Source organism: Callorhinchus milii, unplaced genomic scaffold (assembly GCF_018977255.1).
Source record: "Callorhinchus milii isolate IMCB2004 unplaced genomic scaffold, IMCB_Cmil_1.0 Scaffold25, whole genome shotgun sequence".
NCBI classification, from domain to species: Eukaryota; Metazoa; Chordata; class Chondrichthyes; order Chimaeriformes; family Callorhinchidae; genus Callorhinchus; species Callorhinchus milii.
Window position 1 is genome coordinate 191,243 of NW_024704766.1, and position 72,089 is coordinate 263,331.

At 50.8% G+C, this 72,089-nt stretch overlaps 1 protein-coding gene across 1 annotated transcript; it reads right to left on the minus strand.

The window, feature by feature from the left end:
• Positions 1 to 8,866: 8,866 nt before the first annotated feature.
• kirrel3a (kirre like nephrin family adhesion molecule 3a) lies at positions 8,867 to 53,518 on the minus strand. Its single transcript, XM_042343900.1, is given in 16 exon segments — positions 8,867 to 9,322; positions 10,167 to 10,253; positions 10,683 to 10,798; positions 12,370 to 12,497; positions 12,706 to 12,911; positions 13,171 to 13,271; positions 13,575 to 13,701; positions 15,403 to 15,530; positions 16,066 to 16,214; positions 17,509 to 17,614; positions 17,826 to 17,976; positions 18,309 to 18,466; positions 22,915 to 23,064; positions 23,325 to 23,474; positions 29,419 to 29,568; positions 53,434 to 53,518. Coding segments are annotated over 16 exon segments (2,400 nt in total). The 5' UTR covers positions 53,471 to 53,518.
• Between the last annotated feature and the right edge of the window lie 18,571 nt (positions 53,519 to 72,089).

The window sequence follows — 72,089 nt, forward strand, 5'->3', positions numbered from 1 at the left end:
TTGTATACAAATATACATACTACATATACAAATATATATTCAAGGCGCTGGACAGTACAGCATTTCAGACCCGAGCTGGGGTCAGGGAGGGAGAAAGGGAGGGGAGGGGAAAGGGGGTGACCGATGGCATGGTCGAAGAGAAGGGCTTTGAGGCGGGACTTGAAGGAGGCTAAGGAGGGGGCGAGGCGGAGTGATTGAGGGATGGAATTCCAGGGGTTGGGGGCAGAAACAGAAAAAAACAGCTGTAGAGCATAAAGGTCTTGATTACCACACATTGGCATTTGGCAAGACTGCTCTTGTTAACCATGCTGACGTGTTTCCCTGAGAGCACCTTGTTTGATTAATGTTAAAGTGAGACCTACAATTTAAAGAATTTTAACACAAGACAAGAAACTCAAGTAACAAACCGAGAAGTACTTTGAAACGTCTCAATGACATGATAAGGCATTATATCAAATGCAAGGATTATTATGCATTAGAATCCAGCACAGAAACAGGCCATTCAGCCAACTGGTCTATGCCGGTGTTTATGCTCCACATAGCCTCCTCCTGCCCTTCATCAACTAAGCCTTCAAGCATAACCGTCTATTCCTTTCTCCCTTATGTACCTCTCTAGCTTCCCCTTAAATACATCTACAACAACAACATCTATGCTATTTACCTCAACAACTCCTTGTGGTCGCATGCTTGGGACGTCCTCCCGACGTGAAAAGCGCTATATCAAATCAAGGATTATTATTATTATTATGTTTCACATTCCCACTACTCTCTGTGTAAAGAAATTTCTTCTAACTTCCCTATATTTGATCTATTGGTGACTATTTTATATTGATGGCCTCTGGTTTTGGTCTTCCCCACAAGTGGAAACATCTTCCCTATATTAATCCTGTCCAAACCTTTCATCATTTTAAAGACCTCTATCAGGTCACCCCTTACCCTCTTCTTTTCAAGAGAAAAGAGTCCAAGTATGTTCAGCCTTTCCTGATAGATAACCTCTCAGTTCTGGGATCATCCTTGTGAATCTCCTTTGCATCCTCTCCAGTGCCTCTACATCCCTTCTATAATGTGGGGACCAGAACGGCACAATATTCTAAGTGTGGTCTAACCAAGGTTCTAAAGCAGTTTACCATAATTTCGCTTTTCATTCTGTCCCTCTAGAAATGAACCCCAATGCCTGGTTTGCTTTTTTATAGCCTTATTAACCTACGTTGCTACTTTTAGTGAATTGTGTATGTGTACCCCAAGGTCCCTTTGCTCCTCTACCCCATTTAGGTTTTTATTTTACAGGATGTATGTGACTTCCTTATTCCTTCTACCAAAATGTACCACATCACACTTTTCTACGTTGAAATGTATTTGCCATTTAAATGCCCACTCAGCAAGTTTATTAATGTCTTGCTGTACTTTGTTGCTGTCCTCCTCTTTGGTGTTGTCTGCAAATTTTGAAATTGTACTGTTGATTCCTAAATCCAAATCATTAAAGTATATTGTAAACAACAATACTGATCCTTGTGGAACATCACTGCCCACCCCCTGTTAGTCTGAGTAGCTACCATTTAATCCTTGCATTTTTTGATATAGCGCTTTTCACGTCGGGTGGACGTCCCAAAGCGCTTTACAGAACACACTGTAAAGTGAATTGACTGTATATTTGTGGGCGAACGCGGCAGCCAATTGCGCACAGCAATGTCCCACAAACAGTCGTAGATTGGAAATGACCAATTTATTATTGGTTTTGGTTTTGGAGGGATTATTATTATGCGTGTGGAGTAAGGAAACTTGCCCAAGGTTTTGCTCTGCCTGGAATTGAACTCAGGTCTCTCACTTGCAAAGCGAGTGCTCTAACCACTGAGCTACAGGACTCCACATTTACCCCTACTCTCTGTTTTCTGTTTTGCAGCCAGCTTGCTATCTATTCTACTATTTTGTCCCTGACATCACATGCTCTGACCTTATTCATTAGTCTATTATATGGTACCTCATTATTTATCTGCTCCCTCATCTGTCCCACACTCCCCAATTCCAGGTCTCCTCAACTCTAACCCCCAGCCCCTCACCCCTACCCCACCAGGCTATTCCCACTAAAATAATCCCACAAAGAATCACAATAATTCTCAGGTGCATTGTAAACTGCAACTAGAAATACAATAAAATCTGATAAAATCTCATTGAAAAAATATTTTATCTTAAATATATCATTGTCTTTTCTGATTATTACACAGAAAAACTACTTGAGAAGTAAAATTGCACGTCGATCCCTGAGATTAGCGTCTGGGAGGTTGACCCTGAGCGCAAACGTGTGTGATGAGGGGAAAAAGTGAAACAAAAATACATAAGCTCAGTGGGCTCTGGCCTGCTCCATGTCCCACGCCCAGCCCACCCCACCATCGAGGGTTGGGCCTTCAGCCTCTCTGCCCCCAACCTCTGGAACTCCATCCCACAGTCCCTTCGCCTCGCTCCCTCCCTTGCCTCCTTCAAGGCCCATCTCAAAACCCTCCTCAAGGTCAAGGTTGTAGACATTTCCCTGAAAGAAGTGAAATAACAGAGTATTAGAGCAGCGCCCATCGCTCCCCCCACGCCAGGAATCAGCCGTTTTATCACCAACAAAACAAAACAAATCCATGTCAGCAGAGAGACTGGGTGTAAATGAAGCAGTTATTATTGTGCCGAGTATTTAAAGGTTTAATCCCTCACAAAAGGAACTTTCAAATCCACAATGACACTGGAAATCAGTCGCCTGGAACATTGATCAGTTACCGTGGTGACCAGATTGACAGAAAGACTAAAAGAGAACAGTAAGGACCCTTCAAGACCCTCCTCTTCGACTGCGCCTTTGGTCACCCTCACACCCCTACCCTTTTCGCCCTCCACCACTCCTGATCCCAACCACCAGCTCGGGTGTGGATCCCTGACTGTCCAAGGCCTTGGGATGTCCTCCTGATGTGAAAGGCGCTATACACATGTAATTTGTTGTCACAGTAAACCCCCTTGTAACTCTTTGAGATAGTATCGAGAGTGTTGAGCACAAAGCAAGTTGACGGTAATGATACGGAGCTTATCCAATGCCAGCAGCTCCAGGCAGCTCAAAAGAAACTGGTTTCTTCACAATTCTGCTTTTCAAGTCAAATTTTTGACAAAAGAGCAAACTGCACCTGGTTTAGGCAAGTCTCTCTCAGTGTCTCCTCTGTATGGTTTCCCGCACTCTGTGCGCTCTCTCTGCCTCTCCGTTTCTTCTCAAATCCTTCTCCTACCGCAATCACATTGTAAAGACTGGTAACTTCCCTGTCACTGTTTCACAATGGGATTTGCAGTTTGAAAGATGAACCAACAGATGGTTTTTGGACACGAGTCACACCTAACTCACAGCGATTGACTTCATTCTTGGTTAGAAAATGATTCTGGATGAAGAAATCTTGGTTAGAAATTAATGCTTAATAATAGTTTCTACCCAATGTTTTTTTGAGGGGGGTCAGCCTGGTGTCTGACACATGCGGAAACCCATCACCAAGTTTTAAGAGTATCCAAACCAAACTGAGATTTCTATGCGTTTCCTCCCCCACACATTGAAATTCCAGAGATAGATTGTTGGAATGGATTGTGTGCACTCTCTTGCTCTTCCTGGAGGGACGTCATCTCCTGCTATCAACACAATACGCAACCGAGAGCAGGAACCTGTTTGAAAGCCCAAGAAAATTCCTTCATTGCCCAAACCTGCATCTCTTTAACTCGCTGCCAGTTATGTTTCGTAAGGGGACATTAAATGCTGTTTGACGTATTTATAATAATCTTGGCATTTGAAGCAGCACGTTTCGCATGAGGAGGGCTTCTCAAAGGGCTTCACAGGATACATTTTAAAGTGCAGTGGCTGCGTATTTTGTAGGCGAAAGGGGTGGCCAATTTGCACACAGTAACAACCCCAACAGGCAGCCATGAGGAAGTGACCAATTCTATCTGAGGGATTGCTGGCCGGGAGAGAAACTCCCTTCTCTTTTCCAACAGTGCTGCAGGAACTTTAACGTCTGCTTGAACCGGGTACAGACTGGTGCTTAATTTAACATTTCTTCCGAAGGACGGTACCTCCGACAATGCAGCGCTCACCCCATTCCATTCCTGAAGTCCATCACCGTTCATCACCAGTGCTGCATCACCTAGCCTGGGAGCTTATGCAGTCTGACGAAAGGTCATAGACGTGAAACGTTAACCCATTTTCCTCTCTTCATCGATGCTGCCTGACCTGCTGCATGTTCCCAGTAACTTCAGTGTTTATACCAGATTTCAAGCATCTGCAGTACTTTGCCACTTTACAGTATATTCTTTGAGACATCTCATAAGAGATAAGGAACTATATCAAATGCAAGGATTATTATATTATTATTTGAAATCTCTGGCTCACTGGGAGATTCATCTCAATAAACATCCCAATATTTATCCCAATGAGCCAGGGAGTTTGAGTGTGGTATCACACATGGCCACCACACTTTTCACCCCAAATTATGGTTTTCTTTACCTCCTTTTCCATGTAGCAACACAAATAAGATGGGAATAAATATGACCTGTGATTGATATGCGCTACTCACCACTGGGAAAAGTGCTGATATTTTACACAAGCACCTTGGTACAATCCACGTTTCTTACCCTCAGGAGAAGGATTGGATTTCCAACGTGTGAATCTGCTGTGAACAGCGACTGATTAACTGTGACCCATTGACTCTCACCTTGGCCACTTGTCCACACGTGAGTTACAAACACAACGAGCCATTCATCAAATTCAGCAAACACTATTCGGGAATTTTTAATGGGGAAATAAAACCTGTTAAATATACATTCCGAATTCTCATGAGGTTTCTGCGGCTGTTTGTTGGAGACACGGTGTCCTGTGAAAACAGCTAAGAAAGGTCTTTCCTTATAAAATAATATCCTAACAATCCTTACATTTGATATAGTGCCTTTCATGGTGGGAGAGCATCACGGGATTTACAGTACATTTCCTATAATTGGGTGGAGTATGCAATTATCTAATATGCATTTGAGCGCAGCCCAACACCACGCAAACAAACAATTTTTGGGTACCTGGAAATTGCTATGCAATTAAGTGGAGTGTACAATTATCCAATGTGCAATACGGGCAGCTCCAGGGGAGGGGTTGTCCACCCATCATTGAACCAATGACGACATGGAAATGTCCGGAAGCTGGTGAGCCAGGGTTCTGCTCTCGTGGGCAATCACCATGTCACCATTCGTACCTGGACTAGAAGATGCTTAGCCCAAATAAGTGAAGCCGAGACCTTGCAGTTGAACAGATGCACGTATCTCAGTGTGTGGAATAGAACTAATTACAAGACATATTCTGTTGTGTGCTGAGAGGAAGGAGATGCAATATACTGTCATTGTAATAATCTGCTTGTTCTGTTTAATGGTGTGAAAGTCACACATGGAATTTATAGCTATGAATTGGGAACCAATAAAGACAAAGAGAAGTTCTGCAACAGCTGCTTCTTAATCCCAACAGAACATCATCAAACAAATCAGCCAAGATACCCGGTAAAGAGAGGTAATAATTGCTCCCAGGTGTAATCGGACCCACACGCTCTCACAGAAGCAACATCATTAGCAAAGGCTTCTCACAAGATTCTTGGATTTAATGAATGACAGAATGAGATTAATGATCTGTGGCTAAAAATATTCCTTGCCCTTGATACAGCACCTTTCATGATGGGAGAACATCTCAAAGCGCTCACTGTAGAGTGAAGTGACTGTATATATTGTATAGGCGAATGTGTGCATCTCTGGGTGCAGTTGGAGGAAGCCTGGGAAATTTCCTGCCCTCCGGAGAGAGTCTGGTGGCTGGACACACTTAGGGTTAGGGTTAGTGTCAATGGGTGAAGCGAGGCTCAGCAGTGAGTGAGGCTACAGCGCTCGTGTGGGTCAGAGGTCAGACGGATAGAGGCAGAGCCAAACTTTACAAGTCACATTTTGCTGTTGATCCAGGAATCGCTGTCACCCAGCGGATCAATCATTCCCTGAACAGTGTCCTGATCAGTCACTGATTGGAACTGAGTCACCGAGCCAGGAACACCTGCATTATTATTATTATCATAGTACATCTACAAACACAGTCACTACACTTGACAACAAAAAGCTTCTGTCTGCATAATTTATTTCACTTTTTTTTATAAAATGGTTTATCACATAAACGACATAATGTCAGACATGCTGTATAGAGAACACCCAATGGGAGATCCGTGTGCAGGCGTGTGTGTGGGGGAAAGCGGTGTGTGCAGGTGTGTCTGTGTGTGGTTGTGCGTGCCGTGAGGGAGGGGGGCTGCAGGTGTGTGTGTGCGTGCAGGGGGTGGAGGTGTATGTGTGAGGTGGGGGGGGGCTCAGACCTAGCCGTATTTGGGGACGGAGCATGGCCTCCCATTGAGTGTCCTCTCCTGGTCACCACTGATTGTCGGAGGCAAGCACAGTGATGGGGCCGCTTACAAGTCAGGGTTTGGTGAGACCCTTGCTCTCTCGTTAGCTTTTCGCCTTTCTGGAGCTGAGTGGCACCTTCCCACCCCGTAAGCATCCCCGAGCTCGCTCTTTGTCTTAAAACGTACGACTCGTTCAATAAAAAACATAGTTGTAATAACTGTTAATCAAAGAAAAAAAATCACCTGGGATAAATACAATAATTTATGTGATTGGAATCGTGATTGCCACGTCACTAACACGTACTCGCACACTACATACAGCGGCTGACGTGCCCGGATATGTGTGTCTGACAACACGAGGACATGGACGCTCAGATTGTTCCGTGGTTTTGGAATGTGCTCACCGTGGAGAGCGTGACCGGATGGCACGGATGTGAAACAAACAATGCCTCAGAGAAAGTAACACGTAAAACCCCATCGAACACTGAAAAATAGAATAAAAAATTTACATTTTTTGTTTTTTTACATGGATTTATCTATTTCGCAACTTATTTGAAGTGTCTCATGTGTTCACAGCATTGCACACCCACACAAGGGGAGGGAGGGAGGGAGGGAGAGAGAGTGGGAGGGGGAGAGAGAGAGAGAGGGAGGGAGAGAGAGAAAGAGAGAGAGGCCACACACACTGTACACTGGGTCACGTTGGAAGAACAAGAGAACGTGGAGACCAAGAGCACAGAGCTTCCGTGCTCACAGGTCAGTGTCTGAGTGGCCAAGGAGACACGGTGAAGTATTGTACCGTGTGCGATATGATAAACTACAACCTGACACAGCTTTCACCTCGGCCACAAGTCTCAAAAAGCACCTCATAGGATTGGCTCGCAAAGTGTAGTGACTGTCGTGTTTTGTGGATGATGTGATAATTTGTTCAAATCTGGTATGAAATATTGCATTTTTCCATCAGTTTCCCAGAGCCTAACCATGGAGCTTACCCCCAACTCTCCTCCTCACACCCCCAGCTCTGACTCCGGCTAAATGGTTTGGGCCATTGATCTCCTGAAAATGTCCAGTGTCGGTGCCAGTGTTGGGATTGGGATCAGGGTCCAAGCCCCAGTGTTGGCTTCACGCAAACACCTAGTGAGATAAGCTGATGACTGGGAGCCACCATAGAGTGGAGACTGTTTGGGCCTAACCCTTATGTCAATATTCGGGGGGGGGGGGGCTATGTAATTATCACATTGAATCGTTACGAAGCGTCACATTTTCATCCACAGAGCACGGCTGGGTTTAGGGGGGGAGGGGGAGGGCGCGAGGGGTGTCTAACCACCAGTGTTGCCAGACTGGCACCCGGAGCCAGGGAGAAAGGTTATGTCCAGTGCTCGGTGCGAATCTCACAGAATCTACCGGAGAAGCTGAGAATTGATGGGAATGGGAGAGCGGAGGAAGCACAGAGTGGGTGAGCGACGGGATGTTTCTCAGGAACATCACCATCTCCCCATCGGAATATTGCACCTGGAATTAATTAATATCATTGTGTTGGGAAATCTAGGACCTGCCTGACTGACTGATGACGGCAGCGGGTGGGGAGGGAGGGGCCTGGACACCGCAATCTGGTGCCTACGCCTCGGGACAGCGACTCGAGGGGCTGAGGGGAGTCTGGGAGTCACCACTGCCTCCAACTGTGACACCTCACTCGCCATGTCTGCATGGAATTCCTATCCACGGTAATCTGGGACACGAAACTCCATCAGCTCAACAACAACAACTCGCATTTATATAGTGCCCCTCACGCAGGGTAGTGTCACAGGGCGCTTGACCCTCAGTGGTCAACTCAGGCTGCCCTGATGTGACCTCCAGCTCTGATGGCCCCACCTGGGGCCCAGCGCCTGGTGTGTGGGCAGAGGCAGCTGGACTGGAAGCCACCAAACCAGACTCCACCCCACCCGAGAACACAACCACAAACCATGACAGGTGGTAGCCACGATCATCACCACCTCCACCTCCACAGGAGGAGGCCATTCAGCCCCTCGAGCCTGATCTATCAGATCATTGTTAACCTGTACCTCGACAATTCTAGTTACCTGCCTTTGCCCCTTTCCAACCCCAGCTCTGCTCTCAGTGTCAGTCTGGCCCTGATGGGAGCCACAGACGGTCCGTATCCCATCACAGACCTGTAGAGCCAGACTGTGCTCAAGGCAGTGACTGGGTCAGTGAGGGACGGGGTGACCGAGGCTCGAGCCTGTCAGTTGTCTCCGCTGGGAGTCACAGGGGGTCCCGCCTGCCCCAAGTGCTGAGGGAGGGGTCTGGGCCGGAGAGAGAGGCCGCGGTGATGACGAGTGGGAACAGTCAGACCTGGAATTAATTATTGCACTTTTAACAACGCGTTTGCGAAGACAGGAGAGAGGGGACGGCCGGCCTGACCCGGCGAGGGGTCACCACACCACACCGGACGGCCACTAGACATGGGTCTGCATCCGCCTGTGCAACGGCCGGGTCAAGTCCGAGTTCTGGGAAGACGAGTGGGAATAGTGGGACGAGGCGGAGGCTTTGCTGGCTTCGTCGAACTGAGCCTCCTGCTTGCTGCTGCTGCTCAGGCTGCTGTTACACTGGACGTCCAGGAAGGAGGTGCTGTCGCTCAGGGAGCCGCGCTGGAACTCGCGCTCACACAGCTCGATGGAGCTGCTGCCGTTGCCCAGCACAAAGCGCTGACTGTAGTCGTAGCCGCGAGTGGCTGCGTTCAGCTGGGTGTACAGGGTGGAGAACGACATGCCCGTGGGCACTCGCTGCCCGTGCTTCCCGCTTGGCACTGCCCGCAGCTCCGGGGGGCAACCGCCGGCCCCCCCAGCCCCCGACACCGCCACCGGCCTCAGCTCGGAGAAGCTGTGCACGCTGTAGTAGCCGTTAGTGGGGTCCTGCAATAGCACATGCGGTCGTCATGGAGACGTTGTCACGGTGATGGTCGGGGGGGGAGAAGGGGGGGACAGGGAATTTGGGAATGGGAGAACGGGGAAGATGGTGGGACAGGCAATGAGGGGAGATGGGGGTTAACAGAAGTTTTGGGACGGTGGGGACATGGGACCAGGGGACTTGTGAATCAGGGGATGGTGGGATTGGGCTAATGGGGTGGGGGATGGGGAGAGATGGGGGGACAGGGGAGATGGTGGGGTGGTGAGGCTATTACTCCCTGAGTATCTGTCTCCTTTTAACCATCTCAGAGAATTACACACCTACAGGTTTGGGGCACGGAGCTGCCTGTCTGTCACTCACACTCACTCTCCCCGGGTTAACTCTCTCAGTTTGCACATGGCTCTGATGTGGACTTGCCGAGCGGAGTCGGGTAAACAGGACGGGAAGTTTATCGATCCCACCCCTCGCTCGCTCGTCTCTCTGAGGAACCAGAGAGATAGGAGAGAGAGAGAGAAGCAGCGTTCACAACATGGGGCGGAGAGTTCATTCGAGAGCCAGAATGGCTCGAGGTGAGACCACCGAGGGTGGGACACATTGCCCCCCCCAGGAGAGGCAGAGCCTGTCAGCGTGTTTGCTGTCACACTGCACTCGCTGTGAAGTTTAGTGACTTTGTAGTTTGTGCCACAAACAGCTATGAACACAAACAGGGCTCCCCACCAACCCCCCCACCCCGTGTGGCCTCACCTCCTTGTCCCTGTCTGCTCTCTGTCCCCCAGGGTGAAGGGCGCTGTGTAACTGCAGGGTGTTGTACAAGCGGGAAGCGAGGTTAGAAACCCGAGCGACGCCTACCTTTCCGTGCTGATATTCCTTCTCCTCCTCGCTCAGCACCTCCAGCTGTTTCAGTCCCGGCTCCTGCTCAAACTCCCCTCGGTCCAGCTGTGAGGAACATTAATCGTCATCATTATCCTCCTGACAGCCGACACCACCCACCTCCCGTCTCTTCCCCTCCCTCGCTCCTTGCCCCGAGTGAGACCTCACTCAGCAATCTACGCTGATCACAAGTATACGGTCAATTCACTTTACAGTATATTCTGTGAAGCGCTTTGAGACATTGAGAAGACATGAAAAGCGCTATATCAAATGCAAGGATTATTATCACAGGAGCCGGTCCCTCTGCTCCCAAAGTAACTCCCAGTCAGACACGATTCCAACTCCGTTTCCGCTCATAGTCACCGGCCACACGGCGTCCCACCACTCAACACGTGAGAAAGAAGACCACACCATGCGCCGGTCAGTCAGCATGTGAGTGACGAGGTGACACTCACCACGTGCGGGCGGTGAGGCTGTGGGAACGTGGACACTCACCAGAATCTGTTTGATGGCACCGGGCGGCTGCTCGCTGGGTTTCTGGGCTCCGTTGTGATCTTTGTGGACAATCTCCACCCGGATGTCATTCTTGGCGGACACGTCACCCTTACTGTCTGTAACACACCCGCACCGGTCACTCCCGCCTGCTCACACTTACACACACACAGCCCCGATATACTCACACTCACCTCCAGACATGCTCACACTCACACACACATACACAAAACCCTGGTATGCTCACACTTACACACAGCCTGACCTGCTCACACTTACACACACACAGCCCTGATATACTCACACTCAACCCCAGACATGCTCACACTTACACACACACAACTCTGATATACTCACACTCAACCCCAGACATGCTCACACTTGCACAAGCCTGATATGCTCACACCTACACACTCAACTGACTTGCTCACACTTACATCCTCTGTTGTGCTCACACTTACACACTCACCCCGGTCTGCTCACACTTACACGCACACACCGGCACGCTCCCACTTACACACACATATACACACCTCAGCGTGCTCCCACTTACACACACACTCACACCGACTCGTGTTCACAGTTATACTCCCCCAGGAAGCGGTGGCTGAGGTACAATCCATATTATCTTCAAGAGGGAACGAGACAGATACCTTAACAAGAGTCGCTACAGGGGTGAGGGGAAAGGGCAGGGAAATGGGACTGAAAGGGTTACTCTTGAAATACAAGATGGGCCGAATGGCCTTCTGTACATTTCTACAGTTCCTACGATTTTAAGCAACAAACAGAGAAAGGGAGTGGTGACAAAAAAAGGAGTGGAGTGAGGCTTTTTGGAGAGACAGAAGGAGTCAGCAAGGCAAGGAGAGGTGAGAAGCGGGAGAGAGGTAAAGGGAAGAACACAAGGGCTCGGCTGATCCCAGGAAAGGATTAAAGAGAGCGATTGGGATCGGAGCACCCTGTGGGGTGGGGGCGGGGGGGGTCGTTACCTGCTCTTTCTTTTCTGCTGATGAATGGAAAGTGTTGTCTTCCCAAAGGCTTAATGTTTCTCAGACATTTAGACTTTGTCAAGGCAGGAAAACTGCGCTTGAAATGATAACTGTCAACATGAATCCCAGATGGGATTTTCGTTATCCACCAGGAATGCTTTCTCCGAGCAGTACTCAGGCATCCTGGAATATTAAAGGGATTGGGAAGCCAATTAAACAGTGGAATATTCTTCACTTCCCTCTCTCCCCTTTCCCAGTGTTCTCTCGTCTCCTCTCCTGAGCGTGTCAGCCTGGCTCAGCCTTGGACTGACGTTCACTGTGTGTGCGTGGGACATGGAGTTTGCACTGTTGTATAGTGCAAACTGCTGTTGTTGTTGTTGTTGATGTCTACAGAAGCCAAGGAGGGAAAGGAAGAACATTCTGGAATGTTGGCTTTGCTGACCTAGTTTTGGGATTAAGGGAGGGTCAAGGCAACAACAGCCCCAAAACCATGAAAAACTTCCCAGGAACCCCCTCAGCCCATCTCCCACCCCACCAGACACCCACCACTCCACGCTCCACCATCCAGACACACATCGCCAACAAAGCCCCCACCCACCCCCCACTTCAACACCCAACCCCCACACCCTCCCACACACACGAACACCCACACATGCCATCTAACCCACCCACACAGACACGACCCCCCCTTCGCTGTGACTCACGTCTATGTGAGCGCGAGCAGCAGATGACGGTGACGGTTGCCAGGACGACCACGAAGGCAACTCCGGCTCCAACAGCCACACCCACCACCACAGCCAGTGACACCGCTTCTGGGGGAGGTCAGAGGTCACTTGGGGTCATGCCACAGCTGGAGGGGGAGGGGGCAGAGGGCGTGGGGTGTGGACAGATACACGGACAAGCATTGTGGGGGGAACAGGGATGCGGGTGGGAGGATTGCTGGGGGTTAGGTGCGATGGGGAGAGCGCAAGTGGTTGCGGGCAGGAGTGCGGAGGGGCGATGGGGAAAGGAAGAGCGAGGGGTTGCGTGTTGGGGGGCACGCCCCACCTTGCTCCTTGAGCCGGATGATCTCAGTGTCAGAGCCGAAGCTGTTCCAGGCTGTGCAGTTGTAGATGGTTTGGAAATCTGCCCTCACAATGTTGCTGATGGTCAGGGTGGAGATGACACCCTCCTCCATGCTCACCGTCTCCACCGTGTAGCGTCCTGATGTCCCCGATTCCAGAACAATCTCCTTCCATGACCAGGCCTGCAACACCCAGCAGCCGATGACCCCATTAGCCACACTCGCACCACGACACGTGAATATCAGATATATATTAGATATGGATAGATGGATGGATGGCTCAACCGATCAGTCAACCCAACAACCAGCCCTGCAATGAATGACACCCCATGCCCCCCTCCAGGCTCGGCGTCAGGCTCCGTCACTGTACAGCGCATGGAGACACTGTCCCGAGTGAAGAGAACGTTGTTGTTGCTGTTGAGCGCGAGTGTGAGTCACTCACTATTCTGTCTGGCGGAGGTGTGCTTCGGATAAAGCACTTGATCTGCCCCTTCTCCCCCTGCAGGGCGTGCTGTGTCTGCGTGCTGGAGATGATGGGCGGCCCTGGGCGGGAGGCAACGGGAGGTGATTAATAAATAATAATAATTTGGTCGCTCAATCCACGGCTGTTTGTGGGGACATCGGTGGGTGCTATTGGCTGCCAAGTCTCGCCCACAAAACACACAGTCACTACACTTTACAGTGTATCCTGTGAAGCGTCGAAGACGTGATCAGGCGCCGGGTCAAATGCAAGGATTATTATTATTAACGGAGAGTGTGTGTCCCGCCCCCCACCCACCCACCACCCCTAGTGCGAGGCTGTGTGTAAACCAGCCAGACACAGAAGGCACAGTAGTTGGCTCTCACCGTTCACAATCAGAGTCACGTCTCGCTCGCCTGCTCCTACCCGTGGCACCACAGCTCGGCAAGTGTACTTCCCAGCATCTCCCTGAGTGACAGCTCTCAGCGTCATGGCGTTGGTGTTGCTGAGAACCTACAGGGGCGGCAGAGGGGGATGAGGGAGAGAGGAAGGGGTGGAAGGTGAGGGGAAGAAATGGAAAGAGAGGTCGGAGGAGGCAGAGGGAGGAGAGGGGAAAGATGGAGGGGGTTGAGGAAGGGGAGAGGAAGAGGGGGAGGGGGAGGGGGAGAGGGAGAGGGCGAGGGAGGGCCGGGGGAGTGAGGTGGGATAGGAGGGGGAGAAGGTTAAACCACAATCCCTGTGTGTGCTGCTCCCTGTAACCCGGGTGTTAGGTATCACTGCGGCACAGAGCGCGAACAGTCACATCACAGTAAAGTCTGCGGTATTTAATAGCACATTCCTGAGCTCGTTAAGTGCAGCGCTAACAGTCAGCTGCAAATGGGAACGCAGAAGATAAAGCTCTAAGGTGTGGACCATTAAGAGAATCGTAGTTGATTCACACAAAGAGAGAGGGTGAACCCGGGGCAGCCTGAGGTTACATTTCCTGCTCATTTTCATCTATCATTATATTTCAGCTTCAAACGGAAACACATTTAGCTTCAGGGCAGTATAATTGTTCACCTGCATTTTACTCAGTCAAATCATATGCTTGACTCTCTTTACAGTAAAAGCTTTGAGACGTGATAAGGCGCAATACCTAATGTAAGGATTATTATTATAATACACCGGGAACAGGAGGGGTCCCAGCACAGACCCCTGAGGCACCTCACAGCCCCCTTTCGCGCACCAACACCCTCAGCCAGTAGTGAATCCACACCATGTCCTGCGCTTGACACTCAGTGACCACTGTCTGTGAAGGAGCCTGGCCACTCTCTGCCTGTCACACTCCAGCCTTGTGTCCGGAGCTGGGACTTGCTCCTGGACCTTTCCTGACGGCTCTCTGACTCCAGCCGGAAAGTGTAGAGCTCCCGTGATCTCACCAGAGGCCACAAACAGCAACGTCTCAGACCTCAGACTAATTTCAAGATTTATTATTGTTTCAGGTTGTTCAGCATTTTAGAAGGTCCTTAATTCGGTTTCGATTTGCCCTTCATTTGATCTCTGAATTAAAGGCTGAATTTAAGAGTTTCGTCAAAATTTTGCACAACTTGAATTGTGATGGTGATGTTCTAAAGTCAAAGAACACGACAAATTTGTGATTCCTTCCCAGAGCCATGGGTTTGGTTTGGTTCGGTTTGGCTTCCCCCACTCGCTGCAGGACTGCGAGTGGCCACAGTGTGGTGCTGCAGGTCCACACTCCACACCATGGGGCATCCATTGCAGCGACTGAGAAGAACCAACCAAGCGAGAGGTTCACACCTGAGCCAAGAGCCGATCTCACAGCTGTCCGTGGCTCAGTGTGTCACACGGTTAGACAGCGATGCAGCACGGAACCAAGCCATTTGGACCAACGCTGTGGAGTCCTGGAGCGTTGTGGTCGGAGCATCAGCGTTGACTGAGCTCAGTGAGATCCTAAGGACATAAGAATTGCCAGACAAAGGACAATCAAGGTCCATCCAGTTCGCCTTTCACCAGCTTGGCCCTCGCTTGCACATGTCGTGTCCCAAACTATATACCGTATCCCCAGAGATCAGAGTCCTGATGAGGGAATGATACACACAGAGACACAGACTGAGACCCGCACCCTCCTTCCTAACCCTAACCCTAACCCTACTCTGCCCCCGAAACACCCTGCTCACAGCGTGACCGTTCACCCCCGTCCCCCCCTGTACTCACCACTCCAGACCCTCGCTTCATCCACACGATGGTGAGCGATGGGTTTCCTGTCCAGTCGCAGGTAAAGATGGCGTTTGATCCCAGGTCGACCAGAAGAGACTGAGGTTCTGAGGTCAGGTGCGGCCCAACTGTGGGGGGGAGGAGAGCGGAGAGGTCAGTGACCGCAGGCCTGTCCTCTAGAGTCACCTCCCCCACTCCCCCAGTAAATTACATGCTCCCCTTCCCCGTCCCCTCACCTCCACCCGCCCCAAGGCGCCTCCACGCACCCCCTCCACCCTCCCGTCCCTCTCGCTTCTCCCCCACTCCCTCCCTCCCTTGGGCTTCCCCCTCGCACCCCCCCCGCACACCCCACCCCCTTGACCTGAGGTAGGCGGTGTGGGGGACTGTGGGTGGGGGGATTCAGGAGGGTGGCGGGAGTTTTGGAGGGGGCAGTGGGTGGAGGAGGGTTCAGGTGGTTGGGGGTGGGTTCGGGGGGGCTGTGGGGCTCACAGTAAACGTCCACGGTGCAGCTGACGTTGGTGCTGCCGAGTGGGTTGGAGACGGAGCAGGACACGGGTGTGGGGGACTGTGGGTGGGGGGATTCAGGAGGGTGGCGGGGGTTTTGGAGGGGGCAGTGGGTGGGGGAGGGTTCAGGTGGTTGGGGGTGGGTTCGGGGGGGCTCACAGTAAACGTCCACGGTGCGGCTGACGTTGGTGCTGCCGAGTGGGTTGGAGACGGAGCAGGACACGGGTTCCGTGTAGAAGGTGTGATCGACAACTGTCTCGTACACCTCAGCCCCCGCCCCCACCAGGACTTCCCCTGCCTTAGCCCACCTGTAACACAGAGAGAGAGCGAGTCAGCACAGACACACACACACACTGACACTCTCACACACACTGACACACACACTGACACACTCACACACACTGGCACGCTCACTGACACACTCTCACACACGCTGGCACACTCACTGACACACTCTCACACTCGCTGGCACACTCTCACACTCGCTGGCACACTCTCACACACGCTGGCACACTCATGACACAGTATGGAACAGTGTGAGTGCTGCCCTCAGTGAGACAGTAATATTTGACAGTTAAGCAGCATTAAGACAGTGGGGGCCTGAATAATACATGGAGTTCACAGCGACACAGAATCCTATTTACATGAATTTTAATATCGACTTCCATTAAAATCACAGAAAAATCCAATAACAGCAAAACATCCCGGGTGGCAATATCCTCATTCGCTCTATGTCCCCTTAAACCGGGAGACAGTCGCTGCTTCCTGAGAGACTATCCTCTGACACATTGTGTGTACGCGAGACAGGTACATTCACACAGGTACACTCACACCATCTCACACTCACACGTGCATGCACACACACACACACACATATTCACATACGCGCGCACACAAATGCACACAGATACATACACGAGCACACACACACATCTCTCTGTAATCTGATTGCTCAAACCCAGCCGACCGACTGAATAAATGGAGAAAGATGGGGCCTGACTGACTTGCTTTCCCCAAACGCCATATTAATAAGTGATTTTCTGATGGATTCTGCCGTATATTTTATTCAAATCTTTTAACCTGCAAGGATTTCACTATGTATTATGTATATTAATCCTTTATTAAAAGTCCATCTCCATAATTTAGCCAGGACTCAGTGGCCAAACATTGGGCGAGACCTCCGCAGAGCCAAGCGCCCCCCCACCGCTCCCCCCATTATCACAAGGTCAGGCTGGGCTGGTGGGCAGTAGGCTTGCTGCCCGGGCAACCGTGTCTCAAATGGCACCACATTAAGCACTCGGAGGACGAGTATGAAATTCAGTAATTACCAATAAATTGTCGTCAATTTCAGACATCTAAACTGCCCACTTGTAGGACTGTGGAATGTTTACAGCACAGAGTGAGGCCATTCAGCCCAGGCTGCTTCCCACTCCTCCCCCCCACCCCCCACTCCCATCTCCTGCTCCCCACTGGAGCTGTCTACTCTCACCCCATTCTCTGCTCTCTCTCTCTCTCCTCATCGTGTCTGGTACCTGTAGTGGCTGATGTGTGTGTGTGTGCGCGTGTGTGTGTGTGTAGTGGCTGATGTGGGGGGTGAGGTACCTGTAGTGGCTGACGGGGGGATTGGCTGTGGCTGAGCAGTGGAATCGCACTCGGCTGCCCTCCAGGATGGGCTGTGGTTCCACACTGAGGTTCACCAGAGGGGGGTCTGTGGGAGCAAAGAGGGTCTCAGTAGCTATTGTCACAGCAGTAATGGGCTGGGTGCGGGGGGGGGATGGGCAGGGGATGGATGAGTGGGGACGGGGGGGATGGAGGGGAATGTGAAGGATGGGCGGACGGGGGATGAGGATACAGTCCATGGGATAAGGGGGGGATTGAGGGGCGCTGGGAGTGGGGGTCACAGCTGCAGAGTGGCTCACGCTGGATGTCGACGGTGATGTGAGTCTCTCTGCCCTCGGGCACGGCTGGGTTCTTGGCTCGGCAGACGATGGTCTGGCCACTGGCGAGGCTCCCCGCGGGGACGTGTAAGGAGCTGCTCACACTCTCCCTCTTGCCGTCCTTCATCAGCCGCTGAGGGTGGGAGGGAGGGGGTAGAAGGGGGGGGCAACGTTACACATCAAATACAGACCTGTCACTTTCACTGCAAACAGCCCTGGGGCAACAAGCGGTTTGTGAGTTTATATTTTCGATGCTGTCTTGTAGCTCTCTCTCTCTCTTACACACTCTCTCTCATACTCTCTCCCTCTCTTCCTCACACTCTGTTAATTCTATAATCTACCTTTTAATCACTCCTCCTCCCTTCTTCCCTCTTTTAATCACTTCCCTGAGCTGGGCAACAGCCTGTGTGATGAGGAGCACCCCATTCCCACCAGTCCCCCCCACCCCCCCACCCCAACCCTCACCTTGACGCTGCTGGTGGCTGGCAGAGGTTCTCCGTCCCTGATCCAGGTGATGCGGGCGGCTGGTTTGGCATTTTCCGCTTGGCATGTCAGGTTCAAAGCATCACCCGCCTGCAGGCTGACCACCGGCCCCCCACTGATCACCGGCCCGTCTGGGGGGACTGGGAGGAGAGAAACGGGGGAGAGAGTGAGGGAGAGAGGGGGAGAGGGGTGTGGGAGGTGGGGGGTGGGGGGGGGGGGGAGACACAGTCAGTCCCAGGAGCAATGACAGCATTAAACATCTACCCCCCCCAACAGGAAGTGCAGAGGGAATGCCGATTCCTCCCAACCCCATCCCCGTCAGCCGGGTGTCTGACACACATGGAAACCTATCACCGTGCTCACAAGTCTCCAAACCAAGCTGAGAATTCCGTGTATCCCATCTGCACGTATGCAAGGATTATTATTACTATTATTATTTATTATGATTACAAGTATTACACATGGAAATCCCAGAGACAGATTGTGGGGATGGAATGCACTCTCTCTCTTTCTCTCTCTCTCTCCCTGGAGAGAGCGAGCGACTGAGCCGGGCTGAGACCCACCAATTATCAGCATTAACTTAGAGCCAAACGACAATCTCTCGCCTGTGATTTCCCTGTTGTTGATTATTTGCAAACATACCCGAGTGTCTGAGTCTCTGAGCGTCTGAGACTCTGAGTGTCTGAGTTTACCCTTAACAGTGAGGTCTTGTGTTGACATCACAAATTAGGTATTAATGAGCTGCTCAGTGTCAACGAACGCTGATCACAGTCACAGACACCCTCACGTGTTAACTCCTGTGTGCAGCGCAACCTTAATTCATGTTAATTACCTTCCCGTTCAAAGTGACAGCACCAGCCACTTCATTCATAAAATCTTAATACAAGATATACTTATATATATTTGATTCCCAGCCTCCCAGCAATCACATCTGTTGCTCCTGTGATTGCACCCTCCCCCACCCCCCCCCCAGTTACTACACTTTACAGAATATCCTGTGAAGCGCTTTGAGACGTCTGGAGGATGTAATAAGGCGCTGTATCAAATGCCAGGATTATTATTGGGTCACAGTCACTCTCGCCCATGTGTCCACCTGACTGTAGGGAGGTGGTGTCACTGAACAGCCCCCGAAACCTCTCGGCCCACACCCACTCCGAGGCTGCCGCAGACCATCACACATTATTCCAAACACTTCCCACTCAGAATAAAAATGTTTCTCTCTATATCTGTTCCACATTTACCAGCCTGGTTCCTGTGTGCCCTCAGGCTCTGTCTCTTAACTTACCTTGAAATAAAAGTCCAGCTTTTACTGATCAATAACCCTGAATATTTGATGGCCTGTGGGTTGTGGTCGCGGCTGTGAGGAGCGTCAGTAACACTGGCTGTGATTTCTCTCCCAGCTCGGGAGGTGGTGGTGGGGGGGGGCACTGACCACAATAAAAACCCACTCGCTGTAACAGCCGGGACCCTTGAGACCAATTCTCTCCCTCAGGTCCCTTCCTGATGCTGGTGAGGGTCAGCCATGGTGTTCCACCCTCGAAAGTGTCCATTGCTCATCATGTGTCAGGGTTAACACTTGGTTGTCACCTGCCCACGACCTGTTTGTTGGTTTGTGGAGTCCTGTAGCTCAGCGGTTAAAGCACTCGTCTTGCAAGCGGGAGGACCCAGGTTTGATTCCCGGGTGGGAGAAATATTGGGCAAGTTTCCTTACTCCACTCGCCTCTGTTTACCGAGCGGTAAGTAGGAACCCGGTTGTTTGTCGATTGACAGATCGCCTTCCTGAGGGTAATAGTCCCTTCAAAAAAAAAGGTTGGGTCACTCAAGACTGAGATTGATAGATTTCTTGTGGATAAAGGGATTAAGGGATATGGGGATAAGGCGGGTAGGTGGAGTTAGAATAGATCAGCCATGATCTTATTGAATGGCGGGGCAGGCTAGGGGGGCCGAATGGCCTACTCTTGCTCCTATTTCTTATGTTCTTATGTTCAATCCATGACTATTTGTGCGACACTGTTGTACACAATTGGCTGCCGTGTTTCGCTCACAAAATACCCAGTCACTACACTTTGCAATATATTGAAATTTGAGATGTCTCAACGACGTAAATGCAAGGATTTTTATTATTACTATTGTATTAAGGCGACGTTAATGAACAACACAACAACAACTTGGACTTATATAGCGCCCTCCATGCCGGACGGCGTCTCATGAACCTGACAAAGCCCATTTTAATGTGAAGAAAAGAACAAAACAAAAGGAAACCTTTGTAAATTGCAGAATAAAAGTTATTTCAAAGGAGATGAGGAATGTGTGGAGCGAGAGTGTCTGAAAGCCAACTGAGGATAACGAAGCTGAGTGTCAGGGAAGCATGAAAGCAATGTTAGGGGATTGAAGGGCACAGTAAGACGGATGCGATTTCTCCCAGCTACGCATGAATTACAGACGAGCTTGATCCTGGGCGCGATGTTCACTGGAAACATCACAAGAGATCAGGAAAGTGGCAGACGTGTTAAATTCATTCTTCACAGCACTCCTCGCAGGCTCGAGGGGTGAAGACACTGATTGCTTCATGTGGATAAAGGTGTTCGGGGCCACATTGCAGGAACGCAGAGCAGGAAGCGGCAACTTGCCTCAAACCCACGGCTTCTCACACAGCAAATCTTCACGTGGCTCCTCATCGAATCTTGCAGCACAGAAGGAGGCCATTCAGCCCATCGCGCCTGTGCCAGCTCTTTGAAAGAGCTGCCAGCTATTCCCGCTGCCCCACTCTTCCCCCCACAGCCCTGCACAGTTATCAGAGAATCTTACAGCACAGAAGGAGGCCATTTGGCCCAATGTCCACAAATTGATGCCTGTGTCATTACTCCTTCCCCTCACTGCTCCTCATCTCCACAAATCCCTGAGACACCAGGCACTCACACTAGAACAGACACTAGCTGCTCCAGCTTTACACTCAAGGCAATTAACAGCTGGAATACGGTTCCCACATGAGGTACCTGAGGCCAAGACATTGGACTTATTTAACAAACAACAAGAGCTAGTTGTAACCTGCATCTGGAGGTATCTGCCCAACAATTACCCCAGATAAACCCCATCGTTCACTTCACCACTGTTTGTGGGACATTGCTGTGCGCCAATTGGCTGCTGTGTTCGCCCGCAAAATACCACAGTCACTACACTTTACAGATGTCTCGAAGATGTGACAAGGCGCTATATCAAATGCGAGGATTATTGTTATTATTAATATTATCACTTTCAGGACCAGCGATTGGATGCGCTTTGACCTCAAAATGCAAAATGCGTTCTTGCTGTTGGGTCATTGCTATGTGGAGACGTTCAGCTGGGAGTTGCCCAAATGTTCATTAAATCAATTGATTATAGTGACCACAGGACCTGGGGTGGGGGGGGGTGCGGCCGGAGGCCAGCGACTGCCCCTCTGGCTCTTGCCCTCGCTCACACAGATACTGGCCTCCGCGCAGTCCAAACTCCTAGCTGCTCCTTCCCCAGCCTCCAGTCCTCAGCAGCAGATCTCCCTGACAATCCATCTGCCTCAATTCAGCCACTGAATTAACCGTGTTAGTGTAAGTGGGGGCAGCGAGGAGCAGCTGTTTGCTGATTAAACACATAATGTGGGGCTGACATGACACAGCTATGTTGGGCTGGAGCCAGGAAGCAGCTGCCTATTAGCACAGAGCACATCCCACCACTCCCACCCCACCCCCAAAACAGCCCCCACCACACACAGCTCAGCCTCGCTCGATGCCGCTTACAAACTCCTTCATTATTGAGACGCTCCTGTGAAGATCTGAGCTCCGGAGCCCCAGGGAGATACACCTGGGAGTCCTCGAGCTCATGGTTAGAGCAGACAGAGAGTGAAAGAGAGAGAGATAGACAGAGAGAACGAGAGACAGAGAGCGAACCCGGGGGGAAAGCCCAGTGGTTGCCCAGACTGGGGCTCAGACTAGAGGGAGTGGGGTTCCTTCAGGCTTGAGGGATTGTTAGCCTGTGTGAGCAGAGAGATGGCTGTGGGCACTGAGCCAGGCCAGGCTGTGGCTGTGCTTGTTTCCAATGGGATATAAAGCCTTTTTGTGACTGAGGAGCCGTGTGAATACTGATCAGCTCAGCTCTGAGTTGCTTTACAGTCAGCCTGGCATTGAGGTCGTCTCACAGCGCTTCACTGCATTTAGTGTAAAGTGGGAAAAAGGCAGTCAATCTGCGCTCAGCAACATCCCCGCTAACAGCGGTGAAGTGAGTGATGGGTTTTATCTGGGGGATTATCAGCCACGACACAGGGGGAGGGAGAGAGAGAGAGAAACTCCTTTCTCTTTTTGAACAGCGCTGTGGGATTATTAACACAAGAAGCTCATTTTAAGGTCTCAGCTGAAGGCTGGCACCATTGACAATACTTCTCTCTCCCCTCTCGAACCCACAATCTCCCGACTCGGTGGCGAGAGCCAGCGGCTGAGCCGGGCTGAGAGGGACCTCGTTCTCAACAGCAGAAGTTTAAACCCTGAATTACGTCACGTTGACCTGGTCACGTGTGTCGCCTGATCGACATGTGTGAGAGCGTGTAGTGAGGTGGACTTACTGAGCACAGTCAGCCTGGCCGGCTGGGAACGCAGGGCCATGTGTGTTGCTTGGCATTCGTACACGGCATCGTCGATCAGCTCGGCTTTCTCTATCCGCAGACTGTACTCCCCCACAACAGGGTCACCCACCATAGAATAGCGGGGGTAACCTGGACAGTCACAGCACAGCATGTTAGGAACCAGTCACACACACACACACTCACTCACTCACACACACAGTCACTCATTTACACAGTCACAATGTGAGTGTATAAGTGTGTAATGTACTACTAAGTGTGACTATCTATGAGTGTGAGTGTGTAACGTGCTGAGTGTGAGTGTAAAGGGCTGAGTGTGAGTGTGTAATGTGCTGAGTGTGAGTGTGTAACCTGCTGAGTGTGAGTGTGTAAGGTGCGGAGTGTGTGTCTACCTGGCAACTGCTTCTCCACTCCTAGCCCGAGACCGTCCTTTGTCCACAGTACGAGGCCGTGATACCCAGCGATGGCACAGGAGAGAGTAACGGGCTGCCCAGCCACCACCACCCTGTCCCTGGGCTGCAGTGTGAAGGACGAGGCTGGGCCTGGAGGGGAAACACAACAACAACATTCAGTGAAGCTCAGAAATTCTCTTTGTCACCATTTCCTTCCGTTTGCCTCCAGCCCAACTGCCATGTCCAACACCAGGTGAACTTGGACTCAGCCTCGCCTTCTGCCCTTGTTCCAGAGCTGGAGGTGAAGCTCTCCTCATGAGGCTGCTTTACCCAGCCCCCTAATTCCCCAGCCCTCCCCATGCACCCCACCAGCTCCCAGTGCCCCCGACCCAACCCTCCGTGTCTCTCCGACACCCCCCCACGCCGCCCCACTCCACGGCCGCCTCCCTAGTTAATGAAGTTTCAGCCCCACTGTTACGAGCCGCGCATACAGTAATAAGCCACCGAACAAAAGCTGTTTCGGAGAAAAAATCCTCACAGAAAATCCAGCTTTAATTAAAGATGTTTATCCTCTTTGTTCAATGCCTCGGTGAGGGACAAAGGGTCAGCAAACCCGGCCCAGTCACAGTGACAGACAAGATGTGCTGCTGGCAAGGTGACATAGGGGCTGAAAGTGTGTCCACCGATGGTGGAGCAGAGAGCACAAGGGACAAGCTATGTCAGGCGCAGTGCCAGGTTACAGCAACCTGTGTGTCTGGGGAGGGGGGGCCAGTGCAAGGTTGTGTGTGAGGCTATGAATGGGTGGGGGAAGCTGTGGTTGACCTCAGTGTCAGCTCAGTCTGGGTATCAGCCAGGAACGTGCTGCCCATCACTGTCCAGGCTCCTGCACGCAGTCCCCATGGAATGAGAACAGGCTCCAGAGGTGACAGACAGTGTAAGGGTCGTGCAGTGTATTGTGGCTTGGGAAGAATCAGGCAACTTGGGATCTGAGGTTCCCAAAGCTTCCCCTCCACAGACACCCCCTCTCCTTACACTGGGTGGGGGTGGGAACAGGCACTGGGTGTAAATCACTGCAGATGTTCCTACACACACCACGTTAGCCCCACTCTCGAGCTCCTGACACGCTACCCCACATGGAGAGCACAGAATAACTGACTGACTGACAGACACTGACTGACAGACACTGACTGACAGACACTGATCGACTGACGGCCGTGATCACAAACGGAATGTAATAAATTGTATTATTTGCTATGTGAAATCAGCTGGTCAGACACACAGCTCCCAGTCAGTGTAATCACACAGGAAGGTAATCAGACGTAAAGAGCTTTTCAAGTGGAAAGTGAGACGCGCAGAGATCTATCCTTGCTGCTCCCTGAACACCTGACACCTGCCTGATCCGTCCTACAGATAAGACGTTAACCTTCCCTCCCCGTCAGCCTGTTCAGGTGGACGTTAAAGATCTCCCGTGGCACTGTTCGAAAAGAGAAGGGAGTTTTTCTCTCTCTCTCGGTGTCCTGACCTATAATCCACCCACTTTTCCACCCCCCCAAACAAATTTGGTCACTCACTCTGTGGCTGTTTGTGGGATGTTGCTGTGTGCAAATTAGCTGTTTCACCCACAAAAATACACAGTCACTGCACTTTACAATGCATCCTGTGAAGCGCTTTGAGACTTGACGATGCAGTAAGGTGATATATCACTATCAAACCCTGAGTTTGAGGAGCGATGGTCTGACTTAATAATAATAATCCTGGTATTTAATACAGCGCCTTATCGTGTCTTTGAGACGTCTCAAAGCGCTTCACAGGATATACTGTAAAGTGGAGTGACTATGTATTTTGTGGGTGAAACGCAGCAGCCAATTGTGCACAACAGCGTCCCACAAACAGTGGCGGATTGAGTGGCCAAGTTATTACTATTTAAAATAATATTCCACTGTTGATGCCTGGAGACACACTCCTCGCTCCCGGCTCCGTAACCTCAGAGAAAACGAGCTGTAAACTGTCCCTGGTCTGTTCCCACTGATGTACGTTCCCCGCTCAGTGTGAGACTCAGCTCTGGTAGCATCTCGGTGACGACACTAACCCTCATGTTCGGGTTTAAGATGCAGACGTTTAATTGTTGTCTTAATTACCTTTTATTTTCCCGATTAAACTCTGCCTATACTTCTTGTCCCCAGATTTGCTCTTTGCTTTATCTGCACTCTCCTGTCCACCCTCTAATCTCTGTTCAGCCATTGTTATTGTCTCATCTCCATCTCCACCCTCCACCCACACCTCCCCAGGCTCTCGTCCCATCAGCCTGGCTCAGTGGGTAGCGCTCTCGCCTCTGAGTCAGAAGGTTGTGGATTCAAGCCCCCATGTTGGGACTCAGAGCCCATATAGTCTGCGGTGTTGGGGGAGTGCTGATTTGTCGGAGATGCCGTCCTTTGGATGAGACATTAAACCTAGTTTCTGTCTTCCTGTTCAGGTGGACATTAATCTGTGACACTATTGGAAGGAGAGGTGCTGGGAACTGGACAAGTGTAACTTGTTATTGTTGTTTGCTCCAACATACACTCACTGCATCATATAGCGGCTCCCAGTCTGTGTCATTCATATGGTCTGCGGTTTATTTTATCATTATTACAACAGATTTTATTATATCATTATATCATCAATATTAGGCCATTGTTACTTTATGACACCTTCATATTATTATTATATTGTTATTATATATTATATCATTATTCGGGCCCTCGGCTTCATCGGTAGATGGAGGTTGAGTCTCTCCACTGATTGTGGCGAAGCTTTTGCTGAGGGATGTGAAGAGCTGCCGCCAGCGGGACACTATAATAATAATAATAATAATAATAATAATCTTGGCCTTATCATGTCACTGAGAGGTCTCAAAGCGCTTTACAGGATACACTGTAAAGTGAAGTGACTGTATATTTTGTGGGTGAAATGTGGCAGCCAATAATAATCCTTGCATTTGATATAGCGCTTTTCACATCGGGAGGACGTCCCAAAGCGCTTCACAGAACACACTATAAAGTGAATTAACTGTATATTTGTGGGCGAACGCGGCAGCCAATTGCGCACAGCAATGTCCCACAAACAGTCGTGGATTGAAAATGACCAATTTATTATTGTTTTGGTTTTGGAGGGATTATTATTAGGCTCTGTGTGCAGTAAGGAAACTTGCCCGAGGTTTCGCCCTCTGCCTGAAATTGAACTCAGGTCTCTCGCTTGCAAAGCGAGTGCTCTAACCACTGAGCTACAGGACTCCACCTGAGCTACAGTACTAATTACAATGCCACAAGTGAAACCAATACAACACCATATTTCAGCTCAAATAGGTGGTTCCTATTTGTGACCGAGACTTCACGGAAAAACACGAGTATAAGATAGTGAATGGAGGATTGAAATGAGAATTTAGAAGGAACTTCTTCAGACAGAGGGCGGAACTCACTCCCACAAGTTGTAATTGAAGCAGATAATACAGATAGATTTACATAATAATAATAATCCTTGCATTTTGATATAGCGCTTTTCACATCGGGAGGACGTCCCAAAGCGCTTCACAGAACACACTGTAAAGTGAATTAACTGTATATTTGTGGGCGAACGCGGCAGCCAATTGCGCACAGCAATGTCCCACAAACAGTCGTGGATTGAAAATGACCAATTTATTATTGTTTTTGGTTTTGGAGGGATTATTATTAGGCTCTGTGTGGAGTAAGGAAACTTGCCCAAGGTTTCGCCCTCTGCCTGGAATTGAACTCAGGTCTCTCGCTTGCAAAGCGAGTGCTCTAACCACTGAGCTACAGGACTCCACCTGAGCTACAGGACTAATTACAATGCCACAAGTGAAACCAATACAACACCATATTTCAGCTCAAATAGGTGGTTCCTATTTGTGACCGAGACTTCACGGAAAAACACGAGTATAAGATAGTGAATGGCGGATTGAAATGAGAATTTAGAAGGAACTTCTTCAGACAGAGGGCGGAACTCACTCCCATAAGTTGTAATTGAAGCAGATAATACAGATAGATTTACATAATAATAATAATCCTTGCATTTTGATATAGCGCTTTTCACATCGGGAGGACGTCCCAAAGCGCTTCACAGAACACACTATAAAGTGAATTAACTGTATATTTGTGGGCGAACGCGGCAGCCAATTGCGCACAGCAATGTCCCACAAACAGTCGTGGATTGAAAATGACCAATTTATTATTGTTTTTGGTTTTGGAGGGATTATTATTAGGCTCTGTGTGGAGTAAGGAAACTTGCCCAAGGTTTCGCCCTCTGCCTGGAATTGAACTCAGGTCTCTCGCTTGCAAAGCGAGTGCTCTAACCACTGAGCTACAGGACTCCACCTGAGCTACAGTACTAATTACAATGCCACAAGTGAAACCAATACAACACCATATTTCAGCTCAAATAGGTGGTTCCTATTTGTGACCGAGACTTCACGGAAAAACACGAGTATAAGATAGTGAATGGAGGATTGAAATGAGAATTTAGAAGGAACTTCTTCAGACAGAGGGCGGAACTCACTCCCACAAGTTGTAATTGAAGCAGATAATACAGATAGATTTACATAATAATAATAATCCTTGCATTTTGATATAGCGCTTTTCACATCGGGAGGACGTCCCAAAGCGCTTCACAGAACACACTATAAAGTGAATTAACTGTATATTTGTGGGCGAACGCGGCAGCCAATTGCGCACAGCAATGTCCCACAAACAGTCGTGGATTGAAAATGACCAATTTATTATTGTTTTTGGTTTTGGAGGGATTATTATTAGGCTCTGTGTGGAGTAAGGAAACTTGCCCAAGGTTTCGCCCTCTGCCTGGAATTGAACTCAGGTCTCTCGCTTGCAAAGCGAGTGCTCTAACCACTGAGCTACAGGACTCCACCTGAGCTACAGTACTAATTACAATGCCACAAGTGAAACCAATACAACACCATATTTCAGCTCAAATAGGTGGTTCCTATTTGTGACCGAGACTTCACGGAAAAACACGAGTATAAGATAGTGAATGGAGGATTGAAATGAGAATTTAGAAGGAACTTCTTCAGACAGAGGGCGGAACTCACTCCCATAAGTTGTAATTGAAGCAGATAATACAGATAGATTTACATAATAATAATAATCCTTGCATTTTGATATAGCGCTTTTCACATCGGGAGGACGTCCCAAAGCGCTTCACAGAACACACTGTAAAGTGAATTAACTGTATATTTGTGGGCGAACGCGGCAGCCAATTGCGCACAGCAATGTCCCACAAACAGTCGTGGATTGAAAATGACCAATTTATTATTGTTTTTGGTTTTGGAGGGATTATTATTAGGCTCTGTGTGGAGTAAGGAAACTTGCCCAAGGTTTCGCCCTCTGCCTGGAATTGAACTCAGGTCTCTCGCTTGCAAAGCGAGTGCTCTAACCACTGAGCTACAGGACTCCACAATGGTGCACAGCAGCGTCCCCACAAACAGTCATGGATTGAGTAACCAAATTATACAGTCACTACACTTTATGGTATATTTTGTGAAGCGCTCTAAGATGTCTCAAAGACGCTGTATCAAGTGCAAGGTTTATTATTATTATTATTATGATCACATGCCCAGCGGCTGAGAGCAGGAGGTCACCGGAGTTAACGGAGAGGGTAATAACATGCTGTGTGTGATGTACTGCCAGTGTGGCCAGGAGTAATGAGTTCAGTGTGGAATTATATGGGGGTGAGTGAGAGGCCGGCCAGGTTGACAATGGGCTGTAAATAACAGGCAGTGTTTATGGGGTAAAGTGTGTTCAGAGACAGACTGATGGGCTGTGACTGAGCAGAGACGGCTGACAGCCAAGCCAGGAATTTCGATTAATAAATAATAATCCTCACATTTTCACCCACAATATATATAGTCAATTCACTTGACTATATTCGTGTGTGCTGTAAACCTTTGTGTGTGAGGGGTCAGACTGATTACTGGCCACAGAGTGACCCCCCTGGGCTGGCCGGTATTTTGCGAATGTGTAGCTGAGTGAGGTGTTACTGTGTAGTTATGTGAGGTGTTACGGCGTAGTTGTGTTGCTGTGCTTACCTGCGCCAGATGTTTTCCGCATGCTCTCTGCCCTCCAGTCCTCGAGACGTGCACTGGCTCTGGGGTATGGCCCCCCGGCCCCCTGCCCCGGCGGCCCTTCCTCATGCCGCATCTCGGCCAGCGTCTGCGCACACGCGGGGTGAATCAGCCCTGAGCAGAGAAACAGGTGGAAACCATCAGCCAGAGAGATTCTCCCGGCAACACACAGACACAGCCATCCTCGCAGTGACAGAGACACACAGGCAGAGACACCTCCCAGTGACACAGGCACAAACCGTGTACAATAACCATCATCGATTACAGCAGAAACAGCGCCTTATCCCACCGCGACGAACTCGCACAGAGCTTCACTATAAAGTGTAGTGACTGTGTGATTTGTTAGAATAACTAACGCACTAACAGTCTCTGTCTGAGCCTTGGAATCCTCAGTCTTAACACTGACTTGAGCATTACTGCAGAGTAGACTGGATGCTCCTCTGACACTTGCAATTACGGAGTCCTGTAGCTCAGTGGTTAGAGCACTCGCTTTGCAAGCGAGAGACCTGAGTTCAATTCCAGGCAGAGGGCGAAACCTTGGGCAAGTTTCCTTACTCCACACAGAGCCTAATAATAATCCCTCCAAAACCAAAAACAATAATAAATTAGTCATTTTCAATCTACGACTGTTTGTGGGACATTGTTGTGCGCAATTGGCTGCCGCGTTCGCCCACAAATATACAGTCAATTCACTTTACAGTGTGTTCTGTGAAGCGCTTTGGGACGTCCTCCCGACGTGAAAAGCGCTATATCAAATGCAAGGATTATTATTATTATTATTATTATTAAACACGTTTGTCCCTTTCTCTTTTTCGAGCAGCCCTGCGGGATCTTTAACATCCACCTGAACAGGCCACAGACGAGAGGACGTCTCATCTAAAGGACACAACAAGGCAACGCTCTCTCTCTCTCCCCCCTCCCACCCCCCAAGCTGTGACTCGGAGTGAGCTCAGAATCCCCGATGTGGGGAGCTCGAACCCACAGCCCTGTGACTCGGACAGAGAGAGAGAGAGTGAAAGAGACCCTGAGGCAGGTGCCAAGTCCTATGCACTGGAAGGCAATGCTCACTCTCGCTGTCTGCGGTTTGTGCTGCCATGATTTAAGACGACTTGAGGGGTTGTAAATGCCAACGTAAATTCCTGGAAATAGAGTCATTGAGGAAATTACACCCAAGGAAGCGAGAGAGGGAGAGAGTGAGCGAGCGAGAATGAGAAAGAGAGAGAGAGAGAGAGAGAGAGAGAGAAAGGAAATCGCTGAAAGACTGAGCGGCTGAAGCTGTCAGAGGGAATCAGTGCAGCTGTGGTGTTGTTACCTGCTCACAGGAGAGCTTCCCCTTAGGGGACACGATACGCCGGGCAGCCCTGGGCAGCTGGAGAGAGACTCTCTCTGAGCAGACAGTCACTGAGCGGAAACGGCAGCCATGGCACAAACCATTACAAAAGCTGCGGACGCACAAGCCGAGTGTGCCCGTCAGGAAAGGTGGCTTCAAGGTCTGTGTGTCAGCCTGGCTCAGTCGCTGTGTATCAGCCTGGCTCAGTCGCTGTGTGTGCGTCAGCCTGGCTCAGTCGCTGTGTGTCAGCCTGGCTCAGTTGCTGTATGAAACGCAAGCATTATTATTATTACTGTTGTTATTACTATCCTGTCTCCGCACCGTGTTTACATGCGGAACGAATCATGATGTAACAAAGTCAACACTACAGTGTTGTCCCCTTTGTTGTGCATGTGGAGCGAGACACGGGAACACACGTGTGTTTACTGTGGGAAAGGCCCCCATGATAACACGGCGCAATGTGTGCGCGTATGTGTCTGTGTCAGGCCTGTAGAACATGTAATGCTAATACACCACTCACAGGCCGAATGCAGATGAGGAACAGAGTGAGGCTGTCACTGTGATTTCTCAGGCATCCATCTTAATCATGTTTCAAAGTCATCTGTGTGGCAGCCGCCTGCACCAGCCCTCAGGGCCATTGCCTCGTGTGATCAAAGGGACGACATCAGGCATCAGATCTCATCTCTCAGCACGTAAATCAGCAATTAAACACAAACAGTCAAATGTCAGCCGTCACCCACAGCACAATCAGCCCCCGAACAAGTCCTGAAACATCAAGCACTGACTGCCGCTCACAGATTCGCTCACACAGCACACAGGAGGTTCGTTATTACAGATCCCTTGTTTGTGGGGCAGCGTGCGATTAATAATCATCAAAATAATAATCCTTGCATTTGGATACAGCGCCTTATCGTGTCGTTGAAACGTGTCAAAGCGTTTCACAGATTATACTGTAAAATGGAGTGACTGCGAGAGAAACTCAGCAGCCAATTACGCACATCAGTGTCTCACAAATCTTTGTCGATTCAGTGACCAAATTTTGTTTTGAAGGATCATTACCCCAGAAACTGATCCGCCAATCGACTGACAACCGGGTTCCCACTTACTGCTGGGTAAACTCCGGAGTAAAGAAACTTGTCTAAGATGTCGTCCTGCCCGGCCGGGAATCGAACCCGGGTCCTCTTCTGGCGAGGCGAGTGCTACAGGAATCTGTTAAGTCGAGGCTCGGAGCACACCAGGGCTGGCATCTCGTTGGGAACCTACATTCTCGTTCTGACTGTCACAGTCTCGCTCGCTGCCACAATCACCTAAAACCCCCGTGAGAGGGCTGTGAGCAGGGAACGGCTTAGAATCTCGTGGATTGACGGGTTCAGGAAGATTTGTCTTTCAGGCAGACGCTGTCTGACGCACGCGGAAAAACCGTCAACTGTGTCAACATTTCAATCAGCGCCCACTGCCGTTCCCGCACACAGCCATGAAGCGAGTGACCGATTTATACTGTACTCGGGGAATTGCTGGCCAGGAACACCGGGAAAGAGTGAGCGAGAGAGAGAAAGAGAGAGAGAGAGAGAGAGAGAAAAAGAGGAGGATTTCCTCTGCTCTCAAAGAATAATTACACAAAGCCTCTTTCTCTTTCTCTCTCACCGGCACTGTTCTACATTAGTCACTGTCACTGTCACACTATCTCAGTATGACGTTTCCATCAACCAGCAGCTCTGACACTTGCTGTGCATTTACCTTCACCCACAACCTTCAATTCCCTACACGTCTCCGTCTCTCTCCTCTCCCTCTCTCGCGCTGAATTCGGGAACAGTAACAAGTTTGTGCGGTTTCTTGGCCCTTGTGTTAATTAGCAGCAGGAAACCGTGATCAGGTGCAAACTTTCCCGCAGTGTTTCCTAAGAGTTGTTTCACAGTCTCTGCCACTTGGCAGCCCATAATAATAATCCTTGCATTATACGTTGTTGAGACGTCTCAAAGCGCTTCACAGGATATAATGTGAAGTGCAGTGACTGTGTACTTTGTGAGCAAGACGCGGCAGCCAATTGCGCACAGCAGAGTCCCACGCACAGTCCGGATTGAGTGACCAAATTATTTTTGGAGGGATTATTAACCGCAGAAAGCGATCTGCCAATCAACTAAGAACCGGGTTCCTACTTACTGCTAGGGTTCGCCCTGATAACTCACTGATATCAGTGTCCTTCAGGCGTTCTGGGACATTACCCTGTGTGAGGGGCACTGTATAAATGTTATTGTTATTGTTGATAGACCCCCCCCCACCGCAGAACCTCAGCCCCAGACAGATGGACTGAAGTTAAGCAATTGTCTGGAAAAGAATCATTTAATTAACCGCGTGAGCTGATAATTGTGGATATCTTTCTTGTTCCTCGTTTGCTTCCGTGGATAATTAAAGGTTCCATCTGTCTGTAACTCACAACAGATTCCTTTTTCTTAAGCGTCTTAGCCTCTCATCCTTGCGGATGATGTCCCGGATAATCCTGGGCTCAGTCACTCGCTCGCTCGCTGTGGGAGCGAAAACTCCCGCCGGTCTTGCCCTGAGAAGCTCCCCTTCTCACTAAAGATTTGCAGGCGAGCACACCTTGTCCAGCGAGGGCAGCAGTGAGGGAGGCTGTGTGTGTGAGAGCTCACAGGCTTAGTGAGGGATTGGGGCTTGGCACAGCGATGGGTTTGACCGGCATCTCACACCCACCCACAAGGAGGCTCAGGTCAGCTCCACCCAAAGCTACCTCTCTCCTCCCTCAGGTCTTCTAACGAACACCTCGCCAACATCAGCCTGGCTCAGCCTCTCACACAGAGTCAAAGCATTCCACTTTGACTGTGCCTCTAGTCATTTTCCCACCCCTCTATTCCCCTCTCCCCCACACCTCTATTCCCCTCTTCCCCCACCCCTCTATTCCCCTTTCCTATACCCCTAAACCCAGCGTCTTACAACAGAGATCCTCCCGCCACACTCCGGCAGAGCACACACACACGGACGGGTTGACACAGTAACAAGGTGACATTAACCTGTCAGGCTGACGGATGACGCTGACGGCTAGTTATTACTGCCTCACTCGCTCGCTCACTCCATGCTTCAATCACACCGCGATCCACACGCACTTGCCCCTCAGGGGTTAACCCTTTCAGGACTGGCTGATAGCGCAACTATATATGGGGAAAGTTTCACTGGCCCCAGTCACTGTGACCAGCCGGGCGTCTGACACACACGGAAACCCGTCACCGTGACCAGCCTGGTGTCTGACATACGTGGAAACCTGTCACCGTGACCAGTCGGGTGTCTGGCAAACATGGAAACCCGTCACCGTGACAAGCCGGGAAACCCATCACAGTGACCAGCCGATGTCTGACACACAGAGTAACCTATCATTGTACTTAAAAGTCTGGAACCAGACTGAGACTGAGAATGCCACACATGTGTGTCACCTCCACGTGGAAATTCCTGTGTCTGGAATGGAATGTGGATTTTCTGTCTCTCCCTGGAGGGATGCATTCTGTTTATAGTGATAATCCTAATTTGATATGGTGCCTTATCCCGTCGTTGAGACATCTCAAAGCGTTTCACAGAATAGACTGTAAAGTGTAGTGACTGTGTATTTTGTGGGTGAAACACAGCAGCCAATTACACACTGCAGCGTCCCACAGACAGTCGTGGATTGAATGACCCAATTTGTTTATTTAAGGGATTATTAGCCCCGGAAAACGATCTGCCAATTGACTAACAAGCGGGTTCCTACTTACTGCTGGTAAACAGAGGCGTGTGTGTGTGGTAAGGAAACTTGCCCAAGGTTTCACCCTGACATGATCCGGCCGGGAATTGAACCCGGGTCCTTTCGCTTGCAAGGGGGCAACTGCTGGAGTCCAACTAACTAAAATGGCATAGCTTACACACACACACACAGAGCTCAGCACTCCCAGGAGGGCGTGTGTGTGGGGGGGGGGTGTCGGCAGTGAGCTGAAACAAGGATATTGGGCCAGGGGCAGGCAGACCGTGTGCAGGAGGCGAGAGAGAAGAGAGAGAGCAATAACAAGAGCAACACGAGCAGCAGAGCTTGGGAGGGACATACCAAGTGGAATGAGTTTACTGTGTGTGTGTGGCGGGGGCTGTGTGTGTGGCGGAGGCTGGGGGTTGGGCTGGGGGCTGTGTGTGGTGGGGGTTGGGGCTGGGTTGGCGGCTGGGGGTGGGTTGTGGGCTGGGGACACATTCTTCACTGTGTAACTCACTGCGGACAGCTGTGCAATGGCTGAGTGGGGACACGGCTAATGAGCCATGGCTCAGCTTCCCACCTCCATCTGCTGCCCCCTCGCTCGCTGGCCCCCCCTGGGGCTGTGTGTGTGTTGGTGGGTGGGGGGGGAGTCCCCGAGAGGGAGGTGGGGCATCCGGGGTGGGAAACGAGTTGTTAACCCTGTGCTGAAAGAAGGACTACAGAAAAAGAGGCTGTCAGTGTCAGACAGAGAGGGAGAGAGAGAGAGGGAGGGAGAGAGACGGAGAGAGAAACAGAGTGAGAGAGAGGGAAAGAGAGAGAGGGAGGCACAGAGAGAGAGGGGGGGAGGGAGGAAGACAGGGAGAAACGGAGAGACACAGAGACAGAGAGGGCGAGAGGGAGCTCTCGGTCTCACCCTTTGTGTTTTTTCCTGTTCCCGTGACTCCTGTCATAGCAAAAAATAATAATTTGGTCACTTCGATCAACGACTGTTTGTGGGTCCATCGCTGTGCACAATTGGCTGCCGCGTTTCGTCCACAAAACACACAGTCACTACACTTTACAGCGTGTCCTGATAAGCGCTTTGAAACATCTTGACGAGGTGATAAAGCGCCGTATCAAATGCGAGGGTGATTATTGTTATTACAAATTGGCTGCCGTGTTCGCCTTCAAAGCCCAACATCACTGCACTTTACCGCGACTCCTGTGAAACACTTTGAGACATCTTGACAACGTGATAAGGAGGCGTATCAAATGCGAGGATTATTGAAAGTTGCCAGACGTCAGTCAGCGAGAGAGAGGGAGCGAGAGATAGGTGGGCAGTGAAGGGTATTAATGGATAGAGAGAAAAGGTGAGGAAATGGGATTAAAAGATTTAAAAGGAATTGTGGATCCAAATGAATGGCCGTGTGTTCCTGTGTCTCTTTCTCAAATGCATTATTTCCTAAACCTCAAGCCTCTGAGCTCATTATCTCACTCAGTCTTTCCTTCCATCTGCCCCTTGCTGTGTGTCTGTAATAGTAATAATAATAATAATCCTTGCATTTGAGAGAGCCCTTTATCACGTTTTCAAGACTTCTCAAAGCGCTTCACAAGATATACTTTAAACTGGGCTGCTACTTACTGCCGGGGTAAACAGTGACGTGTGGAGTAAGGAAACTTGCCCAACGTTTCGCCCTGCCCGGGAATTGCACTCTCGCTTGCGAGGCGAGTGCTCTAACCACTGAGCTACAGGACTCCACAACTATGTGCCTGTTTCCCCTTGCTGTTTCGTTTGCCTCGATATTAATCTTGTCTGTGCCTGTTCAGGTGGACATTAAAGATCCTGCAGCGCGATTGGAAAAGAGAAGGGAGCTTCTCTCTTTCTCTTTCCCAGTGTCTCCCCCGGTCAACTATCCCCCAGATAAAATTATTTGTGTACTTCACAGCTGTTCGCAGGAGGTTGCAGTGCTCAAGTGAGCTGGAATGGTCATGTACAAAGCACCCAGTCACTACACTTTACAGTAAATGCCACGAAGCACTGTGAGAGGCTCAGTGGCAAGGTGTGGCCGGGAGAGCCAGCCTTCCTCGGCAATTTTGAGCTCCATTTGGGGTAAAACATGATAATGAATGTTCTGCTCCGAGCTCTGACCACCATCACTACTGTTCCTCCCCCACGCCCCCCTTCGCTCTCCCCCACTCACACTCCACCCCTCAATCTCCCCCCATCGCTGCCCCCCCTCACTGCCCCCACCCTCGCTCTCCCCCCCTCGCTGCCCCCACCCTCGCTCTGCCCCCCCTCGCTGCCCCCCCTCGCTCTCCCCACCCTCGCTGCCCCCTCCCTCGCTGCCCCCACCCTCGCTCTCCCCCCCTCGCTGCCCCCACCCTCGCGCTCCCCCCCTTCGCGCTCACCCCCTCGCTCTCCCCCCCCTCGCTCTCCCGCCCCTCGCTGCCCCACCCTCGCGCTGCCTCCCCTCGCTGCCCCCACCATCGCTGCCCCCACCCTCGCTCTCCCCCCCTCGCTGCCCCCCCCTCGCTGCCCCCACCCTCACTGCCCCCACCCTCGCTCTCCCCCACCCTCGCTCTCCCCCCCTCGCTGCCCCCACCCTCGCTGTTAGCTCTGAGCTCACTAATCCCAAGACAATCAGACAATTACTGCTTTTATTTCCATCAATACATGATCAGGGCTTTCAGCCAATCATCAGTGACTGAGAGTTGGCGTGTTGCACAAACTGTGACTGCAATACTGATGTGTGTGTGTCTGGGTGTCTGTCTGTCTGTGTGTGTTTGTGGGTGTCTATGTGAGTGTATCTGTGTGTGTGTTTGCGCTCCTGGTTTCCCAGGTCAGGATTAGAGACACAGTAAAGCTCCCTCTACACTGTGCGTCCACACTCCCAGGTCAGAGACGTGAGCCTCCGTAGAGCCACCATTAATGTTAAGTCCAAATCACAAATTCCTCCCAGAACAACTTGAAAGAACATGTTTAATGGTTACAGTCAGTCGGTCTGTCTGTCTGGGCTGAGAGCTCAAAGCTATGGATCCAGTAACTCCCTGTTGGTTCAATTAAACTCCTAATGAACCTCATTAATTCCCTGTTTCTCAGGAGCTCATGTGCTCGCGAGTCACAAGCCCAGTCAGGCCGTTCCCTAGCAGTGGCAGTGCCCCATCCACATCCCACATAGCTTCCCCATCAGTCACGCCAAGTGTTTCTCTGCAAGCGTCACATACAACAACAACAACAAGATTCCATTTATAGAGCGCCTTTCACGTCAGGACGACGTCCCAAGGTGCTGTACAGTTGGGTCAGGACCCGAGCAGGGGAGAAATGGTCAGGGTGAGGGAAGGGAGCGAGGAGGGGTAGAGAATCGAGATGGGAGCCGAAGGCTTGGGCAAAGAGAAAGGTCTTGAGACCGGCCTTGAAGGAGGAAAGGGTGGAAGCGGCGAAGGCACTGGGGGATAGAGTTCCAAAGCCTAGGGGCTGAGAGGCTGAAGGCCCGGTCACCGATGGTAGGGCGGTTGGGGCGGGGGATGTGGAGCAGACCGGAGCCAGAGGAACGGAGGGTACGGGCAGGTAGGTAGGGGATAGTAGGTCAGAGAGGTAGGAGGGAGCGAGGCCGTGAATGGCCTTGTAGGTGAGGATGAGGATCTTGAAATTGATCCTCTGGGGGATGGGGAGCCAGTGGAGGCGAGCGAGGTTGGGAGTGATGTGGTCCCGAAGTGATGACATAGTACAGAGTAGGTTTAAACTGTCCCGAAGCCTGGTGAGGGAGAGTACACGAGCTGCAGAGTTCTGAATGACCTGCAGTGTGGAGGGAGGGCCGGGAAGGCCGGCGAGGGGAGAGTTCCCATAGTCCAGCCTTGAGGTGATAAAGGCGTGGACCAGAGTTTCAGCAGCGTGAGGGGTGAGGTAGTGCCGTAGTCTGGCGATATTCCGGAGGTGATGGCTTTGCCTAGAAACAAACAGTCACTACACTTGACCGGCAATACAATAAACCACAGGATCCCGACTGATCTCACTCCCCGGACCACCCACCCTAACGTCCTCCTCCCCACCCCCACCTTCACAGTATCAGGCTGTAATTAATCGAGTCCCAGTGTCCTGGCCTCAGCCCTCCTCCCCTCCCCATCTCGGCAGACAAACTCTGTCTAAATACACTGAACACTATCCATCAGCAAACCTGTCTCCTCCCTCGATGAGGATTAAACACAGTCACTGACACACGAGCAGTGGGTCAGGAAAAGGGGTTGGGCAGTGCGGGAGTTAAACCCGCAGGCGAGCTGACGCCTAACAACAGATTCTCAAGTGCACTGAAGAACAGAGCATTAAATAGGAAGCATTTGGTTTATACGGTTGGAATCAATGCTCTTTCTCTCCATCTCTCTCTCTCTCACTCACTCACTCCCTTTCACATACACACAGGGAGGGAGAGCGCGGGGAGGGATGGAGGGAGCGGGGAGGGATGGTGGGAGTGGGGAGGGATGGTGGGAGCGGGGAGGGATGGAGGGAGCGGGGAGGGAGGGGCGGGGAGCGAGTACAAGGGCCAGGACAGACAGACAGACAGACCCAGGGCAGATTGTCAGTGGGCCCCACAGGGGATTGGTTAGTGAGTTGGCGGAGATACCAACGGATTGTGTGAATGTTTTATGATGTTATCCGTAGGCATAGCCGGATAGCCAGATGGACTGTGTGTCTCCGGTCGCAAACATCCCTGTGTTCCTGTGCCAGCTCCTCAGCTCATTCCCCTCCATCACCCCAGCCCCCTCCCTCTCCCCACAAAGATTCGCTCCAAACACCGAAGTTCTCGCTCCTTAGTGAGTCTCTCTCTCTCTCTCTGCCACTCCATCAGTCAATCTCTCACTCCATCATGAATGATGTGTTGAGAATAATAATAATAATCCTTGATTTGAAATAGGGTCTTATCATGACTTTGAGACGTCTCAATGCACTTCACAGGATATACTGTAAAGTAGAGTGATTGTGGGCGAAACGCAGCAGCCAATTGTGCACAGCAGCGTCCTACAAATAGTGGATTGAGTGACCACATCTACTTAAGGGATTATTGTCCTTCAAAAGCGATCCACCAATCGACTAACAACTGGGCTCCTACTTACTGCTGGGTAAACAGAGACGTGTGTGTAGAGTAAGGAAGCTTGCCTAAGGTTTTGCCCTGCCTAGGTCCTCTCGCTTGCGAAGCGAGTGCTCCACTGAGCTACTAGACTTCACAATGTCCCATAGTGTACTATATATTATGCTACGCTATGGGACTGCAGGGAGGGGACAGAGGGGGGACAGGGCAACCTCAATAAAACCAGACACAAACAAGCGGAGAAATCAATACAGCTACGAGTTCCTTGTGAAGTGCAGAGTTTAGTACTCGCTCCGAGTGGTCTGAAATGGAGCTTTTATTGCGGTTTGAGAGAGATCGTAACTCACGGCAACTTCAGGACGTGTGAGATATCGATTGCGTCTCAGCCACGGGAATAACCATATGTCATTCTCGCCGACACAGAGACTATTTATTAAAATACATAAAAAAACAGCCGAGCACAGACATTACATGGTTTAACATTGCGACAGAAAATCATCAGTTGTTTTTTCCCTTTTGGAAATTCATCTCTCACTGAAGCTCCATTATGTTAAAGCTCAGCGCGATTCATCCTCTCTCCTCCCTCACTCCCACCACCCTCTCAGGCAGTGCATTCCAGACCATAGCAACTCTCTGGGTAAAAAAAATGTTTCCTCATCTCCCCGCTGTTTTTTTTGCCAATTATCTTAAAATTGTGTCCTCTGGTTACCGACCCAACCTATTGCTGGGCGTCTAGTACTCTGCGGATCATTTATCTTTACAATCAACGGCTTGTTTGATGAACTTGCATCTGATATGACACCTCATGGCATCATCAAGATGTCTCAAAGCACTTTGCAGGATTTTTCTGTAAGTGTAGTGACTGTATGTTTGTCGGAGGATAGCAACGTCGCACAGACACCCATGAAGGTGACCGAGCGATTTTATCTGTGGGCGGGTGGTGGGGGGGAATTGTCGGCCAGGACACCGGGAGAGAGAGAGAGAGAGAGACAGAGAGAGAGAGAATTTCTGGTCTGTTTTCCAACAACAGGGAACTCAGTTTAAGGACTCAATTGAAAGACAGAACATCTCCAACAATGGGGCACTATCTCCCCCAGCACTGGCCTGAGAGCCCAGTCTGTATCCAGGAGAACAAACGAGGGACAATCTTGGAACAATCCACATCAGGAAGAAAGCTGTTCAGGTCATTCAAAACCAGCTCCTCAGGATCTTTACCATTGACCAGTTACCAGGAGTTCAGGAGGTTTGACACAGAGGTTACTCGGTGACATCGCCTGAATGACAGCCTTGATCCTGATTCCCAATCAATGGAGGGATCATTTCTGAATCGCCTCCCCCCCCCCCCCACCCACACCCCAGGTCACACCAGAAACATTTTAATCTGGATTTTAAAATCTCTTGTTTCTATATCTCTCCGTCAGCTTATCCCAGCAGTGATCAGCCACACTGGTACTTAATAATAATAATAATAATCCTTTCGCTTTATCACATCATCACATCTCAAAGCACTTCCACAGGATATAGTGTAAAGTATAGGGACTGAGTATTTTGTGGGCGAAATGCGGCAGCCACTTGCGCACAGCAGTGTCCCACAAACAGTAATGGAGCAAGTGACCAAATTATTATTATTATTATTTTTTGCTGTGACGGGATCGACGGGAGCAGGAAAAGACACGAGAAAGAAAGAGAGAGAGAGAGAGAAAGTGGCTGTGAGAGAGATACAGAGTCCCCCTGTACAGACCCGTGTGCAAGTTCTGGTAGGCGCAGTGTTTGGTGTTTAATATAAACAGTGTTTTTCCCGGGAACATGCTGTGGAGTTGGGAATGCGCCTCCCGCAACAGCTGACAATGGAACACGGAATCTCCATTACCAGGAAAGCTGATCACATCCCATAAACATACTTGGTTTAATCACATCAATGTGATTCCAAGACTCATTGGCTCCCTGGCCTGTCTCATCGCCCGCTTATACACCTCTCTACACATGTGCCAGGCTATGTACATGCATGACTGGCTCCGACACCCATGATGGCTGTGCAAAGCTAGATTGTATTGTGCTAATGGTGTGATGCTTAGTCACTGAAGTTACACACACACACACACACACAGACGTGACACATACTACACACACACACACAGCAAAACTCTCGTCACGTTAAACATTTACCACGTTTTGGGGCCAAAAACACGTATAAAATAAGATCTTTCCCCGCAAAGCTTCTCTCCTGAATCCGGGTTCTGCAGATATTCCGAGATGCCAATTGTTTTTTCCAAAAGTCTTTTCTTTTTTTAAACGAGTTTCTGATAGGATAATCAGCACTTTACACATGGCGGTGAGTCACACCTCACACGGCACTATCAGTCACGTGTGTCACGGAGGCTTGTCAGGTGGGTGATCCCACACACCACACTCACACACACACGCGCGCGGACACACACACGTGTATGGACGTACGCATACACATACATAGCAGGGGTGCACAAACACACAAACAACACGCACCAGTCACACATCCACGTGCAAACACACATATCCGTACGCACATACACACACAGTCACAGAAACACAAACACGCACACAGGGAGTTGCACACACACACACACACACACATCCTCAGCCCGTCTTATCTCCACTTAAAACAATGCTTCTCTAGAACAGCGGGAATTAAGCCATTTATAAACTACATTTGCATAAGCGCAATTGAAATGTTAATGAATTCAAATGAATGCACATAATTAGTTTTCATGTTAAATATACGTTAACAATAGCTAGTCTTATTTGGTTTTCATTCCTGTCCAATTGATGCTCTTCTCTGATGTTCACAGTAGCCCCCCCTTCCTTCCCTCTCACACTCCACCCTTCTCTCTCTCTCCCTCTGCGCCACCTCACACTCCCTCCCTGCCCCCTCATCCACTCCCACTCCATGACTCTCACTCTCTTACTCAGTTTCCACATTTTCCCTTCTTTTTCCCTCTCAGCGACCCTCAGCTCTTTCTCTCTCTCTAACGTTCCATCTATCACGCTCTCTGACACTCTCTCTATCGTGCTCTCTCTGACGTTCTCACATGACCCAGGAATGGGGGCAAAGTTCCTGGGATCATCCCCCCTCCCTCGCCACCCGCCACCCCACATGCACCAGAAGTAATAATAATAATAATAATCCTTGCATTTGATATAGCGCTTTTCAGTGAATTGACTATACATTTGTGGGCGAACGCGGCAGTCAATTGCGCACAGCAATTGCCCCACAAACAGTCGTAGATTGAAAATGACCAATTTATTATTGTTTTTGGTTTTTGGAGGGATTATTATTAGGCTCTGTGCGGAGTAAGGAAACTTGCCCAAGGTTTCGCCCTCTGCCTGGAATTGAACTCAGGTCTCTCACTTGCAAAGCGAGTGCTCTAACCACTGAGCTACAGGATTCCACTGTAAAATTGTTCGTTCACTTCACTGCTGTTTGTGGGGGTGTTGCTGCGTTCACCTACAAAACACACAGTCACTACACTTTACAGTAAAATTCTGGGAAGTGTTTCGAGGTGATAAGGCTGTGCATCAAATACAAGGGTTATTATTATTATTATTGTTATTAGATTCCTGGGAATAGCAGTGATTTTCCTGGGGAGAGCGAGTGGTATCAGAAACAGGCTGTCAGTAAAAGCTGTCACAGTTGATGGAGAAGTTCTTTATTCTGCGCGTAGCTATTTCTGGCTGTTACAGTAATTGGGGGATATTCAGAGCCACAAACGCAGAGGGAAAGAATGAGGCAGGTAATGATGCCTGAGTACGTACAAACAACACGGAGAGAGGGAGCCTGAAACAGAAGCCAGACATCTCAGCCCACACACACGCAGTATGTATTTATCCCAACACTCGAGTGAGCATAATAACAGGTTGTAGGTAAGTGGAGGAGGGCTGCACCCACTGCGTTGTCAAACCCAGCGCTCAATATAGAATCCTAAATAAGCAGGCGCTTTGGGAGGCAATCAGACAAACCCACGCTCTATCTCCTCACTTGGGATAATGGTCATAAATGCTGATCAATCACCACAACAACACCATCAAAGCTCGCCCTCGCTCAGCTTCTTTCTTTTATCATTTTGCGGTGGTTTTTTCCTTGTTGTTGGGGTTGTTGCTGCTCCTGACTTTTACTTTTCACGCTTATTCAACAACAACAACAACAGAACAACTCGCATTTGGATAGCGTTCCACACGCTTCAGGGTTTTATTGTCAAAGTTGTGAGTGGGGCGGCCTGCTGTGGGAGGACGTGGGTGGGGGCTGAGAGGGAGTGGGCGGGGGCCGGGAGGGAGTGGGCGGGGGCTGGGAGGGCGTGGGCGGGGGCTGGGAGGGCGTGGGCGGGGGCTGGGAGGGCGAGGCTGGGGGCTGGGAGGGTGTGGGCGGAGCTGAGCCTATAAAACACAGTCACTACACTGCAGTAAATCCTGCAGTGAATTCCCCCACTCCACACCCACTTTGTGGGTAAAATACAGTCTTGTATCATCCTATTTCTCTCTCTCTGCCACCACGCTCTCTCTCTCTCTCTGCCACCACGCTCTCTCGCTCTCTCTGCCACCACGCTCTCTCTCTGCCATCACGCTCTCTCTCTGCCATCACGCTCTCTCTCTGCCTCCATGCTCTCTCTCTCTCTGCCACCACACTCTCGCTCTCTCTGCCACCATGCTATTTCTCTCTGCCAACCTCTCTCTCGCACTCTCTCTCTCTCTCTCTCTCGCTGACCTATTACACACACAGACACAGAGACAATCAGCGACTGAGAATGTGACAGGGGACACTCTCTGCACAGCTGCCAGACCCACTCACTACTTTTATTATTCAAATCCTAATTTGCTTAATATTTTATACAGGAACAATTTGTCAAAACTGGGGAGAGTTTTGACGTCTCAAAAGTGTCTGGACGAGAATGTGGGCATTGCGATATCTGATCCTACTTCACACCTGATTTACTGGTCACAATATTTTAACGATTTGAAAGCAATTATTAAGACCAAAACACAGAATAAATATAAAAATAATAATTTGGTCGCTTCAACCCACGACTATTTGTGAGACACTGCTGTGAGTAATTAGCTGTCGAGATACCCCTTAAAATACACAGTCATGACATTTCAGAGTGTATCCTGTGAAGCGCTCTGAGACGTCTCGAAGACTTGATAAGGCGCTGTATCAAACTCAAGGATTATTATTATCACAGAAGAACAAGTTGTTCCAAAATCACACACAGTATCTCTCATTGAGAAATCTGTTCAGAAATAGTGCAAGTTAGACTCTGAGCGTAATAACATCTAAGCAGCAAGCGGGTGTGTGAGACGCTATCTCGCCTGCACATGTGTGTGTGTGTGTGTGTGCGTGTGCTGATAGCTGCCTCGCACTCACAGCTCAATGATAATAACCTTGTTCACATATAACCCCCCCCACCCCTGTGCTTTTATCAGGGAGTGATCATCGTATGGTGTTGAGAGGCAAGGCTGGTATTAGCGAGGTAAACAGCTCAGCTACAGAGACCGACACACAGGCTTCCCCTCACCCTGGGGCTGGGAAACTCTGCCTTTGATGTGCGATTGTTCTGTGTAAATAGTGGATCGAGGGCTGCTGCTAATTAGCTGCCTTGTGGCTGAGAGGCAATCTCCTGCCCTCAGGTCTCGGCCTCTGGCGAGGAGGGATATTTCTCTGGTCCTTGCCTCCGTCTCCATCGTGTGGCTACAATTAGCCCCCGTGTGAGGCCGTAACGACAGCTTCTCTCCCACACACATACAGCGCGTCAGAGGTTCACTATATTAATAAGCTCTGCCTTTGATACAGCGCCTCGTCACGTTCTTGGGACGTCTCAAAGCGCTTCACTGGATACATTCTGAAGTGTAGTGTCTATGTGTTTTGTGGGCAAAACACGGCAGCCAATTGTGCACAGCAGCGTCCCACAATTGGGGGTGGGGGTGGGTGGGGGCGGGTTTGATACGTCTCGGGGAGGGGGGTGGTTGGCACAGAAGACAACTGACAGGAATCGCTGCTCACTCAGGAACGATAACAACACATGACATTTGCCCGGTGACTTTCACGTCGGAAGCACGACCCAAGGCGCTGGACCGTCAAGGATTTGGACCCGAGCTGGGGCTTGTGATCAGGAGAGGTGGAGGACGGTGAGGGGAGGGGGATAGGAGGGTTGGCGAAGGTGAAGTCGAAGAGGAGGGTCTCGAGACTGGCCTTGAAGGCGAGGGTGGGTGGGGGGGGGGTGAGGCGGAGGGACTGTGGGTAGTCAGGAAAAGGATGTGAAATGAAGCAGGTTATTGACTTGACGGGAACTGAGCTGAGGAGACGGCCAGAAACTGGCTGATATTGGTCAGGACATTGAGCCCCGCCACAGTCACTGTGGTTTATACTCTGGCTGATTCAGGCTGACACAGTATTCCCTGTCGCTCGCCTCTCACGCTCACCTCCCCCTTCTCGCCCCCGGAACACTTCTGTCACCTCACATCACATTCCCCGTCACAGCTGGGCACAGTGAGAGTGTGTCACCCTCCCCACACTTAGCACACACACGTGCACAAACACATATACACATGCAAGAACACACGTACATAGACATGCGCGCACATGCACACACACGCGCGCGCAAGAACACGCCATGCACACACACGCGCACACACACAGAGCCAGGCTAAGGAGTGGAGACAATGTGATGAGATGGGTGGTTACGGCAGCGTAACATAGAGGGAAGCTATCTCTCTATCTGCCTGCACACGGCCCCCTCAGGGCTGCCCCCCAACACCCCCCCTCTCCACCTCCCGTCACAGTCACTGTGGGGCTCACACCGGGGACAGCGTCTAGCCCTGCTCCCCTCCCCCCCAACACCCCCAACACGCCAGGGTAGAACAGAGAGTAAATTCCTCCTGACAAGTGGAGAGCGACCAAGGCTGAGAGAGGTGACAGGTCGGGGCGGGAGTGCGTGGCTCATGCCCTGGGGGTGTTTGAGAGATAAACATTCTCAGGCACAAGAGGACATCAGGGATGGGGTGTGCGTGCGTGGAAGGGGGGGGGGTGTGTGTGTGTGTATTGTGGGGTGGGGGGGGGCGGTGTGTGTGGGGGGGGCGGGATGTGTGGGGAGGTGGGGAAGTGTGCGTGCAGCGATAAATCAAAAGCAATTAACGTTAACTGATCACAACGACCGGACGAGAATTAATGTTTCCATCCAGATTAATGGTCAAGTCATTTACTAACGGCCGTTATATAATCTGACTTCAACCATGTGCGACATCTTGATATCATACAGTCTGGATATCACACACTCCCTCCACACACACTCCCCCCCCCCCCCCATACACCCAACTCCCTGACACACTCCCCCGCCAACACACACACTCCCCCCACACACACACTCCCCCCCCAACACACACACTTAGTACATGCAGACACACACACACCAACACCCCCTCCACCCTCTCACCCCCCCCACACACACACACAAACATTCACAGACAGTAACTCTCTGCCCCCATTATCATATTATTATGTTCATTAATATCATTCCTGACGTCCCACAGCTTACGGACGTTTCAGTTAATTTTGTGATTGTAAAGTGTAAAGTGATGGATGTTTAATAAACCCTCAATAATTACCCTGCGTAATGGCTCCAGCCAAGTCTGGACGCTCACAGGCTGCAGCCTCTCCCATTAGCCTCCGTCAATTAAGTCAGTGTAAATTAGGAGTTATTACCTTGGCTGGACTCGAGCTGGAGCCCAGAGTGTGTGCGGGGGGTGGGGGGTTGTCCTCTGTGTATACCCCACCATTGCCCCATGAAGCCTGACCGCTCAATAAAAAAAAATTGAATTTTACACCGTTTATCACAACCACTGACTGACCCACAGCCTTTGCTGTCAGGAGGACGTCTCACAGCGCTTCACAAGATTCGACTGCGAAGTGTAGTGACTGTGTGGGCGAAATGTGGCAGCCGATGTACGCACAGCGACCCCCCCGCAAACAGCTGTGGAGCAAACCACCGATTTTATCTGTCGGGATTGTTGGCTATGACACCGAGAGAGAGAACTCCTTCTCTTTTCCAATAGCACCACGGGATCTCAAACAAACAGTCACGGACAGGGAGCTCCAGTTTAACACGTTATATATGTAATATTATATATATACATAAAGACGACATCGCTGACAATACGACGCTCCCCCCGCCAGCACAGCACTGGAATGTCGGCCTGGAATGTGTCACTCTACCATGGGAATGGGAAGGGCAGCTGAGATCCAAGGAACCCGCAGCCTGGACTCTTGTTAGAATCCCGTTAGGTCAAGTGCTCCGAGGACAGGTTACAGGGATGAATTATTCAGTCACGTGCGCTGTGCTCTTTTTATATTATTTAAATTATTTAAAATCTAATCAGCCGCCCGTTCTCATCTCAAGTGTCTGAGGGGAAATGTGTAAAATGCTGTTTATTATATATATTATATATATATTTATACAGAAAAATCTGTGATTAAATGTCTGCCATGTCTGTAGTAACCTGTGTGAGTGCGCGAGTGTGTGCGGGTGTGTGTGTGTGCGGGTGTGTGTGTGTGTGCGGGTGTGTGTGTGTGCGGGTGTGTGTGTGTGCGGGTGTGGATGTGTGTGCGGGTGTGTGTGTGTGCGGGTGTGGGTGTGTGTGTGTGCGGGTGTGTGTGCGGGTGTGTGTGTGTGCGGGTGTGGGTGTGTGTGCGGGTGTGGGTGCGGGTGTGGGTGTGCGTGGGTGCGGGTGTGTGTGTGCGGATGTGTGCATCTGGTGTGTTGCTAACTCTGTCCGCTAACCAGATACAAATGGTTGTCACAAATATCAATGGGAACAGAGATCTGTTCATATTACACACCGAGTCTCTCGGCTGCCTTAAAAAAAATCACGGTGACTCCATTAAATCACAAATCCCTTAAGAGCAGTCTCCTTTTCATTCTCTCCTCTCCCCGCAGTGAATTCCTTCCTTTCCTTCCCCTCAACTCCCCGGCAAAGTACAATCACATTTACGCCTTGGGAATAAAATGTCATCATTCGCCACAGAGCGAACGGATTTATTCAATTCAGGGCTTCATTCCAAAATAAGAAAAACTCTATTTAGTTTTTTTTGTCATTGTTTTTTTCGTAGCTTTTGCCGAGTGTGGGCTCAGCACAGTCTGGTGTTACCGTCTGAAACACAGCCATCCCATGGGCATGGAGACGGGGCATGGACAACAGAACGTGGAGAGCCTGAATCCGGATAAAGGAATGCTGTGAAAGCCGGGGTTACTAACCAATACGCTACACTGGAGTCCTGTAGCTCAGTGGTTAGCACAATCGCCTCGCAAGCGAAATGACCCAGGTTCAATTCCTGGGCGGAGCAAAACCTTGGATAAGTTTCCTTACTCCACAAACACACGCGCCTGTTTACCTAGCAGTAAGTAGGAACCCGCCTGTTAGTCGACTGCCACGTTTCGCCCACAAAATAGACAATCAATCAATTACATTGCAATGTATTCTGTGCAGCGAATTCAGTCACTACACTTGACAGCAATTGCCTGTGAGATTGAGTGCGATTTAAAAATACCCATCAGTCAGTCACCCACCCACTCCCACCTTCCAAACTATTGGGGCAACAACACAGGAGCTCATTTTAAACACTGCTGCTCCCCTCCCCACACTTTGCCCTCACCCCTCGCCCCGAGGAGCAATACAGGATTTTTAATATAAATATAAATTTTTTTTTAAAAAAGCAATAATATATATTTCTCCAACAGGAGCTGATAAAGGATGGCGGTTGCCGGCAGACAAAATAACAGAGTCTGTTTGCATACAAACCCCTGCAGACGGTACTGATGGTCGGGTCTGGGCAAATCGCGGTTATTATCAATAACAATTCACAGCTCGGGTAACGCTGAGAGTCAAATAACAATCATCATCATCATCATAAGGAGAATCTTTGAAATAAATAGAAACAAGAGGGAACCCAGCGGGAACGCCGTCAGGTTATTAGCAGCGCTAGTAGCTTTAGCTTCTCTGTAAACTCGACGCTGCACAAAGGACGTGAATTCATTCCCACAAGAAATTGCCTGTGATTTCTGACTGAACACCGCCACTCGCCTTGTACAAAAAAAACACACGCATAACGAAAATCTAGACGCTTTGTACGTGTCTGCGTGTGCGCGCGTGTGCGCGTGCACGAGTGTGTGCGCGCGTGTGGTGTGTGTGTGTGTGTGTGTCTGTCTGTCTGTCTGTGTGCACCTGTGTGCATGTGTGTGCACGTGTGTGTGTATGGGTGTGTGTGCGGGTGTGTGTGTATGGGTGTGCACGTGCGGGTGTGCGTGTGGGTCTGTTGTTCCAGGTGAGTGTACGAGGGTTTAGGGTCTGTGAGGGTCAGGCTGTGTGATTACTGACAAATGTAGAACACAGACTCCCGGAGATGTGCAGTGCTCAGACTGGGAATATAACAACTGCTGTAAAATTCTTTGATTGTATGATTCACTGTGGGCTTCACCAGAGACTTTCCTTTCATCAAATGCATCTTGTGTCCGCGCTACCAATCTCCACCACCCCCCCACGTCCCCCTCCCACCACCACCACCGTTATCCTGAGCGAGTGCGTGCGAGTACGTGTGTGTGCATGCGATTGAGTGTGCGCGAGTGTGAATATTTACAGGTGTGTATTTTATACACGCTGGTACACAGTAGGCCGGCCGGCATTGTTTCACTTGCGTTTGAAACCATTTCTCTCCCCGAAGTCGCTGGTCAGTCTTATAGAATCACAGAATCTTACAGCACAAAAGGAGGTCATTTGGCCCATCGTGTCTGTACTGTCTACCAACTAACCCCACTCCCCCGCTCTTACCCCAACTAACCCCACTCCCCCGCTCTTACCCCAACTAACCCCACTCCCCCGCTCTTACCCCAACTAACCCCACTCCCCCGCTCTTACCCCAACTAACCCCACTCCCCCGCTCTTACCCCAACTAACCCCACTCCCCCGCTCTTACCCCAACTAGTCCCCCTCCCCTGCTCTTACCCCAACTAGTCCCTCTTCCCCGCTCTTACCCCAACTAACCCCACTCCCCCGCTCTTACCCCAACTAACCCCACTCCCCCGCTCTTACCCCAACTAACCCCACTCCCCCGCTCTTACCCCAACTAACCCACTCCCCCGCTCTTACCCCAACTAACCCCACTCCCCCGCTCTTACCCCAACTAACCCCACTCCCCCGCTCTTACTCCAACTAACCCCACTCCCCCGCTCTTACCCCAACTAGTCCCCCTCCCCTGCTCTTACCCCAACTAGTCCCTCTTCCCCGCTCTTACCCCAACTAGTCCCCCTCCCCTGCTCTTACCCCAACTAGTCCCTCTTCCCCACTCTTACCCCAACTAGTCCCCCTCCCCTGCTTTTACCCCACAGCCCTGCACATTATTCCTTTTTAAGTCCCTATCCAATTCCCTTTTGAAAGCTATTAGCAAATGGCTTCCACAGCCTTTCGGGCCGTGCGCTCCAGACCGTAGCAACTCTCTGGATAAAAATATTTTCTCCTCGTCTCCACTAAAAACAACATATTATTTTGTTCTTGTCACGCACACAAATCTCTCGCAATCACCAAAACCTGAAGATGTTTCCGATTATGGCGAAACAAGATCAATTTTCAAAAAGAAATCCCCATTTAATATCCTGCCTTGTCCTGTTTCCCTAATCTTGCAGAATATTAGTATGGTATTTATTTTGCTTTTGCTCACTGACATGCACACATGTAGAACACACACGTACACGCGCATATGAACACGCACACCCGAACTTGCACACAAATCTGCGGACAGGACCAATTTGAGAGAGCGCTGCTTTGCAGATGGGCCCAGGAGAATGTTGTTGAGTTTGTTGGTTTAGGGTGTGTAACGGCCACTGATGAGAGAGTTATAAATATTCACTATGATGGGACACGGACTAATTCGAAGTGACATGTGAAAGCGCGGGGAGAAGTGAAGCCCCCGAGGCAAGTTGCCGGGTATGGAGAGGGGGGCGGCGGGGGGGGAGAGGGGGCTGTGAGAGGCTGAGAGCAGCAGATTGTGGGGATTAGCGGATTAGAGCCAGGGTTTAGCAGATTACAGGACGCTTTATTGGTGGGGGAGAGAGCAGATGTCTGGCATCACCCAGTGCTTTATCCAGTCACTCAGTCACTGATCCCAATCATCCCGTTTCATCTTCACAAACACTCGGCTCCTCTCGCTCGGGTCAAATCCCCGTCACTGTGGCCAGGCTCCACCACACTGCTTACACCCCCCACCGCCCCCTCTCCCCCACAGTCTCTCTCTCTCTCCCCCCTCCAGTCTCTCTCTCTCCCCCACCCTCTCTCTCCTCCTGTGTGTGTCTCTTTCTGTCCCCTGGGGTCTCTCTCCCCCCACTCCCTCTCTCCTCCTGTGTGTGCATCTCTCTCTTTCTTAGGGTCTCTCTATCTCTCTCTCTCCCCACCCTCCCCCCTCCTCCTGTGTGTCTCTCTCTGACCCCTCGGGTCTCTCTCCCCCCCCCCCTCAATCTCTCCTGTGTGTCTCCCTTTTTCTTGGGGTCTCTCTCCTCCCCCCCACCACCCCTCCTGTGTCTCCTGGGGTCTCCCGCCCCCATGAAAAAACGCTGTATCAAATGCGAGAATTATTATTATTATAATGTATTTTCTCTCCCCCCCCCCCCCTCTCAAGTCTTCCTCTCTCTCCCAAACACTCAGTGAGCTGCTGACCGACTCTCGCCCGCCCTGGGCTCACTTTTTAACCTTACTTTTTCTCTCCCTCTCTCTCTCCCCTTTCCCCTCCTGTCTCTCTCTTTCTCCTTTTCTCCCTTTGGTCTTTCGGTCTCTCTCTCTCTCCCCCCCGGACCCCCCCACCCAGACCCCGGACCACAGAGCAGAGCAGAACAGGACAGGACAGGACAGGACCCGCCGCTCTGACCAACATTCACAGTAAATCACATCACGATCATCAGATACCGACGGCTTTGACACCATTTCGCCGAAAAACTACACATGAACAGCTCCCGACAGACAGTGACACATACCCTCACACATAGTGACACACACCCTCACACACAGTGACACGTGACACACACCCTCACACACAGTGACACACCCCCTCACACACAGTGACACACACCCTCACACACAGTGACACACACCCTCACATATAGTGACACACACCCTCACACATAGTGACACACACCCTCACACCCCCCCTCACACATAGTGACACACCCTCACACATAGTGACACACACCCTCACACATAGTGACACACACCCTCACACAAATTGACACACACCCTCACACCCCCCCTCACACATAGTGACACACCCTCACACATAGTGACACACACCCTCACACATAGTGACACACACCCCCCTCACACAAATTGACACACACCCTCACACACCCCTCACACATAGTGACACACACCCTCACACATAGTGACACACACCCCCCTCACACACAGTGACACACACCCTCACACATAGTGACACACACCCTCACACACCCCCTCACACACAGTGACACACACCCTCACACAGTGACACCCCCCCCACACACCCTCACACACAGTGACACACACCCTCACACACAGTGACACACACCCCTTCACACCCCCCACACACACAGTGACACACACCCTCACACCCCCCCACACACACAGTGACACACACCCTCACACCCCCTCACACACAGTGACACACACACAGTGGCACAAACACGGGCTCCGGTACTGACACCGAGAGAGGTTTACTCGGTCCCCGCGGGTGTCAGACACCGGGAGCCGCTTCACACCCGCAAACCCTCTCCCGCTCTGACGATCCATCCCCGGATCCTCCCGGTGGAGCCCCAGTGCCGTACCTGCCCCGAGCAGCAGCAGCAGCAGCTCCGGGATCATCTCCCCCTGAACCGGGTCCGCTCCGAGTCCCGGTCCCACAGCCACAGCCGCCGATACCGACTCCGACTCCGCTCACAGCGTCAGCATCACATCTCCACACCCCGCGCTCAGCTCCGCTCAGCCCCCCGCCCCCCCACACCCCCCCCCCCCCCCCGCCCCCCCCCCTCCCCCCCACCCTCCCCCCCCCACCCCCCCACTCCCTCACACCCCCCACCCCCCGCCTCCCCGCCTCCCTCACACCCCCCACCCCCCGCCTCCCTCACACCCCCCCCCGCCTCACAACCCCCCCTCCGCCTCCCTCACAACCCCCCCCCCCGCCTCCCTCACACCCCCCCAACCCCCCGCCTCCCTCACAACCCCCCACCCCCCCGCCTCCCTCACAACCCCCCCCCCCGCCTCCCTCACACCCCCACTCCCCCGCCTCCCTCCACCCCCCCCGCCTCCCTCACAACCCCCCCCACCCCCCCCGCCTCCCTCACACCCCCCCCCCCCCGCCTCCCTCACACACCCCCCACCCCCCCGCCTCCCTCACAACCCCCCAACCCCCCGCCTCCCTCACACCCCCCCGCCTCCCTCACACACCCCCCACCCCCCCGCCTCCCTCACAACCCCCCCACGCCTCACAAACCCCCCCCGCCTCCCTCACACACCCCCCACCCCCGCCTCCCTCACACACCCCCAACCCTCCGCCTCCCTCACAACCCCCCGCCTCACAACCCCCCTCCGCCTCCCTCACAACCCCCCCCCCCGCCTCCCTCACACCCCCCCCGCCTCCCTCACAACCCCCCACGCCTCACAACCCCCACCCCCCGCCTCCCTCACAACCCCCCCCCCGCCTCCCTCACACACCCCCCACCCCCCCGCCTCCCTCACAACCCCCCACCCCCCCGCCTCCCTCACACCCCCCCCCCGCCTCACAACCCCCCCACGCCTCACAACCCCCCCCCCCCGTCTCCCTCACACCCCCCGTCTCCCTCACACCGCTCCCACCCCACCCCCCCCGCCTCAGCCCCCCCGCTCCCTCACACCCCCCCCCCGCCTCACACCCCCCCCCCCCGCCTCACCCCCCCCCGCCTCACACCCCCCCGCCTCACAATCCCCCCCCGCCTCACAACCCCTCCCCCGCCTCACAATCCCCACCCCCGCCCCACCTCACAACCCTCCCCCGCCTCACACCCCCCCCCAGCCTCCCTCACAACCCCCCCCCGCCTCACAACCCGCCCCCCACCTCACAACCCCTCCCCCGCCTCACACCCCCCCGCCTCCCTCACAACCCCCCCGCCTCCCTCACAACCCCCCCCGCCTCCCTCACAACCCCCCCGCCTCCCTCACAACCCCCCCGCCTCCCTCACACACCACCCCCCTTACCCCCCCACCTTTCTCACACATACACACACACTCCGGCTCCTGCCTCCGCGCCTCACACACAGTATCACACACTCACTCGCTCCCCCCCCACTGACAGCGTGTGTCACAGCCCCGTCTTTCACTCACACACACAGTATCACACACTCACAGACACATAGTATCACACACTCACAGACACATAGTATCACACACTCACAGACACATAGTATCACACACAGACACACAGTATCACACACTCACAGACACATAGTATCACACACTCACAGACACATAGTATCACACACTCACAGACACATAGTATCACACACTCACAGACACATAGTATCACACACTCACAGACACATAGTATCACACACAGACACACAGTATCACACACTCACAGACACACAGTATCACACACTCACAGACACACAGTATCACACACTCACAGACACATAGTCACACACACAGTCTGACACACACAGTGACACACACAGGACCGACATACACACCCAGCCTCACACCCAGGGGTATCAGTATCAGCTCTTTTGGTCATCTGCCCTACAAAGCCCCCCCTCAGGCCCACGCCCTCAAGCCCGTCCCCCCCCCCCCCCACCCCCCCCCCCCCCCCCCGTCGCAGCCCCACTCCTGCTAACCCCACCCCTCAGCCCACATCCCCCCCCCTCCCTGTCGAGGCCAGGGCTGTGGGCCACCCTCCCCACTGCGAATGGCGTGTGTGAGTAGCAGGTTGGTGTCATGTTGTAGGTGCTGTTACACTGAGGTCCGTCCGCGCTTGTTCTCCCGAGAAGTAAATCATTCTCTTCATGTCTATTTGCTGTGGGCAAAATGGCTGCCGGTGGCCGACACATACATAGTCACTACACTAGATAGGAACTACTGTGAGGCTTCTGAGACAGGTTGACATCACAGGTACCACACATTCATTACATGTGGCAGCCTGGCTCAATGGGTAGCGCTCGCTCGCTCTTTCTCTCTCGCCTCTGAGTCCTCCCGACGTGAAAGGTGCTATACAAATGCTGTCGTTGTTGAGTCAGAAGGTTGTAGGTTCGAGCCCCATGTCAGGACTTGGAATTACACAGTCTAAGCTAATGCTCTAATACAGCGCTGGGGGGGTCAGGGGAGGTGCTGTCCTTGGAAGGAGATGTTAAACCGAGGTCCCGTTTGTTCAGGTGGATGTTAAAGATCCCGCAGAGCTATTAGAAAAGAGGAGGGAGTTTCTCTCTCCCAATATCCTGGTCGACAATCGCCCCCAAATATTGGTCACATAGCTGTTTGTGGGACAATTGCTCTGGGCATCTGGAATATAGTCTACACACAGGCTCATCATCTCCCCGGTAATTATCCCTCCCACATTTCACCCACAAGATACACACATGCCCCCAGTCCCAACCCACAATCTCAGCCCCAACTTCGCCCCAAGCCCCAGCCCCTCACCCAACCCCAGCTCTGCATTTGTGCTCAGCCCAGAGCTCTTCCGCTCTCAGTAGCAAAGCCGTGAGCTTGTTGCCTTCATCATAACATGTGTTCCCAACCGCACTGACAATCCGTCAGCAACACACAGCCCGCAGCAGCCGAGAGAGGGATAATTATCGGGGAGATGATGAGCCTGTGTGTAGACTATGTTCCAGATTCCTAATTAAATCAATAATCTTGTTGGTTCTCGGCTGAATCTCTCTCCTTCAGTTGATAGACTTGTCTTACTCCATCCATCTCCTCTGTCCCCGTTTCCCAGTGCTCTTACATCTGCTACTTGCGCAGTCACAGAGCCTGGCAAACCGTGCCTTTCAGTGTCGATGAAATAATAAAAACAATAATCCTCGTGTTTTTCATGGCGCCTTCCACACCGCGACAATGTCTCAAAGCTAATTGGCGTGGAGTCCTGGAGCTCAGTGGTTAGAGCACTCGCCTCGCAAGTGAGAGGACTTGGGTTCAATTCCCGGGCGGATCGAAACCTTAGGCAACTTTCCTTACTCCTCACGCCTCTGTTTACCCAGCGGTGAGCAGGAACCCGTTGTTAGTCGATTGGCTGATCACTTTCCGGGGATAATAATCCCTCCAAAAAAAAACAATAACAATAATGTGGTCACTCAATCCATGACTATTTGTAGGGATGTCGCTCTGCGCCATTGGCTGCCGTGTTTTGCCCGCAAAATAAACAGTCACTACACTTCACAGTATATCCTGTGAAGCGCTTTGAGACGTCTCGAAGACGTGATAAGGCAATATATGACTTGTCCGTCAGTCCATCCACTATTCCCTGTGTGGGTCCCAGAGTGGGCGGATTGTGGGTGTGAATCCAGGGGAGGGGGAGGAGAGGCCTTATTGATCACCCCAAGTCCCCCCACCAACCCAAGCCCACCCCCTCAGCCCATAACCCCACACCCTTTCCAAGGAGGACGGAGAGGCCTTATTGATCAACTCTAGGGTTTGACTTCAAGATGCTCACTCTCGTGTTCGAATCCCTTCACTCTCTGGCACCTCTCTCCCTTTCCGACCTCCTCTCTCCCCAATCCACCATCCGGCACCTCCGCTCGACTGGCACCAGCTCCTGCTCATCCCTCGCAGTCAACGCCTTGTTTAATGCATTCTCAGTGAGCCCAGCCCCAGCTTAACTGCGCTTAACTCAATTGACCAACGCAATAATTTTAAATATAATAAATGTGGAAAGCAATAAGCATCTCTCCCAGTAATTAGTGTTTATGTTAATATTGTATGAGCAGCAGACGGCAGAAGCCGGGTTACAACGATACGGAGGAACATAGCGGAGAGATCCCTGACACGAGATGTCGGGCTCCCAGTGAGTCAGCCTTAGCCTTGCCGGGGTTTGCGAGGTCAGACTGTGGGACTTTAGTAGCCAAACCGCCTGCTAATCCACATTAGGATCAGGTTAGCATGGAGACACTCCACCTTCAACCAGGACCCTTCACAGCGATCATCCTTTGTGCTTCATAGGATATACAGTAAAGTGTAGTGACTGTGTATTTTGTGGATGAAACGCGGTGGCCGATTGCACACAGCAGCGTCCCACAAACAGTCGGTGATTGAGTGACCACATTATTTTGTTTCTGTGGAGGGATTATTACCCCCGGAAAACCCATCCGACAATCGACTAACAAGCGGGTTCCTACTTACTGCTAGTAAACAGAGGCCCAGGCGTGTGGAGTAAGGAAACTTGCCTAAGATTTCGTCCTGCCCGGGAATCGAACCCAGGTCCTTTCGCTTGCGAGGCGAGTGCTGTAACCACTGAGCTACAGGGCTCCCATGAGGACATGACACATGGGGCATGACTGTAAATGAGGTGTGAGCGGCGATCTGCAGTGCATGGCCGAAGGAGACCTCCTGGCTTTATATTCCAGACCCTCGCTATAAAGCCCTGGATTCCATTAGCCTCGCTGATTGCTTTCTGTACCTAGAAACTGGATTTGAATGATTTATGGTCTGCGAGGGATAGTATTAATACAGATGTGTGTACTTGGGGATAACTTGGCGTGTCTCAGTGTCAGTCACTGCGCTGACTGAGCAACAGGCAGCCACTGGATGATCGGGGCCCGCTTTGGAGGGGTTCTTGGGAGACCACCCTCTTCTCCCCTCCTACCTCTCCCCCTCCCTTCCCTCTGCTCTCTCCTCTCCCCTCTCTCCTCGCTGCTGTCTCCTCTCTCCTGCGAAGCGCTTTGAGATGTCTCAACGATGTGATAAGGAGCTATATCAACTGCAAGGATTATTATTGCTATTATCAGCAAAAAAGGTGAAGAAAGCGGATGAGAACCTCAGCGAGGAGAGCGGGCAGGTGGGTCAGTGGGCGAGACAGAGACAGGTTTATCCTGGTTTCAGTGCCTCCCCAATGTCTCCCACACGGAGCCCGGATCAATCCTTTCCCAGTCCTCACTGAGCTGGGATAATTAGCACATGAAAGGAAAGCTCTGTGTGTCTATTTTTATACGATGAACTGTTTTTGCTCAATGGGATCTGATTGTAATTCTAAAGCGCGGGGGGCGAGGGGAGGGGGAACAAACATCATTTGTTGACGCTTACTCATCTGTGGGCGGGGGAGAGCTGATAGAAACAGCAGCACAGCGGAGAGAGAGAGAGAGAGAGAATGAGAGAGCTACAGAGAGAAAGAGCAAGTGTGAGAGTGCGAGAGAGTGAGAAACTGAGGGAGAGTGAGAGAGTGAGAGCGAACGGAGAGAGAGAGAGAGAGAGAGAGAGTGTGATGGATCGCAGACTGATGGCTAAACTCAGTGTGGTTCACTGACTCTGTGCCTTGTCTCTGGCCCAGTGGGGGGAGAGAGAGCATCAGAGTGAGTGGGCGGACGGGAAGTTCCCTGAGGCGCGTGATGCCAGGTACCTGACTGGCGTTTATTCCCAGTGAAACCGCAGGGGATTCACATCTGAACATGATGGTGATTGACGCACTGTAGGTTTTCAGCATTGCTGATGGCAGCCCAACCCGGCCCGGCCCGGCTCATCAGCAGGACCTGGAAGGGCAGACCAGTTACTGGAAGGGCAGACCAGTTACTGGGGGCACTCAGCTCTCTCTCAATGGCCAAGCTATGTGTGGGTTTAGCTGGTTAGACTCCAGCAGTTACACCAACGCACACTGGGCAACCCCCGAGCCTGTGTAGGTGGACGTTAAAGATCCCGGGGGGCTGTTGGAAGAGAGAAGGGAGTTTCTCTCTCTCTCTCTCTCTCTCCGCTCCTGGTCTCCTGGTCAACGACCCCAGATAAAATCACTCACTCGCTTCACGGCTGTTTGTGGGGATGTTGTACTCTTTACTGGCCAAACATACATTCACCATACTCTGCAGTCAGATGGCGGTGAGATCTGTTGATGATGTGGTACGTACGGCGCTGTGTTGAATGCAAAGATTGTTTTTATTATTGGGTGCAATGTTAAAACCATCGCTTGGGGCCAAAATCAATAGATTGAGTGTGTCACAGGGAGAGGAATGGTGGCCTGAGCAGTAACAGCATCGAGGGAAATGGGAAGAGAGGCAGAGATGGGAAACAGGGTTTAGAAAAATAATGTTGATTTAGCAGAAGAGACACAGGGGGCTTCTGCGTGTGCAGAATCTTTCTGTCTATGTTTACAGCGAGAGTCTCCTCCTGACGGCTTGTGTATTTAATAGCAGCTTCCGTGAGAGACAGCTATTGGGTGTGTGTCAGGTGAGGAGTTCCTGTGGGCTCACTGACCCCCACAGCCCCACCTCGTTTCCTGACCTATAAACAAGCCAATCTCACTGTGACCAGCCGGATCTTTGACACACACGAAAACCAGTCACCATGACCAGACGGGTGTCTGACACACACGGAAACCCGTCGCTGTGCTTGAGTTTCCTTTGCTACCTACACACATGGAAACCTCCCTGTGTCTGGAATGGAATACGCTCTTTCTCTCTCTCCCTGGAGAGTTGTAACCTATTTAACTAATCCCGGAGAGTATTAGATGTGAGCCAAGACTTGGGGGGACTTCAGAGTGTGAGTGGGTGGTGGTGGGGAGCTGCTGGAGTCTAACCAGCTGAATACTTCTGCGGGCAATACATTGGCATGTTTCCCTCTGGCTCATTTGCTGTGTTAAGCAGTGTGTGCAGGTCTGCTGCACCTGGGCTCCATGGGAAATGCCTCGCATTAATTACTGCGTGGCTGCCAGTGGGGCGGTGAAGGCTGATGTATGAGGTATTGTGTGTTGTGTGTGTCACACACTCACGCACTCCACACACACACACTACTACACACACTCACACACACACACACACACACTCGCACACCAAAGCAAATTGGAAAAAAAAGCCACAAAATCGATTCACAAAAAACAGTCACAAGGTGTTCAGGGCTTGTGACTGTGTCTGCCCTGCGGTGAGGAGATGCCGAGAACCTGTGGATAAGGCACTGACTTAATCCTCTGCTCTCCAGCGAACTCTAATCTCCCGGTTTTGCTAAACACATTTTCTCTCAACGCGGAAATGTGTAATTGCCCAATAATCGCTGGCTTTGTTCACTGCTGTTCTGTGCACCAGCTCGGCTCAGCCGCTCCCACTCTCGCCTGCGAGTCAGCAGGTTGTGGGTTCTAATCTCACACAGTCCAGCCTTACGTTCCAATATAGCACAGGACTGGGGGAGAGCGCGCTGCATTGTTTGAGACAGAGAAACAGGAGGAGGCCATTCAGCCCCTCGGGCCTGTTCCGTCATTCATGGCTGATCTGTACCTCAACTCCAATTACCCGCCTTTGCCCCAGACACTGTCCTTCAGGTGAGATGTTAAACCGAGCTTCCGTCTGTGCCCTGTTCAAGTGGACAGAGCTCTGTGGCGCTGTTGGAAAATAGAAGGGAGTTTCTCTCCCTCTCTCTTTGTCTCTCCCCCAGTGTCCTGGCCGACAATCCTCCAGGTAACGTTTGTCACTCATTCTCGCGACTAGTTTTTGGGACGTCGCTGTGCAATATTTGGCTGACGCATTTGCCTACGAACGGCACAGTCACTACACATTTGTCAAGGTGATATGTTTGGCAACGGAATGTCAGAATCGAGCCAGTGAGGTTTCTAGTCCGGTTCCGAGAAGCTGCCCCACGTGACGGTCGCTATTATACATGCAAGTTGTTTTTGTGGTTGTTGTGGTGGGAGAATGTGTGCACCCCCACCTCTCCCTGCCCCTCCAGAAACCCCACCACCCCGTGTGCCCCCCCCCGAACCAGCTCTGTGTGGCCTGGACTGTGAGCTACCGCAGTTATGCAGTGTGCAACCCAGCAAGCAGCAACACAGCAATCAATGCGCTGAATATCACCCGCTATTAGAGCCTGACTTTAACATTCAGTATTGATAAACAGTGTCCGCCTGCCCGCCCTCGAGCTGCCTGCCTTAAACCCCTCTGATTAACGTGAATTATAAATAAAGCAGGCAGCTTAAGTACGACACAAGTCGTTATGGCAAGCGCGGTTATCAATATTCCTGTGACAGCGAGAAACTGAGCACAGCACAACCCAAGCCACAGTACAGCACGTCCCCTAACCCCCAGCACAGCCCGCAAACCCCAGCACAGCCCCTAACCCCCAGCACAGCCCGCAAACCCCAGCACAGCCCCCAGCACAGCCTCCAACCCCCCGCACAACCCCAGCCACAGTACAGCACGTCCCCTAACCTCCAGCACAGCCCCCAACCCTCAGCACAGCCCCCAGTACAACCCCCAACTCCCAGCATAATACCAGCCACAGCACAGCACATCCCCCATCCCCCAACCCCCAGCACAACCCCGGCCAAAGTACAGCCCGTCCTCCAACCCCCTGCCCAGCACAGCCCCTAGCACGTCAGGCGATCATCTCAAAGTGCTTCACAGGATTCACTGTAAAGTACAGTGACTGTGCTTTGTGGGCGAATGTGGCAGGACAGGAAAATGCTAAAGTGATCATATCAAATGTCAAATTTTTGCCATTTCATTCAAAATTGCTACAAAACTAGACAGAGGGTCACCCTCAACACATTTGAGAGGCACAGCACAACAACTTGTATTGACACAGTGCCTTGCACATCGGAAGGACGTCCCAAGGCACTGGACAGTCAGGCATTTGTTGTTGATGTTGTAGTTAATTACATTATCACAGCAGCTGATCTCGGTGTCTCTGTCTCCCGATTGCTGCGGTGAGGCGGGTGGGAGATAAACGAGACACAGAAAGCCTTTATCGTTACACATAATCCTCTTGTTTATTTAATCCCTCTGAAGCTCGGGGTGTTAAATGACAATTGATAAATGACCTTCAAAGTCCTTATTACATTCGAATTTTGTTAACTGTCCGTACTTATTGGACTCTTCCAACTCAGTTAACTCTGCAAGCAAAGGGTAGGTAGGGTGGCCGCAACTAGGTAAGCAGCGGGAAAGCTTGCCAGACAGTGCTATTAATGGCAAGCTCAGTGGTTTCAGCTGGTGAGACACCAGCAGTTACTCGAGAGCTCTCTGCCTCAATCCCTCCACTTTGCCCCTCCCTGTTCATCTTCAGGTTGCACCTGAAGACCTTCCTCTTTGATCGTGCCTATGGTCATCTCCCCCTCCTCTCCTCCCCGCTCGGTGTCAGGCTCCGTCACTGTACAACGCTCAGAGATGCTGCCCCGCGTGAAGGGCGCTGTGTGAATGTAAGTTGTTGTTGTAATAATGGTGTGTGGGGTTAGGTGAGCTGAGTGTGTTTCCCTGGGTGGGGTGCGGGGGAGAGGGGGAGAGGGAGTGTGCGATGTGTTGCCGACACGAAAATGGGACTCAGGCCAAACTCAGTGTGGTTTGGAGTTTGGTTTGATGTCCGCATGGTGATGGTTTCTGTTCTTTCATGCGAATGTTGCTAATTTTCTCTCTTTCTCTCCCAATCTCTTTCTCTCCAAACCCAGCGCCGTTACTCAATGCTAACCCTTCACTGTGAGTGTCTCACAGTCTCCGCTCCCACCTCACCACTAGCCTCTCTCCCTTACGGAGATCGTTTGACCATTGATTTGTACAAGGTTAAAATAACCTTTTGCTTTGCAATCAGCCATCATTCAGAGAGCTCCCAGGACCAGATCAGCCTCATTGACGAGAGGATTTCATTGACCACCCGCCTGAGAACCGATTGATCTCTCTGTCGGAGTCTTGCTGCCACATCTCTTAATCACATCTGGGGATTTTATCATTCAACAAAGCCTCATGAGTTTGCATCTTGTTTCTCCTCCCGGATCTCCTGGTTGTGTCCAGGGGTTTGGATTTTGGGAATATGGTGGGATTCCCCCAGCCCAGCCTCCAGCCCAGACAGACAGAGTCATGTCTGTCCTGTCCTTTATTTGCTGTAAATTGAAGCTCATTCTAACAAACCTGAACAGGCGTAACCCTAATGTGCGGACAATGCTGATGTAACGTGTGATACTGACTTGGGAGGGAGGTCAGACGTGTAAATTACACACAGGCAAACAGAGCAAAGTACTGCTCCCTCATGTGACTCTGTATCAGTTAATCACCGCTCACCCACTGCCGAGCGAATGTCCATCACAGTTTATTCAGGGTTCACTTTCACATTCCATGCTGAAAAAATGCACTAAAATTAAACAATAAAATATAATCATAATAAAATGATGAAATAACGTCATAAAGTCATGATATTATACAATGATGAAATAAAGTAATGCCATATAATAAAACATAACATTAACGCAATATAATAATAAAACGGCATAATAAAATATTGCATAACAGTATTGCTGTAGATCTCTCAGGCTCTCAGCTGTAAATGTCTCCTCACCATCACTTTCATTCATTCAGAAACTCTACAATAAGCCGTGTGACACAAACCCAGAGCATGTAATGGTTTGTGTGTTAGCCTGGCTCAGTGGTAATGCTCTCGCCTCTGAGTCAGAAGGTTGTGGGTTCAAGCCCCCATGTTGGGACTTGGAATCACACAGTCTAAGGTGACTCTCCCAATGCAGCACTAGGGGCGGTGTTGCAAACTGCTGTGCGCAATTGGCTGCCGCGTTTAGCCCACAGAATGCACAGTCACAACACTTTACGCATATCCTGTGAAGCCCCTGTGAGACAGCTCAAAGACGTGATAAGGCGCTATATCAAATGCAAGGATTATTTTTATTATGTACAGAGCGTGTAGAGAGGTTAGTGAGTATACAGACAGCACTGAGTTTCAGTCTGAAAGCCTGTTTTGTATTAAAGTGTAAGGTGGGAAGAGAATTGTGGAAAATTCTCGGATTCAGACTTAGGTGGGGAAAAGGGATGACAGGAGCTCTCTATGTATAGAGAGAGACAAAGAGAGAGATAGAGGGAGAGAGAGAGAGAGAGAACGAGGGAGAGTGAGGTGAGGAGGGGATAATTAGCATGTGAAGATCACACAGTCTGGCGAGAGGAATTGATGAAGCTATTGATGAGATCAAGTGCTCCTTCAGCCCAGTTCAGCTCATTTGATCTCATCTCAGCCAAGATTCCCGCCCCCAGCATCGAGCTCCTAATTTACTGTGATTCTGGTTGAAGGCTTGACTCTGTGCTTATGTGCCGGGAGCTGGGAATCGTGCTGCCGACACACAGACTGACCATATTCCCACTCGGAGACAAGTTCTCCCTTAAACTCAAAAAACTGTGAATAAAGCCTGAAACCCTCAGTCCCGCTTGTCCCTTCTCTATCACTAAATTCCACCTTAACCCCCACCCCCCCACCCCCCATCTTCGGGTTGTGCGCAATATCAGACTTCAAGGCAAAAATGGTTTCAAGGCTAGGACTAGGTGAAGTTTAGGACATGCGATTATCCAGATGGTGATTTGAAAGCAGATGCAGTCCTGGTGTTCAGCCACTAGATGTCGCTAGCAGACAGGGGTGGGGGGGGTGATCAGAACGTCTGGTGTTTGTTGAGCAAAAGGAGGGGCGTATAGGTTAATCTGGAGAATCTGTTCCAATGTTAAATTCTGAACAGATAACGACCGGTATAAATAAATCAAGGCCTCAATTAATGAATTAATGTTGGGAGGTGGGGGGTGTGGGAGAAAAATAAAAGTTTAATAGGAAACATAACATTAAAACCGCATCAATAAAAGATGAAACGAATGAATAAAAGGCGCTGTATGTATCAATCAATATTTAAACAAACCCAATCTTAATAAGGAATGTAAATGATTCTGCATAAATATCTAAACACTTAGAAAGAGTAAGAATTCACTGCATCACTGCACGCATTAACATGACAACTAAGGCTGGCAGCGGGCACCAGAGCTGGCAAGCGCCAGGGAGGCAGGGGGGCAGGCAGGAGCTGGCACAGAACAGGCAGTGCAGAGAGACAGACTGCCTCTTATTCAGAGCACGGCTTCAGAATTCAGCCCGGGTCAAAATTTACTCTATTGACAAAGCAATTTCTGTGTCGGGCTGGCTCAGTCGCTAACACTCTCGCCTCCGAGTCAGAAAGTTCCTATTCAAGCCCCACGTCAGGACTCTGAGCTCACACGGTCTGAGCTAACACTCCAGAACAGCACTGGGGGTGGGGGGTGGAGAGAGGGGGAGTGAGCACCGCCTTGTAAAAGACGTTGTGTGTCCTGTTCAGGTGGATGTTAAATGTCTCCCACAGGGCTGTTGGGAAAAGAGAGAAAGAAGAGAATTTGTCTCCCCCCCACCTCTCTCTCTCTCCCATTGACTTGGCCGACAACTACTCCCAGATAAAATCGCTGGCTCACATCACGGCTGTTTGTGTGGACGTCGCTGAGTGTAAATATTCCCCACTCTTAACACCTCTCGCTGCTGTCTGGGTGCTGTCTGGGTGCGGTCTGTTTGCTGTCTGGGTGCTCAGTCATTCCCTGGTTGATATTGTGAGTGATCGTGGAATGATCTGTAATGTTGCTCAAAACAATGTTGTTTATAAGGAGCTAACAGCCGGTAAATCAACATCACAGCAGCCCGTCTGTCAGGAACGTGCGCGAGACTCGATCAATGTCCTTTTCAACGCAGGACTGAATGAATCAGTGTTCAGCCACTGCATTAGCCATGATAGGGAGGCAGGAAATCAATTGCCAGGCGCTGTGTGGAGCAAGCCCCTTCTCTCTGAGATTCACCAAATCATAGCAAACACAACAACAAACATTTACGTTTCACGTCGAGAGAACGTCTCAAAGTGCGTCACAGGGTTTTACTGCAAAGTGTAGTGATTGTGTTTTAAGATAAATGCGGCAGCCCACTTGACACAATGATGTCCCAATTATTATCTGGGGGAATTGTCGGCCAAGACACGAGAGAGAGAGAAACTCCTTTCTCCCACGTGCAGACATGGAAATCTTCCCGCTGGAAGATCAGAGCCTTGTGAAGACTGATAAATATAACATTAGGATGTAAATGTCCAAATCACTTCCATCATTTTAAACCATTGAATCATTCATGGTTTGAGATGGTTTTTAATGTTTATTTCTGGATTTATTTTTATATATTTTTAAAAGAAAATTAATTTAATCACAGCAAATATCCAGTAAGTGACTTTTCAACACAAAAAATATACTTCACCTTGTAATTTTGTAAGCAAATGCGGGAGCCAGGGGGTGGGGTGGGTGTGTGGAGGAGCTCCAGTTTGTCCAGTTTTTCCTGGTCACTGTAACCTCTCTTTCCTGGAATAGTGTGACTGTAAATTAAGTGACTTTAAAGCCACAGCAGCTGCCGCAGGGCAGAGTGCTGTCCTCACTGATAGCCTCAGTGTCAGTGATGGACTCGACGTAAAGTCTGGAGATGGGACCAGCCTTAATACATCACCATCTTACCCCTGGCCACACATTACACATGGTTAAACCACAACCACAGTGTAACCAGGAAACCAGATGTAATCACTCTCCCGGCTCATAAATGATGCACAAACACCTGTCCTCGCACTGGAGGAAGCTTTGTCAAGACAGCCTGGTTCCCTCCCTCGCGCCCCACATGCAGAGAGAGTAACATCGCTCGGAGACTCTACCCTGCACGAGGGGCGCTGTAACAAGTTCTTGTTGAATCAGGAGGTTGTGGGTTCGAGCTCCCGTCTGCGCTTTCTTCAGGTGGACATTAAATATCCCAAAAGTGAGCGGAATCTCTCTCTCTCTTTCTCCTGGTGTCCCGGCCGACAAATAAAATAAAATAAAATAAAACCACTTGTTTGCCTTCAGGGCTGTTTGTGGGGATGTCGAGGTGCGTAAACTGGCTTCCGCGCTTCGCCCGCAAAACACACCGTGAGAAGCCCAGGCCCTGCGTCAAACACGAAGGTTATTGTTGTTCAGAATAAACCAGAAGCAACAAGCGATCGATTTGAATAACACGCAGTCCCTCCATCCTTACACACAGCCCCTCCCTCATGACACACAGTCCCTCCCTTCTTACACAGTCCCTCTCTCCTTACACACAGTCCCTCCCTCCTTACACACAGCCCCACCTTCCCTACACACAGCCACTCCCTCCACACACACAACCCCTCCTCCCTACGCACAGCCCCACCCTACGCACACACAGCCCCACCCTACGCGCACACAGCCCCTCCTCCCTACACACAGCCCCTCCTCCCTACACACAGTCCCTCCTCCCTACACAGTCCCACCCTACGCACACACAGCCCCGCCCTCCCTACACACAGCCCCTCCTCCCTACACACAGCCCCTCCTCCCTACACACAGCCTCTCCCTCCTCACATACAGCCCTTGGCTCAGTGAGAGATGATGACAATTGTCATAGAGAACATCAGGAGCCGCGCTTTCTCTTTCTCTCTCTCACTGATGGCTGTGTAATGGGAGCCACACTCCGCAGTGATTGTGGCTGATGTAATGGAGTCTGTGGCTGCTTGAGGGAAGCTGTGGCTGAGGAGACACAGGCGCTTCATTAGCAGCTCAGCGGGACCCGGGCTTCCTCATAGCTAGTCTGCCATTGTCAGCTCGTGAGGGGCTCGGGATACGCACACACACAGCCTACCCTCCCCGCACCTCTCTGACTCGCTCGGGCCCCCAACTCTTCTGCCCCCTTCACGAGACCCCCCACCCCCCACCCCCATGGAGTCCTGGAGCCGCTGTCAAATTCCGACAGAATTCCGGCTTTGTTTATAATAATAATCAGTCACAATGACTGTGTAGTGACTGTGTGAGCTGCAGTGACTGTGTGAGCTGTAGTGACTGTGTAAGCTGCACTGACTGTGAGGTGTAGTGACTGTGTGAGCTGCAGTGCCTGTGAAGGTGAGCTGCAGTGACTGTGTGAGCTGCAGTGACTGTGTGAGGTGCAGTGACTGTGTGAGCTGAAGTGACTGTGTGTTTCGCGGCTGGGGGTGGTGCCGGACGAGGTGGTGACATTCTGGGAGGGCTGTGCGGCGATGTTTGGTGGGAATGTCGGGCTAGTGAGGGGGAATATCCCAGCCGGGAAGTAGGTTACTGTTAGTGCTGAGAGAGAAAGAGAGCGTCAGTAAAATGAAACCCCCGGTCGGGCAGGAGGGATGTTTTATTCATCACTGGCGCTCGCGCTCTTAATGATGTGATAAGGTTTATAGAAACAGAAGCTTCATTAAAATGTCATAGAATATAGATCACACCCAGCAATGTTGACAGCCACACGCACATTTACATCGGATCTCTCAGCTCATAATGCATGAAGCTAGCCGAGGCACTGTTGTCTCTCATCCCCACTTACTTATTGTTTTGTGAAAAGCCGAGAGATTCTTTTCCCCTTCTTTTCTGACCTACATACGTTGCTTAAAAATAAAACGTTCAAAAAAAAACTTTACAAAAACATCCCTTTGACCTCGTTAGCTCCCCGACACCTCAAACGCTTCCCGCAAGAAAACTGAGAGAGAGAAAGAGCGAGAGAGAGAAAGAGCGAGAGAGAGAGAGAGACAGCGCTCCATAGAGAGAGTCTGAGAGAAAGACAGCAAGAGACAAGAGAGAGAGAGAGACAGAGAGAGAATGAGAGACAGAAACTGAGAGAGATATTACGTCCTTAAAGGCGTTAGAGCCTGGCTCGGATGGGCACGCTCTCACCTCAAGTGAGAAAGGTTTGAGCACCTGCACTGGGGACTCTGAGCTCACTCTCAGCTGACGCTCCAGTGCAATAACAAAAACAACTTGCACTTATATAGCGCCCTCCACGCAGGGTAGCGTCTCAGAGCACAGGCGTGGGGGGGGTGCACTGCATTATCGGAGATGCCGTGCTTTGGTTGAGACATTCTGTTCAAGGGGATGTTAAAGATCCTGGCGCTACGGGAAAAGAGAAGGGGAGTTGATCCCTCAGATAAAATACATCGCTTCTCCTCACGGCTTTGCGTTGTGCAAATTGGCTGCTATATTCGCCCATAGAAAAGGAACAGTCACTACACTCCAGAGGGATTATTGTGAAACAAAAACAGAAGTCAATGACCCACATTCCTCTCTCCATAGATGCTGCCTGACCTGCTGAGTGTTCCCAGCCACTTCTGGTTTTGTTTCAGATTTCCAGCATCTGCAGTGTTTTGCATTTTGGATTATTGTGAAGATGTTTATAGATGAAAACTCTATCATTTTCTCCCCTTTAGTAATAATTTGCGGAATCTCCAAATCCAGGATTATTACTATTGTTATTTCGTCCACAAAATGCACAGTCACTACACTTTACAGTATATTCTGGGAAGCTCAGTGAGACTTCTCGAAGACGTGATGGAGTGTTATATCAAAAGGAAGGCTTGTTATTATTATCATTACTGTTATTATTACTATCATCATTATTATCAACGATAAAGATGAACATAAACAGTTCCTGGCCTGGTAATGTGGATGAAAGCTCCCCTCAAGCTTCCCACGTGAGTCTAACGAGATTGTTTGGCCTCATTAAGATTCCGCTGTGCTGGAGACAGTTAGTGCTGTAAGTGCTGAGAAGGTTAGTGCTGCCCCTGAGGGTGGTGGGGGTGGGGGGTGGGGGGGTGGATGTGTGTGGGATGGGGGGGTGGGAGTGGGCGCACGCTAACTCCGGGGTGGATCTAAATGATGAAAGAAAATAGCTGAGAGAGAAGCTGTCTAATCCCCGCTGGCACAGCCCGGGACTGAAGCTGATTTATTGGTTATTAATAATAATAATAATCCTTCCATTTGATATAGGGCCTTAACACGAGGGGTCTCATAGCGTCTCACAAGTGGATTGACTATATTTTGTGCGTGAAATGTGGCACTTTGTGGATATAATAACAACCAAACAATATTGTCGTTTTTATTTCATTTTACTCTTCCCATTTCAATTAGAGAATAGCACAAAACACACGGAGAGAGATGAAAGCGAGAGATCGAGAGAGCGAGAGAAAGAGAGCGAAAGGGAGGGAAAGAGAACGCTTTTGTTCACAGACGCTGGCAGGGTTTGTTGCGATGTGAGCTCTCTCTCCTCTCTCTCCTCTCACATACAGGTCCCTTTGAAGCTGCGTTGCTTTGATAAAAACCCGATGTGACATTCCTAATGCTAACAGACTGAACACTCTGGCTGTGAGAAAGGAATCCTCTCTTTACAGAGGAGATCAGAGCAGCTCAGGCTTCCGTCTCTCTCGCTCTCTCTCTCTCTCTCTCCCCCCTCCTGACCAGGAGAAATTTCAAAAGGAAGGATTATTACTATTATTATTATTATTATTATTATTATTATTTCAGTGCGATCTCTTTCTCTCCCCACCTCCCACCCCCGGCATTGAAGAATTGAAGACATAACTGCTCTTTCTCTCTCTCTGACTGTTCACATGGCTCAGCACTGACCCCACCCGCCCCCTCCTGGCTCAGGACCCAGACTAGAGACCTGATCACAAAGGGGGGGTCGGGGGGTGGGGGGGGCAGTGGGGGCTCGATCCCCACATTCCGTTGTGAAATGTGTCGCGTTGGATCCAGTTCGGCTCATTTCCCTGTTACCTTAGTCTGAGATAGGAGAGAGAGGGAGGGAGAGAGAGGAAGACAAGGAGGGATGGAGAGGGAGGGAGAGAAAGAGAGATGTAGGGAGAGGGGAAGGGAGTGAGTGGAAGCAGAGAATTCCTGTCCTCCTTGGACTCCCTGTCACTCTATTGCAGTGTGAATCTGGGCTGGGATTCAGTGCTGGGGAACGTGAAATTAACGGGGGTGAAATATTACTGTAATAAAAGCACCCAGTGAGAAAGTGGCCATTTCTCCAGCCTTTTATGGAGCTTAAAATTAAATTAGAAAAAATTGCCATTCGCTAATAAAATAAATCCATTTTGTTCCCAAGTGAAAATTGGTCCATGATTCAGCCACGATCTGGCAGAGAGGAGACATTCACCACCTAACCCCTCCACATCCCCAACCACCCCACATTCCCAACCCCCCACATCCCCAACCCCCCCCCACACCAATACCCCTACACCCCTAACCCCCACACCCCCAATCCCCAAACACCCCCTACACCCCCAACCCCCCCACACCCCACTCAATGTTGCGCAGTCACCCTCCCCCGCACCCTCTCTCTCCCCATTGACTCGGATCAAAACCCCTGGTCCTTTCCCAGCTTCCATCATGTCTCTCCTCGACCTTCTCTGCTACATTGTCAAAGTCTGGCTAATAATTGAGTAGGAGATGGGAGGGATGGGAGATGAGGAAATTGGAGATATGAGATAATAATAATTTGACGTCGCCCTTATACTGTATACACACAAAGGTGTCCTGTTGTGATTTGAATCCATAGCTCGGGATCACGCAGCTCGGAACGCAGAAGATTAATTAGCGATCTGGCTGATCAAAGCTTTGCTGGGGAAAGATAATAAACCCTGTGCTGGAGTCTGGCACACGGCTTGCTTCATTTTGTCTGAATTTAATTT